The following is a 71,893-nucleotide window of genomic DNA, read 5'->3' on the forward strand; positions in this document are numbered from 1 at the left end:
GATTTTGGATCTCTTTCGATTGAAAATTGGTTTTTTAAAAAACCGAAATAGGTCGAAACGTGAATATTTTTACTTGTTTTAAAATTTTTAACCAAAAAATACCCAAAATTAGTAGTTTATTTATAATGAATGAGTTCAAAAATAATTTATATTCACCTGGAATATTATCAATAATAAAATTGAAAATACACGTTTACTCAACTAAAATGAAATGTACGGCAACATGGCGCGGGGAGATAAATCGTTCGGATTCAATCAGCTGTTTCACAGGTCGAACGTTATACATAAACGCGGTGTTGCCAGTTTTTTATACTTTGCTGAATACAAATCCAGTCAATTTTTTTTCACTTTTTTAATCATTATCTATAAATGAATTGAGTTTACTAAAAAATTTATTTAATTTCTCATTTTTAGACGTTTTTATCAATTTTTGTTGATAAATCGTTTTGATTTTGGGTCTCTTTCGATTGAAAATTGGTTTTTTTAAAAACAGAAATAGGTCGAACCGTCAATATTTTTACCTGTTTCAAAATTTTTAATCAAAAAATATCCAAAATTCAAAGTTTATTCATAATAAATAATTTCAAAAATGATTTATATTCACCTGGAATCTTATCAAGAATAAAATTGAAAATACAAGTTTACTCTACTAAAATAAAACATACGGCAACATGGCGCGGGGAGATAAATCGTTCGGATTCAATCAGCTGTTTCACAGGTCGAACGTTATACATAAACGCGGTGTTGCCAGTTTTTTTATACTTTGCTGAATACAAATCAAGTCAATTTTTTTTCACTTTTTTAATCATTATCTATAAAGAATTGAGTTTACTAAAAAATTTATTTAATTTCTCATTTTTAGACGTTTTTATCAATTTTTGTTGATAAATCGTTTTGATTTTGGGTCTCTTTCGATTGAAAATTGGTTTTTTAAAAAACCGAAATAGGTCGAAACGTGAATATTTTTACTTGTTTTAAAATTTTTAACCAAAAAATACCCAAAATTAGTAGTTTATTTATAATGAATGAGTTCAAAAATGATTTATATTCACCTGGAATATTATCAATAATAAAATTGAAAATACAAGTTTACTCTACTAAAATAAAATATACGGCAACATGGCGCGGGGAGATAAATCGTTCGGATTCAATCAGCTGTTTCACAGGTCGAACGTTATACATAAACGCGGTGTTGCCAGTTTTTTATACTTTGCTGAATACAAATCAAGTCAATTTTTTTTCACTTTTTTAATCATTATCTATAAATGAATTGAGTTTGCTAAAAAATTTATTCAATTTCTCATTTTTAGACGTTTTTATCAATTTTTGTTGATAAATCGTTTTGATTTTGGGTCTCTTTCGATTGAAAATTGGTTTTTTAAAAAACCGAAATAGGTCGAAACGTGAATATTTTTACTTGTTTTAAAATTTTTAACCAAAAAATACCCGAAATTAATAGTTCAAAATGAATTATTTTCACCTGAAATATTATAAGAATAAAATTGAAAATACAAGTTTACGCAACTAAAATGAAATATACGGCAACATGGCGCGGGGAGATAAATCGTTCGGATTCAATCAGCTGTTTCTCAGGTCGAACGTTATACATAAACGCGGTGTTGCCAGTTTTTTTATACTTTGCTGAATACAAATCCAGTCAATTTTTTTTCACTTTTTTAATCATTATCTAAAAATGATTTGAGTTTACTAAAAAATTTATTTAATTTCTCATTTTTAGACGTTTTTATCAATTTTTGTTGATAAATCGTTTTGATTTTGGGTCTCTTTCGATTGAAAATTGGTTTTTTTAAAAACAGAAATAGGTCGAACCGTCAATATTTTTACCTGTTTCAAAATTTTTAATCAAAAAATATCCAAAATTCAAAGTTTATTCATAATAAATAATTTCAAAAATGATTTATATTCACCTGGAATCTTATCAAGAATAAAATTGAAAATACAAGTTTACTCTACTAAAATAAAACATACGGCAACATGGCGCGGGGAGATAAATCGTTCGGATTCAATCAGCTGTTTCACAGGTCGAACGTTATACATAAACGCGGTGTTGCCAGTTTTTTATACTTTGCTGAATACAAATCAAGTCAATTTTTTTTCACTTTTTTAATCATTATCTATAAATGAATTGAGTTTACTAAAAAATTTATTTAATTTCTCATTTTTAGACGTTTTTATCAATTTTTGTTGATAAATCGTTTTGATTTTGGGTCTCTTTCGATTGAAAATTGGTTTTTTTAAAAACAGAAATAGGTCGAACCGTCAATATTTTTACCTGTTTCAAAATTTTTAATCAAAAAATATCCAAAATTCAAAGTTTATTCATAATAAATAATTTCAAAAATGATTTATATTCACCTGGAATCTTATCAAGAATAAAATTGAAAATACAAGTTTACTCTACTAAAATAAAACATACGGCAACATGGCGCGGGGAGATAAATCGTTCGGATTCAATCAGCTGTTTCACAGGTCGAACGTTATACATAAACGCGGTGTTGCCAGTTTTTTATACTTTGCTGAATACAAATCAAGTCAATTTTTTTTCACTTTTTTAATCATTATCTAAAAATGAATTGAGTTTACTAAAAAATTTATTTAATTTCTCATTTTTAGACGTTTTTATCAATTTTTGTTGATAAATCGTTTTGATTTTGGGTCTCTTTCGATTGAAAATTGGTTTTTTAAAAAACCGAAATAGGTCGAAACGTGAATATTTTTACTTGTTTTAAAATTTTTAACCAAAAAATACCCAAAATTAGTAGTTTATTTATAATGAATGAGTTCAAAAATGATTTATATTCACCTGGAATATTATCAATAATAAAATTGAAAATACACGTTTACTCAACTAAAATGAAATGTACGGCAACATGGCGCGGGGAGATAAATCGTTCGGATTCAATCAGCTGTTTCACAGGTCGAACGTTATACATAAACGCGGTGTTGCCAGTTTTTTATACTTTGCTGAATACAAATCAAGTCAATTTTTTTTCACTTTTTTAATCATTATCTATAAAGAATTGAGTTTACTAAAAAATTTATTTAATTTCTCATTTTTAGACGTTTTTATCAATTTTTGTTGATAAATCGTTTTGATTTTGGGTCTCTTTCGATTGAAAATTGGTTTTTTAAAAAACCGAAATAGGTCGAAACGTGAATATTTTTACTTGTTTTAAAATTTTTAACCAAAAAATACCCAAAATTAATAGTTCAAAATGAATTATTTTCACCTGAAATATTATAAGAATAAAATTGAAAATACAAGTTTACGCAACTAAAATAAAACATACGGCAACATGGCGCGGGGAGATAAATCGTTCGGATTCAATCAGCTGTTTCACAGGTCGAACGTTATACATGAAACGCGATATTGCCATATTTCTTTACACTCAAACAAACATAATTTTCGTGGATATGATACAATTTTAAATAAATGAATAAAAATTAAAATGAAAGTGAAAAAATATGTACAACGAACCTCTATAAACTCCAACTTACCATGTTTACGTCTCCGTCGAATTACTTGGCAACATCGTCGTCGTATAATATTCCGTCGTCGTTTCTTCCGTTGTTGCCGCATCATCTCCAATTTCATCAACAATTCTATCTTTCCCGGAATTCAACTGCTCGGTCTCGAGAGCCAAATCCGCTTTGTATTGATCGCTCGGTCTGGGAAATCTTGAACTGTACGGTAACAAATCAACCGCTTGAACGTGAGCTCTAACTGAAACTCCAGGTGGTACCGTTAGATAACTATCCCCCACGTTGGTTATTAAAGCTCCTCGACATCTCTGACACTCCTTACCAGGATTTTCGATCGTTATAAACGGACCTTTATTTCCTTCGGCCGAATTAGGTCCTTTAACGCCACTTCCAAACAATCCTAAATCGTCACTTCCTTCCGAACCACCTAAACCACTTGTAGACGGTCTTGTAGTCGTCGGTTGCTTCCCATTTCCACTTCCAACGCCATTTCCTTTGCTTCCATACTGTCCTTCTTCTCCTGGAGGAATATACTCATTGGAAGGTTTGGAGAAATCATCTTCAGAAGGTTTATTAGAACTTCCAGCGATGTCTCCGTTTCCTTTACCAGTTCCGTCGTTTCCGGCTGGTTTTTTACCACCAGTACCACCGAAGAGGTCATCGAAATCGGTCTCGTAACCGGAATTAGCCTCGTCCAAAGGTTTTTTATCGCCGAAACCAAAAGGTCTGCTTCCTCCAGGTCTAGTTACCCCACCAAAACCATCACCATCTTTTCCCATACCGTTATCATCTTCGGTAGTTGCGCCATCAGGTTCGGCAGGTCTAGCGCCAGGTCTGCCATGTCCAGTTGCGGCCGTATCGAAAACATCCCCATCGTTATAATCGTAAAAGTCCGGAGGAACGATTTCAGGACGATTGAACGGAAATACTGTGGGTAGATGTGGACCTTTGACCGTTTTAAGGACTCTGTAACCAGTTTCAGGTCCTGCTATGTAATGAACTGAATGTTGAACGCCTTTATCGTCCAGATAAGTGTACGATCCTCTAACGTGTCCCGTGGAATCACTAGTTTCGGTACGTCTCTGATCTGGACCGGCGGAAACGAATCTGAAATAACGTAATTCGTAACCAAATTTTTTTTTTTTTTTTCGGTTATCTTACTTATAACTCCCGTCTAAGCCCCTTTGTATCGAGGTTCTGCCTCTCGGAATCGGTCTGCCTCGGCCTCTGAAATAAAGCGGACCGTACGCTCGGGGATTCGAATCCGGAAAAGGGGTTTTCACGTGGAAACCTGTCCGCTTGCCGGCGATGTATTCGACGTTATGCCTTTCCCCTACATCATCCGTGTACGAATACCTGCCGGACACGTCTCCTAATCTGTTAAAAGTGACGAAACGTTGATTATTCGTACCGCCATCGCGATTATTCACCTACCTGTTCGAGTTTTCGTCTCTGTTGTACGTTTTGGTTCTGAAAGAAAAATTGTAACTCGGATCTTCGTACGGATCAAAAAGAGGATCATCTTTTGATCCTACAGCTCGAGGTCCCGATTGGTTCAAATCGTACTTTCTAATTATGTTTTTACCTCTAGGACGAAATCCCCTTGGTCCAGCTGTATAAACTGTATTATCTATACCACCTGTATAATAACATTAATTTAATAAAAAATACTAATTGATATATTTTATAATCGTCAAAATTAATTTTCAAAACATTTCGTATTTATTTCGTTATAATTGAAAAATAAAACTAAACGTGGCAACGTAGCGTATTATATAAATTGTTGTCTGTGGTTAGCGAGTGGATTTTATTGTTAATAGATAAATTTGTAACGTGTTTTTATAAACTGTATTATCTACACCACCTGTATAATAACATTAATTTAATAAAAAATACTAATTGATATATTTTATAATCGTCAAAATTAATATTCAAAACATTTCGTATTTATTTCGTTATAATTGAAAAATAAAACTAAACGTGGCAACGTAGCGTATTATATAAATTGTTGTCTGTGGTTAGCGAGTGGATTTTATTGTTAATAGATAAATTTTTAACGTGTTTTTATAAACTGTATTATCTACACCACCTGTATAATAACATTAATTTAATAAAAAATACTAATTGATATATTTTATAATCGTCAAAATTAATTTTCAAAACATTTCGTATTTATTTCGTTATAATTGAAAAATAAAACTAAACGTGGCAACGTAGCGTATTATATAAATTGTTGTCTGTGGTTAGCGAGTGGATTTTATTGTTAATAGATAAATTTTTAACGTGTTTTTATAAACTGTATTATCTACACCACCTGTATAATAACATTAATTTAATAAAAAATACTAATTGATATATTTTATAATCGTCAAAATTAATATTCAAAACATTTCGTATTTATTTCGTTATAATTGAAAAATAAAACTAAACGTGGCAACGTAGCGTATTATATAAATTGTTGTCTGTGGTTAGCGAGTGGATTTTATTGTTAATAGATAAATTTGTAACGTGTTTTTATAAACTGTATTATCTACACCACCTGTATAATAACATTAATTTAATAAAAAATACTAATTGATATATTTTATAATCGTCAAAATTAATATTCAAAACATTTCGTATTTATTTCGTTATAATTGAAAAATAAAACTAAACGTGGCAACGTAGCGTATTATATAAATTGTTGTCTGTGGTTAGCGAGTGGATTTTATTGTTAATAGATAAATTTTTAACGTGTTTTTATAAACTGTATTATCTACACCACCTGTATAATAACATTAATTTAATAAAAAATACTAATTGATATATTTTATAATCGTCAAAATTAATATTCAAAACATTTCGTATTTATTTCGTTATAATTGAAAAATAAAACTAAACGTGGCAACGTAGCGTATTATATAAATTGTTGTCTGTGGTTAGCGAGTGGATTTTATTGTTAATAGATAAATTTGTAACGTGTTTTTATAAACTGTATTATCTACACCACCTGTATAATAACATTAATTTAATAAAAAATACTAATTGATATATTTTATAATCGTCAAAATTAATATTCAAAACATTTCGTATTTATTTCGTTATAATTGAAAAATAAAACTAAACGTGGCAACGTAGCGTATTATATAAATTGTTGTCTGTGGTTAGCGAGTGGATTTTATTGTTAATAGATAAATTTGTAACGTGTTTTTATAAACTGTATTATCTACACCACCTGTATAATAACATTAATTTAATAAAAAATACTAATTGATATATTTTATAATCGTCAAAATTAATTTTCAAAACATTTCGTATTTATTTCGTTATAATTGAAAAATAAAACTAAACGTGGCAACGTAGCGTATTATATAAATTGTTGTCTGTGGTTAGCGAGTGGATTTTATTGTTAATAGATAAATTTTTAACGTGTTTTTATAAACTGTATTATCTACACCACCTGTATAATAACATTAATTTAATAAAAAATACTAATTGATATATTTTATAATCGTCAAAATTAATATTCAAAACATTTCGTATTTATTTCGTTATAATTGAAAAATAAAACTAAACGTGGCAACGTAGCGTATTATATAAATTGTTGTCTGTGGTTAGCGAGTGGATTTTATTGTTAATAGATAAATTTGTAACGTGTTTTTATAAACTGTATTATCTACACCACCTGTATAATAACATTAATTTAATAAAAAATACTAATTGATATATTTTATAATCGTCAAAATTAATTTTCAAAACATTTCGTATTTATTTCGTTATAATTGAAAAATAAAACTAAACGTGGCAACGTAGCGTATTATATAAATTGTTGTCTGTGGTTAGCGAGTGGATTTTATTGTTAATAGATAAATTTGTAACGTGTTTTTATAAACTGTATTATCTATACCACCTGTATAATAACATTAATTTAATAAAAAATACTAATTGATATATTTTATAATCGTCAAAATTAATTTTCAAAACATTTCGTATTTATTTCGTTATAATTGAAAAATAAAACTAAACGTGGCAACGTAGCGTATTATATAAATTGTTGTCTGTGGTTAGCGAGTGGATTTTATTGTTAATAGATAAATTTGTAACGTGTTTTTATAAACTGTATTATCTACACCACCTGTATAATAACATTAATTTAATAAAAAATACTAATTGATATATTTTATAATCGTCAAAATTAATTTTCAAAACATTTCGTATTTATTTCGTTATAATTGAAAAATAAAACTAAACGTGGCAACGTAGCGTATTATATAAATTGTTGTCTGTGGTTAGCGAGTGGATTTTATTGTTAATAGATAAATTTGTAACGTGTTTTTATAAACTGTATTATCTACACCACCTGTATAATAACATTAATTTAATAAAAAATACTAATTGATATATTTTATAATCGTCAAAATTAATTTTCAAAACATTTCGTATTTATTTCGTTATAATTGAAAAATAAAACTAAACGTGGCAACGTAGCGTATTATATAAATTGTTGTCTACAGTTAGCGAGTGGATTTTATTGTTAATAGATAAATTTTTAACGTGTTTTTATAAACTGTATTATCTACACCACCTGTATAATAACATTAATTTAATAAAAAATACTAATTGATATATTTTATAATCGTCAAAATTAATTTTCAAAACATTTCGTATTTATTTCGTTATAATTGAAAAATAAAACTAAACGTGGCAACGTAGCGTATTATATAAATTGTTGTCTGTGGTTAGCGAGTGGATTTTATTGTTAATAGATAAATTTTTAACGTGTTTTTATAAACTGTATTATCTACACCACCTGTATAATAACATTAATTTAATAAAAAATACTAATTGATATATTTTATAATCGTCAAAATTAATTTTCAAAACATTTCGTATTTATTTCGTTATAATTGAAAAATAAAACTAAACGTGGCAACGTAGCGTATTATATAAATTGTTGTCTACAGTTAGCGAGTGGATTTTATTGTTAATAGATAAATTTGTAACGTGTTTTTATAAACTGTATTATCTACACCACCTGTATAATAACATTAATTTAATAAAAAATACTAATTGATATATTTTATAATCGTCAAAATTAATTTTCAAAACATTTCGTATTTATTTCGTTATAATTGAAAAATAAAACTAAACGTGGCAACGTAGCGTATTATATAAATTGTTGTCTGTGGTTAGCGAGTGGATTTTATTGTTAATAGATAAATTTTTAACGTGTTTTTATAAACTGTATTATCTACACCACCTGTATAATAACATTAATTTAATAAAAAATACTAATTGATATATTTTATAATCGTCAAAATTAATTTTCAAAACATTTCGTATTTATTTCGTTATAATTGAAAAATAAAACTAAACGTGGCAACGTAGCGTATTATATAAATTGTTGTCTACAGTTAGCGAGTGGATTTTATTGTTAATAGATAAATTTGTAACGTGTTTTTATAAACTGTATTATCTACACCACCTGTATAATAACATTAATTTAATAAAAAATACTAATTGATATATTTTATAATCGTCAAAATTAATATTCAAAACATTTCGTATTTATTTCGTTATAATTGAAAAATAAAACTAAACGTGGCAACGTAGCGTATTATATAAATTGTTGTCTGTGGTTAGCGAGTGGATTTTATTGTTAATAGATAAATTTGTAACGTGTTTTTATAAACTGTATTATCTACACCACCTGTATAATAACATTAATTTAATAAAAAATACTAATTGATATATTTTATAATCGTCAAAATTAATTTTCAAAACATTTCGTATTTATTTCGTTATAATTGAAAAATAAAACTACACGTGGCAACGTAGCGTATTATATAAATTGTTGTCTACAGTTAGCGAGTGGATTTTATTGTTAATAGATAAATTTGTAACGTGTTTTTATAAACTGTATTATCTACACCACCTGTATAATAACATTAATTTAATAAAAAATACTAATTGATATATTTTATAATCGTCAAAATTAATTTTCAAAACATTTCGTATTTATTTCGTTATAATTGAAAAATAAAACTACACGTGGCAACGTAGCGTATTATATAAATTGTTGTCTACAGTTAGCGAGTGGATTTTATTGTTAATAGATAAATTTTTAACGTGTTTTTATAAACTGTATTAACTACACCACCTGTATAATAACATTAATTAATAAAAAATACTAATTGATATATTTTATAATCGTCAAAATTAATTTTCAAAACATTTCGTATTTATTTCGTTATAATTGAAAAATAAAACTAAACGTGGCAACGTAGCGTATTATATAAATTGTTGTCTACAGTTAGCGAGTGGATTTTATTGTTAATAGATAAATTTTTAACGTGTTTTTATAAACTGTATTATCTACACCACCTGTATAATAACATTAATTTAATAAAAAATACTAATTGATATATTTTATAATCGTCAAAATTAATTTTCAAAACATTTCGTATTTATTTCGTTATAATTGAAAAATAAAACTACACGTGGCAACGTAGCGTATTATATAAATTGTTGTCTACAGTTAGCGAGTGGATTTTATTGTTAATAGATAAATTTTTAACGTGTTTTTATAAACTGTATTATCTACACCACCTGTATAATAACATTAATTAATAAAAAATACTAATTGATATATTTTATAATCGTCAAAATTAATTTTCAAAACATTTCGTATTTATTTCGTTATAATTGAAAAATAAAACTAAACGTGGCAACGTAGCGTATTATATAAATTGTTGTCTACAGTTAGCGAGTGGATTTTATTGTTAATAGATAAATTTGTAACGTGTTTTTATAAACTGTATTATCTACACCACCTGTATAATAACATTAATTTAATAAAAAATACTAATTGATATATTTTATAATCGTCAAAATTAATTTTCAAAACATTTCGTATTTATTTCGTTATAATTGAAAAATAAAACTACACGTGGCAACGTAGCGTATTATATAAATTGTTGTCTACAGTTAGCGAGTGGATTTTATTGTTAATAGATAAATTTGTAACGTGTTTTTATAAACTGTATTATCTACACCACCTGTATAATAACATTAATTTAATAAAAAATACTAATTGATATATTTTATAATCGTCAAAATTAATTTTCAAAACATTTCGTATTTATTTCGTTATAATTGAAAAATAAAACTAAACGTGGCAACGTAGCGTATTATATAAATTGTTGTCTGTGGTTAGCGAGTGGATTTTATTGTTAATAGATAAATTTGTAACGTGTTTTTATAAACTGTATTATCTACACCACCTGTATAATAACATTAATTTAATAAAAAATACTAATTGATATATTTTATAATCGTCAAAATTAATATTCAAAACATTTCGTATTTATTTCGTTATAATTGAAAAATAAAACTAAACGTGGCAACGTAGCGTATTATATAAATTGTTGTCTGTGGTTAGCGAGTGGATTTTATTGTTAATAGATAAATTTGTAACGTGTTTTTATAAACTGTATTATCTACACCACCTGTATAATAACATTAATTTAATAAAAAATACTAATTGATATATTTTATAATCGTCAAAATTAATTTTCAAAACATTTCGTATTTATTTCGTTATAATTGAAAAATAAAACTACACGTGGCAACGTAGCGTATTATATAAATTGTTGTCTACAGTTAGCGAGTGGATTTTATTGTTAATAGATAAATTTTTAACGTGTTTTTATAAACTGTATTATCTACACCACCTGTATAATAACATTAATTTAATAAAAAATACTAATTGATATATTTTATAATCGTCAAAATTAATTTTCAAAACATTTCGTATTTATTTCGTTATAATTGAAAAATAAAACTACACGTGGCAACGTAGCGTATTATATAAATTGTTGTCTACAGTTAGCGAGTGGATTTTATTGTTAATAGATAAATTTTTAACGTGTTTTTATAAACTGTATTAACTACACCACCTGTATAATAACATTAATTAATAAAAAATACTAATTGATATATTTTATAATCGTCAAAATTAATTTTCAAAACATTTCGTATTTATTTCGTTATAATTGAAAAATAAAACTAAACGTGGCAACGTAGCGTATTATATAAATTGTTGTCTACAGTTAGCGAGTGGATTTTATTGTTAATAGATAAATTTTTAACGTGTTTTTATAAACTGTATTATCTACACCACCTGTATAATAACATTAATTTAATAAAAAATACTAATTGATATATTTTATAATCGTCAAAATTAATTTTCAAAACATTTCGTATTTATTTCGTTATAATTGAAAAATAAAACTAAACGTGGCAACGTAGCGTATTATATAAATTGTTGTCTGTGGTTAGCGAGTGGATTTTATTGTTAATAGATAAATTTTTAACGTGTTTTTATAAACTGTATTATCTACACCACCTGTATAATAACATTAATTTAATAAAAAATACTAATTGATATATTTTATAATCGTCAAAATTAATTTTCAAAACATTTCGTATTTATTTCGTTATAATTGAAAAATAAAACTAAACGTGGCAACGTAGCGTATTATATAAATTGTTGTCTACAGTTAGCGAGTGGATTTTATTGTTAATAGATAAATTTGTAACGTGTTTTTATAAACTGTATTATCTACACCACCTGTATAATAACATTAATTTAATAAAAAATACTAATTGATATATTTTATAATCGTCAAAATTAATTTTCAAAACATTTCGTATTTATTTCGTTATAATTGAAAAATAAAACTAAACGTGGCAACGTAGCGTATTATATAAATTGTTGTCTGTGGTTAGCGAGTGGATTTTATTGTTAATAGATAAATTTTTAACGTGTTTTTATAAACTGTATTATCTACACCACCTGTATAATAACATTAATTTAATAAAAAATACTAATTGATATATTTTATAATCGTCAAAATTAATTTTCAAAACATTTCGTATTTATTTCGTTATAATTGAAAAATAAAACTAAACGTGGCAACGTAGCGTATTATATAAATTGTTGTCTACAGTTAGCGAGTGGATTTTATTGTTAATAGATAAATTTGTAACGTGTTTTTATAAACTGTATTATCTACACCACCTGTATAATAACATTAATTTAATAAAAAATACTAATTGATATATTTTATAATCGTCAAAATTAATATTCAAAACATTTCGTATTTATTTCGTTATAATTGAAAAATAAAACTAAACGTGGCAACGTAGCGTATTATATAAATTGTTGTCTGTGGTTAGCGAGTGGATTTTATTGTTAATAGATAAATTTGTAACGTGTTTTTATAAACTGTATTATCTACACCACCTGTATAATAACATTAATTTAATAAAAAATACTAATTGATATATTTTATAATCGTCAAAATTAATTTTCAAAACATTTCGTATTTATTTCGTTATAATTGAAAAATAAAACTACACGTGGCAACGTAGCGTATTATATAAATTGTTGTCTACAGTTAGCGAGTGGATTTTATTGTTAATAGATAAATTTGTAACGTGTTTTTATAAACTGTATTATCTACACCACCTGTATAATAACATTAATTTAATAAAAAATACTAATTGATATATTTTATAATCGTCAAAATTAATTTTCAAAACATTTCGTATTTATTTCGTTATAATTGAAAAATAAAACTACACGTGGCAACGTAGCGTATTATATAAATTGTTGTCTACAGTTAGCGAGTGGATTTTATTGTTAATAGATAAATTTGTAACGTGTTTTTATAAACTGTATTATCTACACCACCTGTATAATAACATTAATTTAATAAAAAATACTAATTGATATATTTTATAATCGTCAAAATTAATTTTCAAAACATTTCGTATTTATTTCGTTATAATTGAAAAATAAAACTAAACGTGGCAACGTAGCGTATTATATAAATTGTTGTCTGTGGTTAGCGAGTGGATTTTATTGTTAATAGATAAATTTGTAACGTGTTTTTATAAACTGTATTATCTACACCACCTGTATAATAACATTAATTTAATAAAAAATACTAATTGATATATTTTATAATCGTCAAAATTAATATTCAAAACATTTCGTATTTATTTCGTTATAATTGAAAAATAAAACTAAACGTGGCAACGTAGCGTATTATATAAATTGTTGTCTGTGGTTAGCGAGTGGATTTTATTGTTAATAGATAAATTTGTAACGTGTTTTTATAAACTGTATTATCTACACCACCTGTATAATAACATTAATTTAATAAAAAATACTAATTGATATATTTTATAATCGTCAAAATTAATTTTCAAAACATTTCGTATTTATTTCGTTATAATTGAAAAATAAAACTACACGTGGCAACGTAGCGTATTATATAAATTGTTGTCTACAGTTAGCGAGTGGATTTTATTGTTAATAGATAAATTTTTAACGTGTTTTTATAAACTGTATTATCTACACCACCTGTATAATAACATTAATTTAATAAAAAATACTAATTGATATATTTTATAATCGTCAAAATTAATTTTCAAAACATTTCGTATTTATTTCGTTATAATTGAAAAATAAAACTACACGTGGCAACGTAGCGTATTATATAAATTGTTGTCTACAGTTAGCGAGTGGATTTTATTGTTAATAGATAAATTTTTAACGTGTTTTTATAAACTGTATTAACTACACCACCTGTATAATAACATTAATTAATAAAAAATACTAATTGATATATTTTATAATCGTCAAAATTAATTTTCAAAACATTTCGTATTTATTTCGTTATAATTGAAAAATAAAACTAAACGTGGCAACGTAGCGTATTATATAAATTGTTGTCTACAGTTAGCGAGTGGATTTTATTGTTAATAGATAAATTTTTAACGTGTTTTTATAAACTGTATTATCTACACCACCTGTATAATAACATTAATTTAATAAAAAATACTAATTGATATATTTTATAATCGTCAAAATTAATTTTCAAAACATTTCGTATTTATTTCGTTATAATTGAAAAATAAAACTACACGTGGCAACGTAGCGTATTATATAAATTGTTGTCTACAGTTAGCGAGTGGATTTTATTGTTAATAGATAAATTTTTAACGTGTTTTTATAAACTGTATTATCTACACCACCTGTATAATAACATTAATTAATAAAAAATACTAATTGATATATTTTATAATCGTCAAAATTAATTTTCAAAACATTTCGTATTTATTTCGTTATAATTGAAAAATAAAACTAAACGTGGCAACGTAGCGTATTATATAAATTGTTGTCTACAGTTAGCGAGTGGATTTTATTGTTAATAGATAAATTTTTAACGTGTTTTTATAAACTGTATTATCTACACCACCTGTATAATAACATTAATTTAATAAAAAATACTAATTGATATATTTTATAATCGTCAAAATTAATTTTCAAAACATTTCGTATTTATTTCGTTATAATTGAAAAATAAAACTACACGTGGCAACGTAGCGTATTATATAAATTGTTGTCTACAGTTAGCGAGTGGATTTTATTGTTAATAGATAAATTTTTAACGTGTTTTTATAAACTGTATTATCTACACCACCTGTATAATAACATTAATTAATAAAAAATACTAATTGATATATTTTATAATCGTCAAAATTAATTTTCAAAACATTTCGTATTTATTTCGTTATAATTGAAAAATAAAACTAAACGTGGCAACGTAGCGTATTATATAAATTGTTGTCTACAGTTAGCGAGTGGATTTTATTGTTAATAGATAAATTTTTAACGTGTTTTTATAAACTGTATTATCTACACCACCTGTATAATAACATTAATTTAATAAAAAATACTAATTGATATATTTTATAATCGTCAAAATTAATTTTCAAAACATTTCGTATTTATTTCGTTATAATTGAAAAATAAAACTAAACGTGGCAACGTAGCGTATTATATAAATTGTTGTCTACAGTTAGCGAGTGGATTTTATTGTTAATAGATAAATTTTTAACGTGTTTTTATAAACTGTATTATCTACACCACCTGTATAATAACATTAATTTAATAAAAAATACTAATTGATATATTTTATAATCGTCAAAATTAATTTTCAAAACATTTCGTATTTATTTCGTTATAATTGAAAAATAAAACTACACGTGGCAACGTAGCGTATTATATAAATTGTTGTCTACAGTTAGCGAGTGGATTTTATTGTTAATAGATAAATTTTTAACGTGTTTTTATAAACTGTATTATCTACACCACCTGTATAATAACATTAATTAATAAAAAATACTAATTGATATATTTTATAATCGTCAAAATTAATTTTCAAAACATTTCGTATTTATTTCGTTATAATTGAAAAATAAAACTAAACGTGGCAACGTAGCGTATTATATAAATTGTTGTCTACAGTTAGCGAGTGGATTTTATTGTTAATAGATAAATTTTTAACGTGTTTTTATAAACTGTATTATCTACACCACCTGTATAATAACATTAATTTAATAAAAAATACTAATTGATATATTTTATAATCGTCAAAATTAATTTTCAAAACATTTCGTATTTATTTCGTTATAATTGAAAAATAAAACTACACGTGGCAACGTAGCGTATTATATAAATTGTTGTCTACAGTTAGCGAGTGGATTTTATTGTTAATAGATAAATTTTTAACGTGTTTTTATAAACTGTATTATCTACACCACCTGTATAATAACATTAATTAATAAAAAATACTAATTGATATATTTTATAATCGTCAAAATTAATTTTCAAAACATTTCGTATTTATTTCGTTATAATTGAAAAATAAAACTAAACGTGGCAACGTAGCGTATTATATAAATTGTTGTCTACAGTTAGCGAGTGGATTTTATTGTTAATAGATAAATTTTTAACGTGTTTTTATAAACTGTATTATCTACACCACCTGTATAATAACATTAATTTAATAAAAAATACTAATTGATATATTTTATAATCGTCAAAATTAATTTTCAAAACATTTCGTATTTATTTCGTTATAATTGAAAAATAAAACTAAACGTGGCAACGTAGCGTATTATATAAATTGTTGTCTACAGTTAGCGAGTGGATTTTATTGTTAATAGATAAATTTTTAACGTGTTTTTATAAACTGTATTATCTACACCACCTGTATAATAACATTAATTTAATAAAAAATACTAATTGATATATTTTATAATCGTCAAAATTAATTTTCAAAACATTTCGTATTTATTTCGTTATAATTGAAAAATAAAACTACACGTGGCAACGTAGCGTATTATATAAATTGTTGTCTACAGTTAGCGAGTGGATTTTATTGTTAATAGATAAATTTTTAACGTGTTTTTATAAACTGTATTATCTACACCACCTGTATAATAACATTAATTAATAAAAAATACTAATTGATATATTTTATAATCGTCAAAATTAATTTTCAAAACATTTCGTATTTATTTCGTTATAATTGAAAAATAAAACTAAACGTGGCAACGTAGCGTATTATATAAATTGTTGTCTACAGTTAGCGAGTGGATTTTATTGTTAATAGATAAATTTTTAACGTGTTTTTATAAACTGTATTATCTACACCACCTGTATAATAACATTAATTTAATAAAAAATACTAATTGATATATTTTATAATCGTCAAAATTAATTTTCAAAACATTTCGTATTTATTTCGTTATAATTGAAAAATAAAACTACACGTGGCAACGTAGCGTATTATATAAATTGTTGTCTACAGTTAGCGAGTGGATTTTATTGTTAATAGATAAATTTGTAACGTGTTTTTATAAACTGTATTATCTACACCACCTGTATAATAACATTAATTTAATAAAAAATACTAATTGATATATTTTATAATCGTCAAAATTAATATTCAAAACATTTCGTATTTATTTCGTTATAATTGAAAAATAAAACTAAACGTGGCAACGTAGCGTATTATATAAATTGTTGTCTGTGGTTAGCGAGTGGATTTTATTGTTAATAGATAAATTTGTAACGTGTTTTTATAAACTGTATTATCTACACCACCTGTATAATAACATTAATTTAATAAAAAATACTAATTGATATATTTTATAATCGTCAAAATTAATTTTCAAAACATTTCGTATTTATTTCGTTATAATTGAAAAATAAAACTACACGTGGCAACGTAGCGTATTATATAAATTGTTGTCTACAGTTAGCGAGTGGATTTTATTGTTAATAGATAAATTTTTAACGTGTTTTTATAAACTGTATTATCTACACCACCTGTATAATAACATTAATTAATAAAAAATACTAATTGATATATTTTATAATCGTCAAAATTAATTTTCAAAACATTTCGTATTTATTTCGTTATAATTGAAAAATAAAACTAAACGTGGCAACGTAGCGTATTATATAAATTGTTGTCTACAGTTAGCGAGTGGATTTTATTGTTAATAGATAAATTTTTAACGTGTTTTTATAAACTGTATTATCTACACCACCTGTATAATAACATTAATTTAATAAAAAATACTAATTGATATATTTTATAATCGTCAAAATTAATTTTCAAAACATTTCGTATTTATTTCGTTATAATTGAAAAATAAAACTACACGTGGCAACGTAGCGTATTATATAAATTGTTGTCTACAGTTAGCGAGTGGATTTTATTGTTAATAGATAAATTTGTAACGTGTTTTTATAAACTGTATTATCTACACCACCTGTATAATAACATTAATTTAATAAAAAATACTAATTGATATATTTTATAATCGTCAAAATTAATATTCAAAACATTTCGTATTTATTTCGTTATAATTGAAAAATAAAACTAAACGTGGCAACGTAGCGTATTATATAAATTGTTGTCTGTGGTTAGCGAGTGGATTTTATTGTTAATAGATAAATTTGTAACGTGTTTTTATAAACTGTATTATCTACACCACCTGTATAATAACATTAATTTAATAAAAAATACTAATTGATATATTTTATAATCGTCAAAATTAATTTTCAAAACATTTCGTATTTATTTCGTTATAATTGAAAAATAAAACTACACGTGGCAACGTAGCGTATTATATAAATTGTTGTCTACAGTTAGCGAGTGGATTTTATTGTTAATAGATAAATTTTTAACGTGTTTTTATAAACTGTATTATCTACACCACCTGTATAATAACATTAATTTAATAAAAAATACTAATTGATATATTTTATAATCGTCAAAATTAATTTTCAAAACATTTCGTATTTATTTCGTTATAATTGAAAAATAAAACTACACGTGGCAACGTAGCGTATTATATAAATTGTTGTCTACAGTTAGCGAGTGGATTTTATTGTTAATAGATAAATTTTTAACGTGTTTTTATAAACTGTATTAACTACACCACCTGTATAATAACATTAATTAATAAAAAATACTAATTGATATATTTTATAATCGTCAAAATTAATTTTCAAAACATTTCGTATTTATTTCGTTATAATTGAAAAATAAAACTAAACGTGGCAACGTAGCGTATTATATAAATTGTTGTCTACAGTTAGCGAGTGGATTTTATTGTTAATAGATAAATTTTTAACGTGTTTTTATAAACTGTATTATCTACACCACCTGTATAATAACATTAATTTAATAAAAAATACTAATTGATATATTTTATAATCGTCAAAATTAATTTTCAAAACATTTCGTATTTATTTCGTTATAATTGAAAAATAAAACTACACGTGGCAACGTAGCGTATTATATAAATTGTTGTCTGTGGTTAGCGAGTGGATTTTATTGTTAATAGATAAATTTTTAACGTGTTTTTATAAACTGTATTATCTACACCACCTGTATAATAACATTAATTTAATAAAAAATACTAATTGATATATTTTATAATCGTCAAAATTAATTTTCAAAACATTTCGTATTTATTTCGTTATAATTGAAAAATAAAACTAAACGTGGCAACGTAGCGTATTATATAAATTGTTGTCTGTGGTTAGCGAGTGGATTTTATTGTTAATAGATAAATTTTTAACGTGTTTTTATAAACTGTATTATCTACACCACCTGTATAATAACATTAATTTAATAAAAAATACTAATTGATATATTTTATAATCGTCAAAATTAATTTTCAAAACATTTCGTATTTATTTCGTTATAATTGAAAAATAAAACTAAACGTGGCAACGTAGCGTATTATATAAATTGTTGTCTGTGGTTAGCGAGTGGATTTTATTGTTAATAGATAAATTTTTAACGTGTTTTTATAAACTGTATTATCTACACCACCTGTATAATAACATTAATTTAATAAAAAATACTAATTGATATATTTTATAATCGTCAAAATTAATTTTCAAAACATTTCGTATTTATTTCGTTATAATTGAAAAATAAAACTAAACGTGGCAACGTAGCGTATTATATAAATTGTTGTCTGTGGTTAGCGAGTGGATTTTATTGTTAATAGATAAATTTGTAACGTGTTTTTATAAACTGTATTATCTACACCACCTGTATAATAACATTAATTTAATAAAAAATACTAATTGATATATTTTATAATCGTCAAAATTAATTTTCAAAACATTTCGTATTTATTTCGTTATAATTGAAAAATAAAACTAAACGTGGCAACGTAGCGTATTATATAAATTGTTGTCTGTGGTTAGCGAGTGGATTTTATTGTTAATAGATAAATTTGTAACGTGTTTTTATAAACTGTATTATCTACACCACCTGTATAATAACATTAATTTAATAAAAAATACTAATTGATATATTTTATAATCGTCAAAATTAATTTTCAAAACATTTCGTATTTATTTCGTTATAATTGAAAAATAAAACTAAACGTGGCAACGTAGCGTATTATATAAATTGTTGTCTGTGGTTAGCGAGTGGATTTTATTGTTAATAGATAAATTTGTAACGTGTTTTTATAAACTGTATTATCTATACCACCTGTATAATAACATTAATTTAATAAAAAATACTAATTGATATATTTTATAATCGTCAAAATTAATTTTCAAAACATTTCGTATTTATTTCGTTATAATTGAAAAATAAAACTAAACGTGGCAACGTAGCGTATTATATAAATTGTTGTCTACAGTTAGCGAGTGGATTTTATTGTTAATAGATAAATTTGTAACGTGTTTTTATAAACTGTATTATCTACACCACCTGTATAATAACATTAATTAATAAAAAATACTAATTGATATATTTTATAATCGTCAAAATTAATTTTCAAAACATTTCGTATTTATTTCGTTATAATTGAAAAATAAAACTAAACGTGGCAACGTAGCGTATTATATAAATTGTTGTCTACAGTTAGCGAGTGGATTTTATTGTTAATAGATAAATTTTTAACGTGTTTTTATAAACTGTATTATCTACACCACCTGTATAATAACATTAATTTAATAAAAAATACTAATTGATATATTTTATAATCGTCAAAATTAATTTTCAAAACATTTCGTATTTATTTCGTTATAATTGAAAAATAAAACTAAACGTGGCAACGTAGCGTATTATATAAATTGTTGTCTACAGTTAGCGAGTGGATTTTATTGTTAATAGATAAATTTTTAACGTGTTTTTATAAACTGTATTATCTACACCACCTGTATAATAACATTAATTTAATAAAAAATACTAATTGATATATTTTATAATCGTCAAAATTAATTTTCAAAACATTTCGTATTTATTTCGTTATAATTGAAAAATAAAACTAAACGTGGCAACGTAGCGTATTATATAAATTGTTGTCTGTGGTTAGCGAGTGGATTTTATTGTTAATAGATAAATTTTTAACGTGTTTTTATAAACTGTATTATCTACACCACCTGTATAATAACATTAATTTAATAAAAAATACTAATTGATATATTTTATAATCGTCAAAATTAATATTCAAAACATTTCGTATTTATTTCGTTATAATTGAAAAATAAAACTAAACGTGGCAACGTAGCGTATTATATAAATTGTTGTCTGTGGTTAGCGAGTGGATTTTATTGTTAATAGATAAATTTGTAACGTGTTTTTATAAACTGTATTATCTACACCACCTGTATAATAACATTAATTTAATAAAAAATACTAATTGATATATTTTATAATCGTCAAAATTAATTTTCAAAACATTTCGTATTTATTTCGTTATAATTGAAAAATAAAACTACACGTGGCAACGTAGCGTATTATATAAATTGTTGTCTACAGTTAGCGAGTGGATTTTATTGTTAATAGATAAATTTGTAACGTGTTTTTATAAACTGTATTATCTACACCACCTGTATAATAACATTAATTTAATAAAAAATACTAATTGATATATTTTATAATCGTCAAAATTAATTTTCAAAACATTTCGTATTTATTTCGTTATAATTGAAAAATAAAACTACACGTGGCAACGTAGCGTATTATATAAATTGTTGTCTACAGTTAGCGAGTGGATTTTATTGTTAATAGATAAATTTGTAACGTGTTTTTATAAACTGTATTATCTACACCACCTGTATAATAACATTAATTTAATAAAAAATACTAATTGATATATTTTATAATCGTCAAAATTAATTTTCAAAACATTTCGTATTTATTTCGTTATAATTGAAAAATAAAACTAAACGTGGCAACGTAGCGTATTATATAAATTGTTGTCTACAGTTAGCGAGTGGATTTTATTGTTAATAGATAAATTTGTAACGTGTTTTTATAAACTGTATTATCTACACCACCTGTATAATAACATTAATTTAATAAAAAATACTAATTGATATATTTTATAATCGTCAAAATTAATTTTCAAAACATTTCGTATTTATTTCGTTATAATTGAAAAATAAAACTAAACGTGGCAACGTAGCGTATTATATAAATTGTTGTCTGTGGTTAGCGAGTGGATTTTATTGTTAATAGATAAATTTGTAACGTGTTTTTATAAACTGTATTATCTACACCACCTGTATAATAACATTAATTTAATAAAAAATACTAATTGATATATTTTATAATCGTCAAAATTAATTTTCAAAACATTTCGTATTTATTTCGTTATAATTGAAAAATAAAACTAAACGTGGCAACGTAGCGTATTATATAAATTGTTGTCTGTGGTTAGCGAGTGGATTTTATTGTTAATAGATAAATTTGTAACGTGTTTTTATAAACTGTATTATCTACACCACCTGTATAATAACATTAATTTAATAAAAAATACTAATTGATATATTTTATAATCGTCAAAATTAATTTTCAAAACATTTCGTATTTATTTCGTTATAATTGAAAAATAAAACTAAACGTGGCAACGTAGCGTATTATATAAATTGTTGTCTGTGGTTAGCGAGTGGATTTTATTGTTAATAGATAAATTTGTAACGTGTTTTTATAAACTGTATTATCTACACCACCTGTATAATAACATTAATTTAATAAAAAATACTAATTGATATATTTTATAATCGTCAAAATTAATTTTCAAAACATTTCGTATTTATTTCGTTATAATTGAAAAATAAAACTAAACGTGGCAACGTAGCGTATTATATAAATTGTTGTCTACAGTTAGCGAGTGGATTTTATTGTTAATAGATAAATTTGTAACGTGTTTTTATAAACTGTATTATCTACACCACCTGTATAATAACATTAATTTAATAAAAAATACTAATTGATATATTTTATAATCGTCAAAATTAATTTTCAAAACATTTCGTATTTATTTCGTTATAATTGAAAAATAAAACTAAACGTGGCAACGTAGCGTATTATATAAATTGTTGTCTACAGTTAGCGAGTGGATTTTATTGTTAATAGATAAATTTGTAACGTGTTTTTATAAACTGTATTATCTACACCACCTGTATAATAACATTAATTTAATAAAAAATACTAATTGATATATTTTATAATCGTCAAAATTAATTTTCAAAACATTTCGTATTTATTTCGTTATAATTGAAAAATAAAACTAAACGTGGCAACGTAGCGTATTATATAAATTGTTGTCTACAGTTAGCGAGTGGATTTTATTGTTAATAGATAAATTTGTAACGTGTTTTTATAAACTGTATTATCTACACCACCTGTATAATAACATTAATTTAATAAAAAATACTAATTGATATATTTTATAATCGTCAAAATTAATTTTCAAAACATTTCGTATTTATTTCGTTATAATTGAAAAATAAAACTAAACGTGGCAACGTAGCGTATTATATAAATTGTTGTCTACAGTTAGCGAGTGGATTTTATTGTTAATAGATAAATTTGTAACGTGTTTTTATAAACTGTATTATCTACACCACCTGTATAATAACATTAATTTAATAAAAAATACTAATTGATATATTTTATAATCGTCAAAATTAATTTTCAAAACATTTCGTATTTATTTCGTTATAATTGAAAAATAAAACTAAACGTGGCAACGTAGCGTATTATATAAATTGTTGTCTGTGGTTAGCGAGTGGATTTTATTGTTAATAGATAAATTTTTAACGTGTTTTTATAAACTGTATTATCTACACCACCTGTATAATAACATTAATTTAATAAAAAATACTAATTGATATATTTTATAATCGTCAAAATTAATTTTCAAAACATTTCGTATTTATTTCGTTATAATTGAAAAATAAAACTAAACGTGGCAACGTAGCGTATTATATAAATTGTTGTCTACAGTTAGCGAGTGGATTTTATTGTTAATAGATAAATTTGTAACGTGTTTTTATAAACTGTATTATCTACACCACCTGTATAATAACATTAATTTAATAAAAAATACTAATTGATATATTTTATAATCGTCAAAATTAATATTCAAAACATTTCGTATTTATTTCGTTATAATTGAAAAATAAAACTAAACGTGGCAACGTAGCGTATTATATAAATTGTTGTCTGTGGTTAGCGAGTGGATTTTATTGTTAATAGATAAATTTGTAACGTGTTTTTATAAACTGTATTATCTACACCACCTGTATAATAACATTAATTTAATAAAAAATACTAATTGATATATTTTATAATCGTCAAAATTAATTTTCAAAACATTTCGTATTTATTTCGTTATAATTGAAAAATAAAACTAAACGTGGCAACGTAGCGTATTATATAAATTGTTGTCTACAGTTAGCGAGTGGATTTTATTGTTAATAGATAAATTTGTAACGTGTTTTTATAAACTGTATTATCTACACCACCTGTATAATAACATTAATTTAATAAAAAATACTAATTGATATATTTTATAATCGTCAAAATTAATTTTCAAAACATTTCGTATTTATTTCGTTATAATTGAAAAATAAAACTAAACGTGGCAACGTAGCGTATTATATAAATTGTTGTCTACAGTTAGCGAGTGGATTTTATTGTTAATAGATAAATTTTTAACGTGTTTTTATTGTTTTTAATTACCTGTTTTTGGATTCCTTCCTCCGAATTCTCCATTAACGACGTTCTGTCTATTTCCTCGCGCGTAATGGTACGAATCGGGGTTATTGTAACCAAATTCGTACGCGCCATTTTTATACAGAACGTTGAAATCGTCGTCGTCGGCTTCGGTTTCCTTAACTAATATCGCAATTAACAAAATCGGGATTATTTTAATCTGAAATATATTTATTTTTAAGAATAATTAATAATATTGATTAGAAAAATATTGTTTTCCACTCAAAAAACACGTTTTTAATTTAATATTTCAATGTAATACATTGAATACGAATGGAATTGTGGATTTTTTATTATTTGACATCTCGAAATATCCATAGAACACTAAAATTACGAATAAATCACTTCACTTCTTCTTCTTTTTCTTACTAACCAATAAGACACTTCACATTTCACGATAATCCTAAAAAAAATAGTTGAAACTCACTTTTTCAGAAAACAATGTTTCGAAAATAACCAAATTTCCCATCGTCTTGCTTTAGAATACTACTAACGATGACCAAATGAAGAAATAACTTTTATATTCATATATCCCAAAAGTGGGGTTACGTGATTTTTTTTTTATCGTTTAAGGAACATCAACATAGCCGACCAAATTAATTAATAAGAAAGATTCAATGGAAACCTTCTCGAATATAATTGGCCGAATGTAAAAAAAAATAATCTTCCTAGCGTGAAGATCGCAGATGTCCTTCTTCAACGGTCTGTTGCATACAGGACCTCACAGATTGGTCACTTAATTTTTTTTTTCAACGAAAACATTCACATAGTGTCATTAATACATTTAATTACTCATTTTTTCTAATTATCCTATCATAATAATGAAAGATTTAATAACGATAACAAAATTAGCTTATGTATACTTAGAAGCGGATGCATAGTCACTTCAGTCGATTGTATCCGAGTCGTTTCCGTTGTCAAATGTACTCAAACGAAAGTTTTCATTAAACAGAAAATAAAAAAGAAAAAACGAAAACTACATTGAAAAATATACCGATTATTTATAAAATAATAGAACTGAAAGATACGTAAATAGTATTTTCAAGCGAAATAAAATTAAAAACCGTTTACGCCATATTGGAAACGAAGTACGCCGATAAATACCGAGTATAAAACACAATATTGTTATGACATATATAAAAAACAAACTTCACGTCTTACATATAAGGGTGAGAAATACCCTCGAATATATTTATTCTAAACAACCCCGAATTCAAAATGCTTCTTCTAACTACCTGATGAGTAATTTGTATTTAAACAATAGGCCGATACATTTACGAGATAAAGTACTGCAATTTCCTGCCATTTAACAAGGTTAGATTCATAAATCCCATGGAATTGTTAACATCAGATCTTTATCCAATGATATCGACTTATCAGATTTTTGTACGCTGACGGAGAATTCAAAGATTTTTTTGATAATTATTTATTTAGGAAACAATTACGTCACCGTTCGAAATTAGTGAAGCGCGAATGGTAGAAGTAGAAGATGATATATATAAACAGCGTTGCCAGACTTTGAAATTAATAAGGAAATTTAGGAAACGTAAAACTAAGACATATTAGCGTATAGTAATTAATAATTATATATAATAATGGTGTTGGTTACGTGAAAATTAGATTATGTAAATTATTTATGCTGCATTTACATAAAACATTAATCAATTTTTTGTTTATTTCAATTAAAACTTTGCGAGACTCTGTATACAAATGTTCCCATCAATTACTCACGATTCTTCCATTATCAATCAACGTGAACAAACTTAAGTCAAAACAATTAAGAATTTGATCACTCATTAAGATTTATTATTAATGTGGCAGTTTGTGTCCTCACTTAAATCTGATAAAACCATTACTTATTCTTTTGTTATTTTTAACGCAAATAATTAAAAGTCGACAAGGTTATGGGTATATATAATTTTTAAATAATGTGAATTCAAACAAACCAAACGATTCATGACGATAATTCTGTTCCTAATACCTAAAACTCAAATATACGTGTTTCGCCATCTTTCGTCGATGTTATGAACTCGATACGTATAAAATTCAACTATTGTACAGATTTCTATAACTTGATATTCGACGTATAGAAACAATGTTGCCAAATTTAACTTTTAGTCGAATTTCTAATATATTAAATATCATTGGTATGTTGAATAAGTACTAAAAATATCCCTCTCGAAAGTTTTCAATGTTTTTGAAGACTTTTATATATTTATTAAATGTATATATAAACTTTTCTTCCCAATTTTTCAACTCTTGGATAACTTTTTTAATGATGAATTGTATTTTTGGGTCTCATTTTAACGTAATTGTTTTGTTAACTCCAAATCTTTACGTTTCGATCTAATTTATGATAAAATTTTTCAGAATTACTTATATTCCAATATTTTCAGTATAATTTCATCTACCCCATTTTTTAATAATTTATTTAAGACAATGATAGATTTATAAGATGAAGTTAAAAAAATTAATATATTCGTTTTGACAGAACACATAGGCAACGCTGTAAAAGTGAAATTGAACGCGATAAATAACCATAGATATATTGAAACTAGATCGTGTTTCAATATTTAAACGAAATATAAAGTTATACTATAGTTATCTTTATCTAATGTCAAGATTAAACCATAAGCTATTTCTTTCTAAAGCAAATACATTTTCAATATAAGAATATGAATCGCGCCATCTGGTGTTAATGAAATTAAGTAAGTAGTGACATTTGTGGATTTATTTCATCACTACATAATTTATTTTATTTGTATATGCACAAGGCATGTTCATATGTAAGTTATAGTTTTTTTTTTGTCATTTTAATTTAAAAATACGAGGTATTCTCGTAATGTTTTATTATTTTGAAAACCATGGGAAGTAGAAGAAACCATATTAAGGTAGAGAAAATAAAATAAAATTAATACAATAATTTTTTATTGAAAAAATATTTACATAAACAGTTCTTTAATTTTAGTTTTAAATATTTTTTTACGGTGTCTGTCCGCAGTATTTTCCAATTTCCTCGGAAACACAATCAAAAACATCGTAAGCGATATCACACGTTATACCAGGTTCTAAAAAAAATATTACCAAACTTGTATTTGGCACAGAATAAAATACCCAATATCTCAACGTGGCAACAATGTATTTACTTCGATTTTTGACGTTACTTTAAAGCGCGTTCTATAATCAAGTTTGAAGTAAATACGTTTTTAACACGCGCGGCGTAAGCAATGTAAAATACAAGTACGAACCATTTAAAGAATTAGGTGAAACTAAATATTTCTTTTCGGCCATTTTTAAACAAATATTGACAGATGTTATGGTAGCTCTGACGTACTCTTTATGTTCAATACCACTAGTGTATAAGGCAACAAGCCCATCTGTAGTTGGGAATCCATTTTCATTAACCTGAAATGGTCTAATCCAGCAAAAAAAGTATTTCCGCGTAGTTTTTTATGTAATTATGTGTATAAAAGGTTAGTTTCATATTTATTTTTTAAATTATAACAAAATTTCGATGTAAATTTCACTCAATTACATCAATAAAAAGTGAATTAATTTGCCTGTAGGAATTAGTGTAATTATTAAATGAATTACAGTGCTTAAAACTAAAATTAGTGTCTTTAATAGTGCGAAAACTCAAAAATTACTCACAGCTTTCATTTTCCTATAAACGCATTGTAGTAAACACTGAAATACAAAAAATATGTATACAGAAATTGGGTGCGGATGTCTCACGGCCTTTCTATAATTAAACCCCATTAGTTAATTTAATTTCTAATCAATGAAACCCATATACCATGAAAAAGTCGTAACCTTGTACAGAATAAACCACGAATACTATTCAACTATCCGTGAAACAAAAAATAACTGAATTTTAAATGTTTTCTAAAGGACATTTGAAACAATGGAAGCGTGTTTTTTCGTAATAAACATTATTTGAACTTACCCCCGCAATTCTTTTCTCGTCGTCGCTAAAAGCAGCCCTTTTAGCCCGAGTATGATGATTCTCATTCACATTTAAAATCTCTAGTGCCTCTATAATCACAATTTAACAAACTTAAATTGGCGAATAATATTAGACTTGTATTCATGATTGTTTTAGTCACTTGGTTTATTTGAAAAAAACATCAAATTGAATATGCGTTGAAAATATTTATAGAGAGAAACAGCTGTTATGACATCTAGAAGGCGACGCCATATTGTGGTATGATGTAACCATAGATAAAGTTTAAATATAGAGTAATGAGTATAGATTTTTGACATCTTTTTTAATATTTTCACGAAAACAAGCGAAAATTAATCAGATTTAACGAGTCAAATTATTTATTATTAATATACTTGGTCGATAGCAAGTACTGTAAAGCCGGAGATTGCGCAAAAAATATCATTTAAAGGCTTCCAAAAACGGTCCAGATTAACAAGTTCGAACAAACCTATTACATAGACAGTTTGGGTATCGGGTATGTTGCGCGCAGCACTAATGTTATAATCGTGTAGACAATATATACAGGGGGAAGTTAATGTGTAAATATTTTAATGTGAGTAATGTTATGTACCTGTTTGATTTATATTATAAAATATTTGTATGAGATTTAATTATTATTAGTAGTATGATTTCGATGAATAGTTAAAATAATATACCTGAAAGTATGGCTAATTTGATTTCATCTTGACATTGGTTTATAAATTCTTCGACCTTCCTCGGTGCCGAGGCAGGAATTTCGCATTTATTTGTGTAATTAGACTAGAACAAATTAAATTTTTCAATTCTAATAATTACTTGACTTTATATTTTATGTATAAAATAAATATTGAGTAAATATAACATATAATGGTATATGGTAGTTTAAATAGATAAAATTTTCGGTTTTGAGGAAGTCGTTACCTTCATTTTTTACGGAAGAATGAACAACAATTATATTTAATGATATGAATGATGATAAAATAACAAGGATAATGAAGTTTTTGTTTTAAATTTTGGGTTACATAGGAAACTATGTAATAAAATTCCTATATTTCGTAATATTATGAAATGTAGACATTTTGACTACTTGAATTAATGAATTACTATATAAATTCTACAAATTAGTTGATTTTTTTGTTAATAAAGAAACATATACGAAAAAACCAAAATTTAACTCGAGTAAATTTATAGATATATATAGAGGTGGGACTATCCCTTACGACAAGTTCCAAAATAACTATTTTCTCGAACTAATTTTTGACAGCTATCTTCGTATTATTTAGTTCGTTTTATGTTTAGTCATGATTTTAAATAACAAAAAAATTATTTTTATTTATAAATAGCCCAAAAGTTGTAACGATAAACCTAAAGAAAATATTTTAACTTTAAAGTAGGCAACCAGCAATATAGTACATAAAAAAAATGACCGATAGAAATGAAATACTTTAGTGTTATTCGAAAAAATTTTTACCTGTTTAATTTCTGCGCTTAAAACTGTAGCAGTACCGGTTAAAATTAAAATAATCGATGCGTAAAACATTTTTTTTTCCAATAAAGTATTTACGAATGAACTACCAAACCATGAATGATGAACAGTGATTTAAAAATACCATATAATTGGAAAAATTGCACAATTTCTACAACTTCGACTTCACCTACTCTCGTTTTTCCCACTACGTACCAAGGGTGGTCTGCATTGGTTGAATAAACTCACTTTATATTGATGTGGTTTGAAATGCAGTAGCGCGCATCAATTTTTTATATTAAAACGCATAATTTTACGTGTACACGTTGAAAATAAAACATAAAATTATGTGCAACGCCTATGTGTTTGTTTAAAGACTTTCTCCGTGTTAAATAATCATCGTCAAAGTGGGTTAGACCTAAAATGATATGTGAAAAACATCTATTCTTCTTACAAATCTGTGTAAAATTTAATTAATTATCCATTCAATCTTTCAAATAACCATTTTTTATAATTAAGAAATGTTTCTCGTGAAGAAATATTATTATTCGTATCAAAAAGAATATTCCTACAATAACAAATACTCGTTAAATATGTATAAAATGAATATAAAAAAAATTAAACACAAAATCAAAAGTTTATTTGCCAAAAAAACGATTTTATAAGTAGTATATTGAATTGAAATAACAATATTTTGATGTTCCCTCGTATTATAGATAAATTGTACTAAATATAGGCAACCATCTTTATACGTAATCGTTACTGTAAAGGGCTATCGTTATAATAACCGTTATTTGATCAAGATTAGTAGTAGACAGGTTGACCGGTAACGTGACAAATCTACGCGTGACGTCATTTTTTTTCGAAAGGCAGAACATAGAAATTACAAGGTTTTTGTCGATTTCTTTTGCTATAAAGATAACCACAGCAATGGTACAAATCAATTGTAAAAATTGATTGTTTTCTGATAGTTTTAAACAAGTGACGTAACTGTTTCGCCTTTCCCTCTCTAGCATCCACCTTATCGGGCGACCTATTCTCTATCAACCTTGTTGTTCGATAACCTCAGAAGTAGAACCCGAAATGTCAGTTGTCTCTAGTGCTTCAAGTCGTATTACACATATTTGGTTTTTAAATGGAAGGATCAATGATTAGAGTTTAAAAAAAAATCAAATTTTTATGACGTAATTGAATTATTAATATTATTTACAAATACTAGTCATTGTAATAATGCAGAAGTATTTTAATTTAACAGAAGTGAATCAGTGATCGTTGTAATAGCTAGAAACATTTAAAACGACGCTTTGTTTAAGTTTTCTTTATAAAAAGCGATAAAGTTCAATTTGTTATTAGCTTGAGTGATTACGTTTAGTTTGATAACAAGAACTAGATAATATATGAGGCAGTTGAAATAATCATTCCGAGTGGATACGTATTAGACGCAACATGGATTTGAAAGTTTTAAAACGATCGAGATTGATACATCTATGTTTAGCAATAACGTTTTTCACGTCGGGAATAATAGTGAATTTAGTACAGTGTATACTCTATTTGTGTCTTAGGCCTTTTAACAAATGGTTATATCGTAAAATAAATTGGTATTTGTGCTACACGATATACTCACGTAAGTCTTTCTAAATAATTTGGATTAAATTTAATTAATTCATTTCAGAATTAGTTTGTCTCGGAGATTGGTGGTCACAGTCGAAAATATACGTATACACTGATAAAAAAGTATTCGATAAATACTTTGGTAAAGAACATGCTTATTGTATAATGAATCACACTTACGAAGTAGATTGGTTAATAGGGTGGATGATTACGGATAAATTACATTTATTAGGGGTGAGTTGGTATTTTGATGTAATTCCACCCTATTAGGTGTTTATTTTTAGAATTGTAAAGCTTATGCCAAGAAAGTGATACAGTACATCCCCGTGTTAGGTTGGGCTTGGAAATGCTCCGAATTTGTATTTTTGGAAAGGAATTTCGATAAAGATAAAGAAATAATTAATAAACAAATTACCGAATTGTCCGAGCATCCAGATCCAATGTGGGTGAGTACGAATTCTAAATATTTTTCCATTTTATTTATTTGTAATTTAAATCAATTCAAACAACAAAAAATATAATTAAAAATCGTTTTTTTTGTTCATTTATACCAAATTCGAAGTTTTAATTTACGAGGGGTGATCTAAAAACACAGTGAAATACTTTTCTTATAATGGCTTTAGTGTGATGGTGTTTGCAGTGTATATATGAAAAATGGATTTCAAACAACTTAATAACGCTCAAATTTTGGTTAAAGTCGAAAAAAGTGTCAAAACAGCATGTGAAATGTCAAAATACGTCTATAGTGATAACCTGGTGATTTTGAAATTGTTTTAAAGTGATTTAAAAGTGGAAATGAATCAGTCGAGAACTAGAAATGTTATTTAACTTCTAAAACAAATGAAAATGTTTGTTCAAACAATTCTTAAGGGCTCTGGAATGTTTGTGAAACGATAAGCAGAAAAAGGCTGTTCAAAAGTCCTTTTATCTCTCCACAACAACTTGAAGTGGAAAAAAGTGTCAAAACAGCTCGTGAAATGTCAAAATCTCTCTATAGTGATAACATAGTGACTTCGAAAGTGTTTATAAGTGATACGATTAGTTTAAAAGTGGAAATTAATCAATTAAGAACCAGCGATCTTATTTAACTTCAAAAAAATATGAAAATCTGAGAAAATTCGATCAAAATGTTTGTTTAAACATGTAATAAGGGCGCTGGAACGATAAATGGAAAAATAAACTTGAAAAATGGCCTAAAGGTCATTGATTCGACAGTTATGGTTCCTCGAAAGTCTTCAACACCAACAACTCCTTTTTTTTCCAAATTTCGAAAATGACTTGAAAGAATCGCGACGTTTTGTTACCAATTTTGATATTAACAAGGCCATTATAAAATCAATGGAAATAATTCGAAAGGAAACGTTTTAGGAACTCTTCCAGTTATGGATTTAACGTTGGGATACTTGCCAAACGCAGTATTTTGAATATTAATTCGTATTAGTACTGAATTCATCATAATTTTAAACGATCCTCGTAATAATTAATAATCATTGGTTTGGTTTGAACAAAACATGATGTAATGCATGACGAATCAATTTTTCCAAAATAGATTCTATGCATATGAGTATGATTTTGAAGTTCTATTTTTAAAAATTGTTCAAACCAAATTTAATGTCGTATAGACAGAAATATTCTTTTGAAAATAGGGTTCGATACGAATATAGTTCAAATAAAAATTAGAATTACCAATATTTACACATTTTTCTCGTAATAACGAATCGTTTTTGATGTTCAGTGGAAAAATTTCTATTTCAAACTTAAGAATGTATTGTAGATTTGATAAAAACATGAGTGTTTAATTTTTGTAACAAAAAAAAACATTTTAAACTGTATTTCGTTCGATATCTTATCATTTTGAGTCTTTATCTAATCTCATTTTTTTTTCTTGGAAGTAACTAACTAATTTCAATTATATATTAATAATTTTATTTAAAAATATCGATTTTGAGGTTAGGTTAACTACATCTCCAACAATACCTCCCATTTATCATATAAAAGGTTTTTGTTTTCAATTTTAAATTTGAATATCCATTATTTACATACTTATAACTCATAAATGAATGAAAACATTTATGCTAAAGTATTTTTTATTATCATTTACATAATAAGTATGAAATAAATTCGAAATTTTGTATTTGCTTAATTAAAAAATTGTTTAACGAACAATAGTTTAATATTGTGAAGGTCGACTACTTAATTCATAAGCTCCTCGTTTATTTTTATTTTTTTCGTGCATAATTACGATTTACCCACAGCCAATACTGATTACATATCTTATAGTCCTGGTAATAACAACTGAATTTCAAATTTTATTTTCCACAATTTATCATGTTCTCATCACTTAACCTCACTTAATCACCTAATCTAACAAATAATTTTAAATTTGAATAAAAAATTCGTAATTCATTCCATACTGAATTTCAAAGTAATCCACTATAAATCTATTATTGTTGGAATATATTTGTCATATGTCAACTTTTAATGCGTGTTCTATGATACACTACATACCAGAGAATACTTCGAACTTATAAGAACAGTACGCTATATAACTGTTCGAATTCGAATTCTATGATTGTCGGAACGGTTCTATATGTCAACTTTTAATGCGTATTCTATGATACCAATATTTCAACGCTGTCAAAATTAAATTCATATTTTATGAGTTAGATAGGTAAAATTTGATATTTTTAATAATTTCACGTAAAATTTCGTGAAATATCGTATGATTAATCTAAAAGTACGTATAAAATAATATAAAAAATATAAAATTTACATAATTATTTTGTGATTACTACTAATTTATACACTCGTAGTTATCTCTTGTTTATTCAACTCGCTTATTAATCCCAGGTTATTATGTTTAATAAATTAATAGATAAAATCGATAAGATGAATCAATAAAAATATGATTACATTAACCTTTCATCTGTTATTTATATTATATCACTATTATACACGAAGAAAAGTGTTAGTACAAACTGTGGAGGTTTTCCTCTTCAAATACCAATCGAATCTCTATTTCTATGTTCCAGTTGCTTCTTTTCCCGGAAGGTACTAGATTTACGACGAAAAAACATGAGGCTTCCATCGAATTTGCCATTAAAAACAATCTGCCCCAACTCAAACACCATCTGCTGCCCCGCACTAAGGGTTTCATCGCTAGTTTGCCGGCGATGAAAGGAAAAGTTCCCGCGATCTACAACTGCGAATTAGCCTTCAATGAAGACGATCCGATCAAACCGACGATCACCAACATGCTGTTGGGTAAATCTGTGTCGGCGCACATTTATTTCGAAAGGACACCGCTGGAAAATCTACCCAACGATCCGCAAGAACAGGAAACTTGGTTGAGGGATATGTTTATACGAAAAGTAAGATTGGGGCGTTGCTTTTGGCGGAAACTGCAATTAATTGTCGTTGTAGGATAAAATGAGGGAGAGTTTTCTCAAGACTGGTGATTTTTTTACCGCATCCGGCGTACCACGAATGGAACCTTTCGAATTATCACCGAGAATAGAGTCGATAGTGAACCTCATCGTTTGGCAGATAGTCACTTTAGTGCCCATATCTTATTATCTCGTTAAATTGCTGTTTAGCGGGGAGATATTATATTTTTCTGTGGGAGTCGGTATTATAGCTACGTGTAAGTATTTTTTTTTTGTTTTAGTGGAAATAATTTTTTGTTTTGTTGATTCGGTATTGTTATTGCAGTCTTCCTGTTGTTGAACAAAACCATCGGGATGTCGGAAATCGACAAGGGTTCCTCGTACGGGACCGAAACAACTCCAAAGAAGACTCACTAAAAATAAATGTTTTTCTAGTGTTTAGTCTACTTATTTTTAGAGTATTTGTGCCAATACTCGTGATGAAAAATTACCTTTTTTTTGTGTGAATATTATAACTCGCATTTGGTACAACAAAACACCATCGAATCAACACTAACAGTTACGTAGTTTGGTCCTTTGAGCGTTTTATAGATTAATACCCGGCTCGAAGGGCCAAATGGTGCAATTTCGAGTGTTTATTCCAAAAATTTTGGCGCTTTTATGTTTTTACTAAGTAAAAATTTGAGTAACATCAACTTTTGCACGTTTTCTTGGTTTCGATACATATTTTATCGATTATGTTTATCTTCGGTGTCTATTTAGTCATCTTATTCTTCATTCTATAAGATTTGTACGAAATTTGAATGTTTTTATATACTAATACCCGGCTAGAAGGACCAAATGGTGCAATTTCAAATGATTTTTCCTGAAATTTTGACCCTTTCATGTTTTTAAGTACCAAATTTGAGCGTTTTATAGATTAATACCCGGCTCGAAGGATCACATAGTGCTATTTTGAGTGTTGTTTCCAATAATTTCGACTAATTCGGAATCTGTTATTGTTTGACGTATCCAAAACTCAAGTTTTTTTCAATTTTTCTTTGTATCGACATATATTCAATCTTCAGTGTCTATTTTGTGTTCAAAAAAAGTCGAAACGTCACTTCATCATCTGTCCTACGAGACTTGTACAAAATGCGAGTTGAATATTTCAGTTTTTTAAATGTGATTAGAAGACATTTATATTTATTGTTAACTGCCTAATGGTAGTGGTGGCGACGTATATTTTGTTATTATTATTTTTTTTAATTTATTTTGAGCTTTAATAAAGAAAGAAGAAGAGGAAAGTTTTATTTGGTGTCTAGTTGCAGCGTCACACAAGATTTGGTGACGATTTATCTGTGGGATAAAACGTTGTGAAGCGATTATATATTTACCTAACTTCACTTTTTGTTGTACGTTTATATCTAGAGTATAATTAAAGTCAATTGAAGAACCTTGCAGTTTTTTTGCCCAATTATGTGTTAAGTTTTGATACCTAACCTCAGTTTTCACTCAAAATATGGTAAGTTTAAATAGTTAACCTCAATTTTGGTACAGTTAAGTGGTAAGTTTTGACACCTAACATCACTTTTAGCACATTTATGTGGTGAGTTCTGATACTTAATTTTACTTTTTTTACAATTGTTTTTCTAAATTTTGTGAATTGCTCGATTGCTAACTAAAAAACTCCAAAAATACTCAGCTTCATCTATATTAGTTTCATTAAAACGAATCTAAAAAGTATCTATGGGACACTTTTAACACCATGAAAAAAAAAGCAACTCCCACTACCGGAAAAATCAAGAAAAACTAACATGAGAAAATCAGTTGTTTACCGACCGCCATTTTGAAGTAGATTAACTGTTTCCTTAAATGATTTAATTGTATTCTTTATAATCTATTTGCGCATAACCTCCAAAAAAAAATTGTTTCTAAGTTCGTTATAAGTAAGTTTTTATTTTGAAATTAACGGTAATTCATACTATACGAGTGTACACTGAATCAATAACAATCAACAAACTTTTCTTCTAAGAGCGGTTCGAAATCGATGATTATCAGAACAGTTCCAGGGTATTCTATACACGATCTTTTGAGCCCTGTCACTATATGAATTAGTGAGGTTAGAATAGTTGTCATTTGATATTTTCACTACCGAAAATTTTCGAACAAATAGTTTCTTATGTGAATATAATATGACAAAGAGGAAATTTATATGATTTCATCTGTTTATCATCTATTTCTGGTAACATTTTTTCAATTTTTTATCGTTTCAAGATATAGGAAATAAAATTAATTTCACAGTAACGATCATTTTAATACAGAACAATGATGAAAGCTATATAATTTTTAACTTAGATAGGAATAGTCATTCTGCTAAGCCTCAGCAAAAAATCAAGTAAATGCATTTGTACTTTAATTTCTAACGGGTGTTTCGTAACGTAAAAACCGGGTACACCAGCTTTCTCAAGTATCTCCTGCTGATCCGCAACTTTCTGATCCAATTGCAACACTAAATTCATATCGAACGCTTTCAATTCTTCCTTCTGTTGTAACATAAACTTTTGCAGCTCCTGAATTTTTTTATCAGTGTCGTTTTCGTATTGTTTAAGAATTTCTTGCTCTTGTACTACAAAAATTCATTTAAATAAAACCACAACACTTCATTTAGTTGATAGTTACTTTTTTTCTGATTTATAAACTGCAATCTCTGTTGATATAAATGTTGTTCGGTGACATGTTGGATTTCTAAAAGACCTTTCACTATTTCGAATATAGTTTCGTTTAGTAAACAATTTGCTAAACTTGATAGAAGTTCGTAAGGTAACCTCATTTGGTATTTACTAAAATTTTTTACGTGATACATCAATCTAGACATGTTACTGATTAGTTTACTTACGGCGGAAGGTCTCTCGCCATATTCTGAAGCTGTTCTAATAAAAAATATAACTTTTTCTGTAAAATAAGCGCGTCTTCTGTATTATCCATATCTACTTTCTAACCTTCAAACTTACACCACAAAATATAAACAAGTACAGATGTAATTGATTAGTTCAAATGTATCATATAGCACAAAAAACGAAAATAATTTTTCTATGAACTTTACTACATTCAGTAACGTCAACTGTCAAATAACAGTGCGATATGAAGTTATTCCAAACAACAATTCATATATAAAACGAATGGAATTATTCAATTCAAGGATCATATAATATGTCGTATTTTCAGATAATAATAGTTATGGACTTTTATTATAAGAATATAATTTATTTTAGATAAATAAAATAAAACAGAAGCGTTCTTTAGGTCCATTTTGTGCACGTTGTTAATCTCTGTCACCTGTCATCAAATTCTCACTACTATGTTGGGTATGAGACAACAAGAAATGCGCCACGTAATACATCAAAATATATTGCAAATATAATAAATGACTTTATAATAATTTCTGACAAAATTTTCGTAATTACTTCAAGGTCGCACTAGTTCTGTGGAAAAGTACGTTTTAGTGTACATCGGTGTACGTTCAGATATTGAATAGAAATATAACGAGGCTTTTATTGTCAAATGTCAAATATCATCCCTTCAAAATATTTACGTACCAGATCCAAATAACTCAAATTTGATATTTTTTTACTAGAATTTTGTCTAAAACTCGTAAATAAAGATATAAATACACTTGTTTATAATTTAAAGATTGTTTACATCGTGTTAAAAGTATATAATTGCTAACGATAAAGTAGATATGCGTTTTTATTAAAAATGTATGGATTGTTTATAATTGTTTGTTCATTATGGTTAATCAAAGCAGAAAGGTGAGGATTTAGATGAATATATAATTATTATTGATATGATCGAGTTTTTAGTTTCACTTTCAAAACGGAGATAATTCCATCTAACTCATCTTGTACGCCCCTTAAAGAGAAATTTGCAAATTCTTCTGCTCAATTTAATTTATGTGCAATAAGGCATTCGAGGCCTATTAGAATGTGTGAAAAATGTCATAATGAGTATTTAGATGTACAGAATAGTTATAAAAATTTGTCCGAGGTTTGTAATGTACGAAATTTGTTAATTTGAATTGTGAATAGGGTTGTAATTGTTATAGGTATTTGATAATGGTACTTCTTGTTTAGAAAAGTACATCAATTTCGATAGGTTACAAATTGTCTCATTGTTGTATCAAAATAATGTGAATTTGTGGAATAATGCTAAATGTGAAGGTAGGTATATTTTTTCCGGTGTAATAAATTTGTAAAAAAAAATTTTTTAGAATGTTATGATAAGAAAAATGGTAATATGACTATAGCAGACGAATTTGGGGAATATTTCAATAATTTTATAAATTGTGTTAATAAAACGACAGATGATCTTTGTTCTGTATGTATGAAATATTATGTTCAATTGGACCACTATTTTAGAAGTGTTAGTGACGTGAATGACAAAATTGGTGTATGTATGGACATAGTAGATGTGGTGAGTAATACATAATTTCAACTTTCTTTATCCCTTTTATTAATAATTGATTACTATGTGTACTATAAACGACCTCAGCGTATAAACTCAACTAAATTTGATGCAAACGTTTTTTATTTGAATAACTTGAATAACTACTTTTTCATTCATCCGAACTATTTTGTTAAACAAGGGAGAGAACTATTTATTTTCTTTAGATGAATACCACATGGACTTTTTGGAGTGTTAATTGTTGTAATTATAGAAGACACGATGAATTTATTTTTATTGGGTCTACCATAGCGGTTTTACTAATCACAGTGTCCTTTTATGTCATTCTACAATTTTGTAAAGAAAAAAATGCTCCAACAATTATACAACGTAAGTTTTTGTACCGTTGCCAGATCTACGAAAAGTCCATAAAACGAGTACAAAAAATTTTTTTTTTCAGAATCGAGGTTTTTCGAATCGTTAAATCAATAAAACTTGAAAATTCGTCAGTGATGAGACTGAATATTCTATTTTACATGAAATTATCTCATATTTTTTAACTTTTTTTCCAGTGTAGAAAATATATAATACATTTTATTTAAAATCTATATTTTTTATATATTATCAAAGAAAAATCTTAATAAAAAATTTATTGTGTTTTTATTGCAAATTATCATTTCCAACTAATTTCTACTAACTTCTACTTTTTGTCATAGATAAACAATTTTCGTAGATATCCAGTCTAGTAAGAACTGTCATTTTACATAGATAAATTAAAAGTAATTATCCCTTTTTATATGAATACCAGTTATATTCACTATAAACATGCTATATCAGACTTTTTTTAAATTTACTGCTGTTTATTGAAATATTTCAGTGGTTAGATAAACTTCTTTTGTAATTCGTAGAGCTAGGGTTATAATGGATGTATAATCTTATGGTAAAAGACCATCGAGTTTAACATAAACTAATGACACATGTCAGAATTATTAACAATTGTATTAATTAGGAAATAAACAAAAACAAATTTTAGTTTGAATGAACACACTTTTCATTCAAAGTTTTTAATAATTCAGAAATTAATTTAGACATATGGTTAAGTTAGTTATGGGTTTTGCTAAGGATTCTCATCCAGGTTTGTATTTTTGTTGCAATAATTTATTATAAACTATAAGCGAAATAATAAATAAATATCAATCTATATTTGGAATGTGTTTAAATAAAAACTACAACGTATTTTTCTTTATTTTTCATTCCATTCCGACGTTCGGTTTTCCATTATGTTATCTATGTCGAGCTTTCTTATTATTATTTTTCTTGGCATTAGCTATGAAATTTTTTTGCTTTGCCACGACGTCAGGTAAGGGACTACCTCTGTCTAAACCATTCTGGGCGCCATTTGAAGAGAAAGTAGATTGTTTACCAGCGGTTTTTATCCCCGAATCTACGTGATTGGTAATCATCGCCATGTTGGTATCACTGGAATCTTCATTTGTTAGAGAATCTGTTTCGCTTTGTCTGTCCACTAGAGAAATATAAATAAGTTATATCTCGTTGACAAGGTGAATCAAATTTTTTGTAACTAGTTATTCGAAAAATATTTCAACTCTCGCTTTTTCAAATTATCTGTACATGAAGCAGTACAAATGTAAAAAGCACATGCTTGGAAATGTTGTTTTTATATAGTAACTTGGATTGGGGGAATATGGGGGTTCTTCTTCTCATCATTTGGTACAATTGTATAGTTAAAACTCATTATTCATTTGTAAACTTAGTATGAACATAAATTATGCGCGGTTTCATATTATTGAAGAGGAATTTTGAAAAGTTTGAGGAATGAAAGTGTTTGATAGTGATACTAGCAACTGTACCTCTTCAAAATATTCCCTTTGTAAAAGCATTCCAACCTTGACGTTTATACGGGGAATTTCATGTGCATTATTTGGTACAACTGCCAAGTGAATAAAGTTGCTGAAAACTGTCATTATATACATGAAAATGTAGTATAAACATAGATTTAGAGACAGTTCAAGAAAAGGTAGCGTTTGATAGCAGTATTAGCAACAATACTCATTTAAAACATTCCTCTTTTTGTAAAAGCGTTCCAACATTGATAATTATTGGTTATATAAAGAATAAACTACGGAAAATCTACCATAATGAATTCGGTATAGATAAACAGCATCAAAGGTACCAAAACGTAATGTTTGACATAACCTCACACTACACTGACTGTTCTAATGGAAAATTTCAGTCTAGTAGCCTTAAGAGAGTAAATATAAATCTAATTACTACATTTTACACATAAATACATATATTTTATAAGTATTTATCCCAAATTTGATCATTTTCATGCAAATTTTGACTATGTACTAAATATATGTTTACATATATGCAAACTCGACGGAAATACTTAGAAAGCTTAGTAAAAACATGCTTACTGAAATAAAAATAACATTTTTGTGCAAGGTGCAACTAAAAAACGAATAAATTTCATAAATTTAATAAAAAAAATATAATTGGACAATTTCTTATAACACAAAATATTCTAAAACTACTTAAATGAAAAGATCTATTGCTTAACATCAATTACTACTGTATGCATAAGGATTATTACTTTCTACTTCATAAGAATTCTTACTTTTATCGGAATTTTGATCCACGATTCCACTAACGGCCTAAAATGAGGCTGCAAATAAATAACTTCATATAATATTATAAATTATACGTACAGCCATTGAAGTTATAGACGATTTTGAAAATAAACGTTCCGCTTCCTTAAACTTCCTATTACGTTTATCAGCTTTGGAATTTGTCGTTTTATTGCTTGAAAGATATCTATCCCAACCGCGTATTATATTTCCATATAATTGAGTATCTTCTAAATACGAACCTTCGAAAGCATATATCTGTTTTTCTAAATTAGCAAGAGTTTCCTGAAAATTTTATGTTTGTAGAATTTCACTTTGAGAAAACCGAAGCACTAATTTACCCCTATTTCAGCTTTCCTTTTTACTAATTCTGCTAATTCTTGTCTTGCATCAATAGAACTTTTATTAGACATCTTGAAATGAATATTGAACTGTCATTAGTGTCATTTATGTCAATTTTAAAATTCGAAGGCTTGTTCCAGCCTGCTGGTTTGGAACAGTTTGTAGAACAATTATTAGAAGCGTTTAAACGATATTTTTTTGCGCAATCTCCATGCACTGTTTCTGTATCTGCACTTGCCATCAAACAAACATCGAAAAGACCATTCTGGAAACGAAAAAGTCGGTTGGAACACAAAACAGAATCGTTTGTATAACGGTTAGGTGCACGTACCAAGAACGTTTTCTTGAAGCGATTCCATAGAATTTTGATATTTCGATCTATTTAAGAAGATTGACAATTTTGGTAATTATATTAATCAATAGATTATATTATACATTATAAATATGAAATTAAATTGATATTTCTTTTTAAAATAGATAAATGGTTAGAATATTATAGTAGATCGAAAATATGATAAGTAGTTCAAATGTATCCTCATTGTTGCCAATTTAAATATTATTGTAAGCAAGGTATTTTGTAATATTGTTGAATCGGTGTATTTATTAAAAAAAATTGTTAGTCATGTCATCACGTTATAAAAGATATCGGTCAAGTACAAATAATGAAGCATCGACTTCATCACGAAGGTGGAAAGAAGAGAAAAATCCACAAGAAAAATGGAAAAGGTTTCAACACCCTCCCGGACTACGAGGTAAAGAAATCGGTTTGTGGCATGCAAGACGTAATAAAATGAGGAGAGAAAAAGAAAGAAATACGTTTAAACCACTAGGTTCTGTTTATATATCAGATTTTAAAAAACGACAGATCCAACAATTAATTTGTAGTACAGAAGAAAAAGTGTTATTTATACCAGACGGGCAATCGTATGATCACGTTGAAGATTCCTATTTTAAACGTAAGTTTTTATCCAATATAAACGGAAGTATAATTGAAAAATTATGTAATTCTAGTAGTCAAATCATACGGAATCCGGAATTAGATGTTAAACTTCTCAACGAACAATTAATGAAACTTGATGAACCGCAGTTTATTATACTGAAAGAAAAGAGGGTCAAACTTCCGATTTATACTAAAAAAGACGATTTATTGAAGTTAATTAACGACAATCAAGTTATTTTAGTTAGCGGAGAAACCGGTTGTGGTAAAACCACCCAAGTAGCGCAATATATACTAGACGATTACATAAGTAATACGAAGGGTTCGCTTTGTCGTATTATCTGCACCCAACCTAGACGTATAAGCGCCGTATCAGTAGCGGAGAGGGTGGCTGAAGAGAGAAGTGAACCCCTAGGACAAAGCGTAGGTTACCAAATACGGTTAGAAAAAAAATTACCACGAGACCAAGCTTCCATATGTTTCTGCACGACGGGCGTGGTACTCAAACAAATGGAAAGCGACCCATCGCTTTCCACAGTTTCCCATCTAATCCTCGACGAGATCCACGAACGCGCGGTCGCCTCCGATTTTTTGATCGCTCTGTTAAAGGAAGTGATAAAAAAACGACGGGATCTGCGGATCATTCTGATGAGCGCCACTTTGAATTCCGAATCGTTTTCCAGGTACTACAATAACTGCCCTCGAATCGTTATACCGGGGTTCACGTATCCCGTGGAGGAGTTCTATTTGGAAGACGTGTTGCAGTTGACCAATTTCAAGTTTCCGAAAGACAAAAATAAATATCGGCGGGACGCGGACACCGAATTTCGGGATTTTATTTTACCGTACGTGCGGGTTTTGTCGTCGGAAAGAAAATACGATCCGTGGGTGTGCGAACAACTCAAAAATAGCGAAAGCGAACATTTGAATTTGGACTTGATATTCGAATTGTTGTCGTACATTTGCCGCAGCTGTAAAGATACGGGGGCCGTGCTAATTTTCGTCACCGGTTTCGCGGAAATATCGGATTTGAATAAAAAAATTAAAAATTCGTCGCTATTTCCCGCCGGGAAGTATTTAGTTGTACCGCTACATTCCCAGATGCCTACCGTCGACCAGAAGCAAATTTTCCAGCCGGCTCCGGAGGGGAAAAGGAAAATTATCATTTCCACTAATATAGCGGAAACTTCCATTACTATAAACGACGTTATTTACGTTATAGATTGCGGGAAAATAAAAATGACGGATTTCGATACAAGTACGAACACTCAAACTTTGAAATCTAATTGGGTGAGTTTAGCGAATTCGGAACAGCGCAAAGGACGCGCCGGACGAGTGAAACCGGGCGTTTGCTACCATTTATATACGAAAGGTAGAAAAAATTTATTGGAACGTTACCAAAAACCGGAAATTTTACGTATTAGATTAGACGGTACGATATTGCAAGCGAAAATATTGCAGCTCGGTAAAATAAACGATTTTTTCCCAACTTTAATGAACCCCCCCAGCGCGGAATCGCTGGATCTAGCCCTAAATCTGTTGATGAGATTGAACGCTTTGGACGAAAACGAAAATTTAACGCCGCTAGGTTACCATTTAGCCAGATTACCAATAGCGCCCCAAATCGGTAAAATGGTCCTATTCGGCGCTATATTCAGTTGTTTGGATCCGGTTTTATCCATAGCGGTGTCGTTGGATTTCAAAGACGCTTTTCAAATTCCTCTCGGCAAAGAAAAAGAAGCGGACGCTAAACGACGACATCTAGCGGCCGATTCGCTCAGCGATCACCTAGTGCTCAGTACGGTTCTGGAGGCGTACGAATCGACGCCGGATCCGACGTCGTTTTGTCGGGAATATTTTTTGAGCGCGAACACGTTGGATCTATTGAAAAAGATGAAACGCGATTTTATGAGGTTCCTCTTCGATTTGGAATTCGCGTTCGATCTGAGCCCGAGGAATTTGGTGAATAACGTCAATTCGAAAAATTTTAGTTTGGTGAAGGGGGTGGTTAGCGCGGGTCTGTATCCGAACGTGGCCGTGGTGAAGCAGACCAAACACGGGAGGGTGAAATGTTTTTCCTCGATGGACGGGGAATCGACGTATCACCTGCATATGAAATCTACGTTGGAGAACGTCAAGTTTTTCCCGTCGCCGTTGCTCGTCTTCTACCTCAAAATGAAGACGACCAAGGAATATATTTTCGACGCTACGATGGTGTATCCGCTGCCGTTGATCTTTTTCGGGGATCGGTACGGCGGCGCCGCCGCGCCGGATAATCAGTTTTGTTTAACTATCGCCGAGCATTTGCGGTTCGCCAGCGACAGATCGACGCGGGAAGTTGTCACCGATTTAAGGTGCAGATTGAATCGGTTTTTGGAGTTTAAAATTACTCATCCCGGTGTAGTCGATTGGAGCGGCGACGACGATAATGATGATGATGATAATTTGAGGGTTTTACGCGCCATCGTCGAATTGATAACGAACGAAGATATCGGACACGTAAATTTAATTGATTCCGATGACGACGATTGAATTTGTTTGTAATCGTTCTTATTTTTCATATTGAAACCTCCAATTTTCCTATATTTGATATTGTTTATTCGAAATTTGAAAATATATGTTGTTTTCACCACCGCCAATTATTTTTGTGTACCTAGTTTCCCAAAATAAAATTTTTCAACTGCCACCTGTATAGTAAAACGCGACAAAGTTTTTTTATCGAATGTTTCGTCAAGTCTAAGCTCGATTAGTTCAAAAATTCATCATGTAAACCCCGATTTGTTCATCTATGTTAAAAAAATTCGTCTGGATCTGTTTTTCAAATTTAGGGATTACAAATAAATCAAAAATTTCTTTATATACGTGTACTTTTAAGGTTATGTTATGTCAACGTCATATCCGCGTTCATTTTGTGTTGTTCCTAAACTTACTGAAAAAGTATCGATGATTCAACTCAATAACTCGATTATATTGATGTGTTGTATCGAAAAATCGATAGAAAGTTTCCAGTATCCATAAATTGTAACAAAAACGTTGAAATTTCTTTATATATTCGTGCACTTTCAAGGTAAATCTTTGTACATTCAAATAATTTACATTTTTACCTAAAATACTATCGATATTATTGAGCTAAGCTGAATAAAATCCGTCAGTATTTTAAAACATTTATTATTTTTTTAATTTAACCGATATATCGATACTTTTTACTCGAGACATCGATGCTATTGATATTTTAATAAATATCGATAGTATTTTTTGTATTTCCGACATCTCTAATTGTCCCAAATCGATTAATGTTTGACGTTTTATATAATATTCTTCTTTTTTCTTAAATTCGACTCTAATCAAAAAGTATCTTCAACCATTACGATTTAGAAATATAAATAACCTTGATTCTTGTAATAAATCACAAAATTATACTATTATTCCGAATTAACTTAGTTAATTTTTATCAAATCCAAAATGCTTTACACCTTTTATTGTAATAAGCCTTCTGAATTAAGTAATTAATTTTTATCTATGCCAAACAAATCATAAAACAATTCATCAAAACATTCTTCTTTTTTTGTCTTATGATCCTCTATTCGAATAGATAATCAATCAACACTTTATGGAAAAATAAATAACCTTTATACTCAAATTAAAACAACGTAATTTGTTATTAAATAATTTTTCGTACTCGCGAAAACTACATTTACATTTAAAATCCTTTACTTTATATTCTAATCGACGTATTTTAAATGATATCATGCCCATTCGTTAAATGAACACTCGTGGAGTAGTTCAAATGATCCAATTTTGACATTTCTAATTTGTAGGTTATTAAAACTAATAAATGTTTTGGTAAATATAATTCACGATGGAGAATAATTTACTTCGCGTTACCCAAATGAATGCAATTTATTTGGATAAGGAAATATATAACGCTTTGTATCAGATATTTTTAGACTCTACTAAAAGTTTACCGGTAGGTTATTTAAAATATTAAGATGTTATTACAATTTGTGTTGTGTAATTTTTTAGCCTGGTCTAACTGCTTTGTACGAATCTGAAATCCAGTTGATTTTAAAATTGATGCTATTGAATAATTCGGTTGTGAAACATGGTGCTACTTTTGGTCAACAATTACTTTCTATTAAGTATGATAACATGAGCAGCGTTCAGCGAGTTATGTATTTGTTGGGGCACTGTTTAACTTACGTTAAAAATAAATTCGAACTATTGAGACCTTCCCATGGGATGAATAATATATTATTTAAATTATACATGGTTATGAAACTACTAGATTTCATTAACCTTTCGGTGTTTTTAAGAAACGGGGTTAAACCCCTACTCATCGAGAGATTTCTTGGTTTGAAACAAATTTATTCGAGCGACAACGCTCAGAGGCGTTACGATTCGAAATATTTAGCTAGAGAACTCCTTTGGAACGGTTTCATTGTAAGGAAAATGTGGTTTTTGGTGAAACGGAATAGTGATTGATTTTAATTTCAGGATATTTTGGTTTATATTACTCCTTTGATAAACTTTCATAAATTAAAGAGAACCTTTAGGAATTTGAATCCTTTTCACGTTAAAAAAGTTTTTACTAGTGTACCGAACCGACGGATGACCACGCAAAGTAAATGTGCCCATTGTGGGGAAAACCCCATTATACCACACCACATGGGTTGTACACATGTTTTTTGTTACGTTTGTTTGAAGGTACAGGGTGTTATTATTTATAGCGACTTTTGTATCTCGTATTTCGTGTTGTAGGGGAACCAAGCTGCCGATACATTGTTCGAGTGTCCATTGTGTGAACATAAAAACGTAACTGTAGTTTGTACAAGAGTCACTTTTTTATGAATTGTTAAATACTAATAAAATTTTTAATTATTTTCCATAAAAACTGTTTAACATAACCTTTAATAAATATTTTTAACACATCGATTGATTTTTGCAAGAAAATTGCTACACACCGTATCATTTTCTGAGTGAAACTTGATACCAATACTTTTAGGGGTGATCTAAATGTTCAAAGTTTTATTTACGACAATAAACTTTTTTGCCATTCATTTTAAACTTATAATTCCGTCACAGAACTTTTAGGTATACCTGGTATACTTCATATTGTTATTTTTTCTTCTTTTTCATCTTCACCATCTCTTATAAAACTCTAATCATGTCAATTCTATCTTATTAATTTTTAGACTAATTCTCAAACACAACTCTTTGTTCTAACCTCACAAACACGTTTAGGAAATAAGAGAAATTAAAAAACAATAAAGAAAATTCCATTAAAAATACAACTAAATAACATCGTCAATTCAACTTCATCATAAAAATTATATCATTAAAAAAAGAAGAAGAAGCTAATAGACAAACAACTTACCTAACAATAACATGGGTAAATGATCTGAACTTTATTGATAAAAAACTTTAATAAATATTTGGTAGTTTCGATATATACAATAACCAAAAAGAAGAAGAAATAGCGAAATTTAATATACAGTGTATCCCGAAAGATATGTGACGTACGAATTTAGATAATTCAAATAATTTTTTTTATTTATCTTTTTATAGTTGATGAAATTTTTTCGTAGATAATAGTCGAAATTAACTCATTAAATCATACAGGGTGAACAAAATATAGTTATTGTATATAAAAAATTTATTAATCTTCAATAATATATGGAATACTGACTCGTGTGAAGTTCTCCACGGAATTTTTTGCAAAACGAATATCAATAGAGGACACATATAATGATATTATGATAGGCTACATAATTATAATACTAAAAAATTGAGGATTAAGTGGATAAAACATTTTTAAACACAATTTTGAACCAAAGCCTCAAAATTTTTTCAAATTTCAATCAACTATTGCAAAGGACACTTAATAAGGAACATATTAACAAAAAATTGTGACTCAAGTATTTTTAATAACGTCAAAAAAAATTCGTCAAGTTCACGTTTCAGCGATGACGCGCATCTTTATTTTGATATCGAAATCTTGAAATTTTTTCAAATTTCAATTAACCATTACAAAGGACACTTAATAAGGAACATATTAACAAAAAATTGTGACTCAAGTATTTTTAATAACGTCAAAAAAAATTCGTCAAGTTCACGTTTCAGCGATGACGCGCATCTTTATTTTGATATCGAAATCTTGAAATTTTTTCAAATTTCAATTAACCATTACAAAGGACACTTAATAAGGAACATATTAACAAAAAATTGTGACTCAAGTATTTTTAATAACGTCAAAAAAAATTCGTCAAGTTCACGTTTCAGCGATGACGCGCATCTTTATTTTGATATCGAAATCTTGAAATTTTTTCAAATTTCAATTAACCATTACAAAAGACACTTAATAAGGAACATATTAACAAAAAATTGTGACTCAAGTATTTTTAATAACGTCAAAAAAAATTCGTCAAGTTCACGTTCCAGCGATGACGCGCATCGTTCATTTTGATATCGAAATCTTGAAATTTTTTCAAATTTCAATTAACCATTGCAAAGGACACTTAATAAGGAACATATTAACAAAAAATTGTGACTCAAGTATTTTTAATAACGTCAAAAAAAAATCGTCAAGTTCACGTTTCAGCGATGACGCGCATCGTTCATTTTGATATCGAAATCTTGAAATTTTTTCAAATTTCAATTAACCATTGCAAAGGACACTTAATAAGGAACATATTAACAAAAAATTGTGACTCAAGTATTTTTAATAACGTCAAAAAAAATTCGTCAAGTTCACGTTTCAGCGATGACGCGCATCGTTCATTTTGATATCGAAATCTTGAAATTTTTTCAAATTTCAATTAACCATTGCAAAGGACACTTAATAAGGAACATATTAACAAAAAATTGTGACTCAAGTATTTTTAATAACGTCAAAAAAAATTCGTCAAGTTCACGTTTCAGCGATGACGCGCATCGTTCATTTTGATATCGAAACCTTGAAATTTTTTCAAATTTCAATTAACCATTACAAAAGACACTTAATAAGGAACATATTAACAAAAAATTGTGACTCAAGTATTTTTAATAACGTCAAAAAAAATTCGTCAAGTTCACGTTTCAGCGATGACGCGCATCTTTATTTTGATATCGAAATCTTGAAATTTTTTCAAATTTCAATTAACCATTACAAAAGACACTTAATAAGGAACATATTAACAAAAAATTGTGACTCAAGTATTTTTAATAACGTCAAAAAAAATTCGTCAAGTTCACGTTTCAGCGATGACGCGCATCTTTATTTTGATATCGAAATCTTGAAATTTTTTCAAATTTCAATTAACCATTACAAAAGACACTTAATAAGGAACATATTAACAAAAAATTGTGACTCAAGTATTTTTAATAACGTCAAAAAAAATTCGTCAAGTTCACGTTTCAGCGATGACGCGCATCTTTATTTTGATATCGAAATCTTGAAATTTTTTCAAATTTCAATTAACCATTACAAAAGACACTTAATAAGGAACATATTAACAAAAAATTGTGACTCAAGTATTTTTAATAACGTCAAAAAAAATTCGTCAAGTTCACGTTTCAGCGATGACGCGCATCGTTCATTTTGATATCGAAATCTTGAAATTTTTTCAAATTTCAATTAACCATTGCAAAAGACACTTAATAAGGAACATATTAACAAAAAATTGTGACTCAAGTATTTTTAATAACGTCAAAAAAAATTCGTCAAGTTCACGTTTCAGCGATGACGCGCATCGTTCATTTTGATATCGAAATCTTGAAATTTTTTCAAATTTCAATTAACCATTGCAAAAGACACTTAATAAGGAACATATTAACAAAAAATTGTGACTCAAGTATTTTTAATAACGTCAAAAAAAATTCGTCAAGTTCACGTTTCAGCGATGACGCGCATCGTTCATTTTGATATCGAAATCTTGAAATTTTTTCAAATTTCAATTAACCATTGCAAAAGACACTTAATAAGGAACATATTAACAAAAAATTGTGACTCAAGTATTTTTAATAACGTCAAAAAAAATTCGTCAAGTTCACGTTTCAGCGATGACGCGCATCGTTCATTTTGATATCGAAATCTTGAAATTTTTTCAAATTTCAATTAACCATTGCAAAAGACACTTAATAAGGAACATATTAACAAAAAATTGTGACTCAAGTATTTTTAATAACGTCAAAAAAAATTCGTCAAGTTCACGTTTCAGCGATGACGCGCATCGTTCATTTTGATATCGAAATCTTGAAATTTTTTCAAATTTCAATTAACCATTGCAAAAGACACTTAATAAGGAACATATTAACAAAAAATTGTGACTCAAGTATTTTTAATAACGTCAAAAAAAATTCGTCAAGTTCACGTTTCAGCGATGACGCGCATCGTTCATTTTGATATCGAAATCTTGAAATTTTTTCAAATTTCAATTAACCATTGCAAAAGACACTTAATAAGGAACATATTAACAAAAAATTGTGACTCAAGTATTTTTAATAACGTCAAAAAAAATTCGTCAAGTTCACGTTTCAGCGATGACGCGCATCGAAGCTCTCAAACACCCTTTATTAATATAGTGTTTTCTAAATTTCAATTAAACCGTCCAAAACTGCTCTAATAGAATAAAACTTAACATTTGATTGTGAAAAAATTCGTGTGACGTCCATGTTACAAACAGAAAACTAATTAAATTATAATAATCCAGTAAATCCCGAATGAACGTATTCACAAGTCATCTTTAGAACAAAATAATAGCATTTTGAACCGTTTGGGGTGAGAATTAATGTGTCACAATACAATTCCCAATAAGATTAGTAACGCGTGTATACGAGAACTGATCGAAATGTTCTTCATTCAGTGATAAAAACCACAGTTTCGTGTTTGACCGACATGATGGATTTGGACAACTTCTCGTATATTTTCGGCAGTTTCGCTCGACGGAGATCGAGTCAAGAACGAAACGGCGCTAAAAGACGGTCCATCGAACCAACTATAATACAATTAACCCCTCCCAATTCCAAAAAACCGATGATATCGGTCACGAAGACGAAAAATAATCCGGATATCTCGGAAGATACTAAATATCAGTAACAATTATCAGTTTAAATGTTATTATTCTTGTTTAGAGGGTAATTTTAGGTGTCCGATGTGTAAGAAACGATTCGAGGATCCCAGAGTACTTCCATGTCTCCATACTGTATGCTTAAAATGCTTACAACAATTAGAGCAAGCCGATTTGAACGTTAGGTACGATGAGGAATCTGAAGGTAAGTCTGTACGTATTAAACAATCGACAAGTCCTCGTATAACATTAATTTTTCGTAAATACCTCGTATATATTCATAATTGTTTCAATATTTACTCCGGACGCCATTTTGTGTAAAATCTTATTATAATTTCAACGTACAAAGAAACAATTTTTCATTAATCAATATCTTTATTCGGTAGCGTGTAAAAACTGATACGACGAAACTTAAACTTTTATTAAAATTTCCGTAAAATAACATTCATAACAATAAAAAAAGTTTTTAATAAAAATAAAATCGATGACTCACTATCTAGACGTCAACAGCTGGTTATTTAAGTTGTTGCCAACCTGATTTGAGATGTAGTAATGTAATGCTGGTTGCCTACTAAGTAGTAATCAATAACGTTACGTAAAAATAGAAGAAAAACGTTATGCAGGTAGTTTGCGATTTTTTTCGTATTTATATTTTGAAAAAAAATAAATACATCAGTATCTTATACAACTAATTAAATAAATTTACACAATTTGTTTGGGGAGTAGTATAGCGGCGGTGACGTCATAATCCGATTATCCTATATTTAGACGCGTCTATTTGCGTTGTTGCCGAGCTGATTTAAGGCGTAGTATTATGATGCCGGTTGTCTATTAAGTAATAGTCAATAACGTTACGTAAAAGTAGAGTAAGTTATATACAGTGAATAAGAGAAAAACAAATAATTTAAAATGAATTATTAAAACGATTTTTTTCGATTTGTAGAATCTCGAAAAACCGACGAGGCTGGTTCAAGTAAAAATAGTTCGGCGGGTTCCGGGTATTTGAGCGACAAACCGAGCGATTCAAGTACCGCCAAAGGTTTTTATTGCCCCTCGTGTGGTACTTACGTCGATATACCCAAGGGAGGAGTTTCGAAACTGCTTCCTAATTATTTATTATTACGTAAAATAACTGTGACGAGCTTAAACGATAACCACAACTTGTGCAGTATTTGCACCTCGGATAAATCAGTAAGTTACACACCCGGTATATATTAATTTGTCGTTGAATATACACCGTGAGCGAAAAAATCGCTGGTAAAAAACACGAAATTTCATTTTTTTTTTTTTTTAAATTGATGTGAAATATTTTAATTTTTCTTTCTTTTATAATACGAGGGTGGTCGGAGAGTTAAATGAAACCCGTAATTTCAGGCTTTATTCAGATGTACGGCGTGTAAATTGAATTTGTGCGATATTTGCGAAGACGTCCACCATAGACAAAAACCGTCATTAGATCACGAAGTTTTGTTAATAGATGGCGCTAAATCGACTATAAAACGTCTGGTGTGTCAAACACATCCGGAAAACGAACTGAACGTATTCTGTAGTTCGTGCTACGAGGTACGTTCGATAATTAATTGAAAAAAATTGAGTATTTATCGTTTTAAAAATTGATTTGAAGGTTATATGTGGAGGATGCGCTGTAGATAAACACATCGACCACGTTTTCGAGCCGGTTTCTAGAGCTATAAAGACCCATTTCGCTAAATTGCGTTTATTATCCGAGCGCGCTAGGAATCTAGTGGAAGAATCGGCTCTAGCCGCCGGTAAATTAGACTCGGTGTCCAAACAAATCGAAACTAGGTGCAACGAGGTTCAAGATGACGTCGAGAAATTCATCGGAGAGTACGTTCGGTCCGTGGAGGATCACAAACTCGAGTTGTTGGAACAAATAAAGCAAGTCAGTTGTAGTTCTTGGTTATTTGAACGTACGTAACCTCAAAAACGTTTTTTTTCTTCTTTTTTTTTTTTCGAGGTGAGACGAGATAAACTTGAATGCGTACATCGGGAAAGAGCCGCGTTGAGAAATAAACTGCGCGGAGCTAGAGACGTGTCTGGATTTTTGTCGGATCTATTGAGCGATGGAACGGATGCGGAAATATTGAGTTTCGTGCATCCGGTTTTGAATAGGGCGGAGATGTGCGGCGATTTCGAGGCTGTTGCCGAAGTGAAATTGTCGGGGTCGTTGCAGTTTTTGAAAGAGGAAACGGTCAAATGCCCCAATAATTTTTTTTCGATTTACGGCGTTCTGACTACACAGAATGTTTCTCCGGACAATTCGGTGCTCGACACGGCAGGTACGTTGATTTATGGTATAGTAGTTGAGAATTGCGGATTCCCGCATGTTCCGGTTCGGTTTTTTTTTTTTGACTAAGTTTATTATCTGGTGCGTTCCTCGGCGTTCGATCCCCGAAAACGTTTCTAGCTCAAAATAAACGAACGATTTGTTGGAAAACTAGAAGATATCTGGAATAAACTGGATTCTACTAGATCGAGGACGATAAATCAATTTTTTTTTATCGTGATGCTAAAAACGTACATGTAGGTTGATGAAAACAATCGACGTTCCAATCCATGTAACTTATTAATCGAATTTTTCGTACATTTCAAGCATAGGATGGAAACAATCTCCATTTTGTACAAACATCCCGGCCCGGAATACAGATTTCACGTAAAATTTACTACACTCGGGCCTGGAATGAAGATGACAGCATGTAATTCGCATCTTTCAGGCATGTAATAGAAATTACACACTTTAACTACAAACCCGTGGGCCTGGAATGTAGAAGACGCAGATTTTTGACATATTTCTGACGTGTAATAAGATAAAAACTCGTTTTCTATAAACTCCACGGCCTGGAATGTAGATTTCACGAAATATTAACTACACTCGGGCCTGGAATGAAGATGACAGCATGTAATTCGCATCTTTCAGGCATGTAATAGAAATTACACACTTTAACTACAAACCCGTGGGCCTGGAATGTAGAAGACGCAGATTTTTGACATATTTCTGACGTGTAATGAGATAAAAACTCGTTTTCTATAAACTCCACGGCCTGGAGTGTAGATTTCACGTAAAATTTACTACACTCGGGCCTGGAATGAAGATGACAGCATGTAATTCGCATCTTTCAGGCCTGTAATAGAAATTACACACTTTAACTACAAACCCGTGGGCCTGGAATGTAGAAGACGCAGATTTTTGACATATTTCTGACGTGTAATGAGATAAAAACTCATTTTCTATAAACTTTACGGCCTGGAATGTAGATTTCACGTAAAATTTACTACACTCGGGCCTGGAATGAAGATGACAGCATGTAATTCGCATCTTTCAGGTCTGTACTAGGAATTACACACTTTAACTAAGAACCCGTGGGCCTGGAATGTAGAAGACGCAGATTTTTGACATATTTCTGACGTGTAATGAGATAAAAACTCATTTTCTATAAACTTTACGGCCTGGAATGTAGATTTCACGTAAAATTTACTACACTCGGGCCTGGAATGAAGATGACAGCATGTAATTCGCATCTTTCAGGTCTGTACTAGGAATTACACACTTTAACTAAGAACCCGTGGGCCTGGAATGTAGAAGACGCAGATTTTTGACATATTTCTGACGTGTAATGAGATAAAAACTCATTTTCTATAAACTTTACGGCCTGGAATGTAGATTTCACGTAAAATTTACTACACTCGGGCCTGGAATGAAGATGACAGCATGTAATTCGCATCTTTCAGGCCTGTAATAGAAATTACACACTTTAACTACAAACCCGTAGGCCTGGAATGTAGAAGACGCAGATTTTTGACATATTTCTGACGTGTAATAAGATAAAAACTCGTTTTCTATAAACTTCACGGCCTGGAATGTAGATTTCACGAAATATTAACTACACTCGGGCCTGGAATGAAGATGACAGCATGTAATTCGCATCTTTCAGGCATGTAATAGAAATTACACACTTTAACTACAAACCCGTGGGCCTGGAATGTAGAAGACGCAGATTTTTGACATATTTCTGACGTGTAATAAGATAAAAACTCGTTTTCTATAAACTTCACGGCCTGGAATGTAGATTTCACGAAATATTAACTACACTCGGGCCTGGAATGAAGATGACAGCATGTAATTCGCATATCACAGGCCTGTAATAAAAATTACACACTTTAACTACAAACCCGTGGGCCTGGAATGTAGAAGACGCAGATTTTTGACATATTTCTGACGTGTAATGAGATAAAAACTCGTTTTCTATAAACTCCACGGCCTGGAGTGTAGATTTCACGTAAAATTTACTACACTCGGGCCTGGAATGAAGATGACAGCATGTAATTCGCATCTTTCAGGCCTGTAATAGAAATTACACACTTTAACTACAAACCCGTGGGCCTGGAATGTAGAAGACGCAGATTTTTGACATATTTCTGACGTGTAATGAGATAAAAACTCATTTTCTATAAACTTTACGGCCTGGAATGTAGATTTCACGTAAAATTTACTACACTCGGGCCTGGAATGAAGATGACAGCATGTAATTCGCATCTTTCAGGTCTGTACTAGGAATTACACACTTTAACTAAGAACCCGTGGGCCTGGAATGTAGAAGACGCAGATTTTTGACATATTTCTGACGTGTAATGAGATAAAAACTCATTTTCTATAAACTTTACGGCCTGGAATGTAGATTTCACGTAAAATTTACTACACTCGGGCCTGGAATGAAGATGACAGCATGTAATTCGCATCTTTCAGGCCTGTAATAGAAATTACACACTTTAACTACAAACCCGTAGGCCTGGAATGTAGAAGACGCAGATTTTTGACATATTTCTGACGTGTAATAAGATAAAAACTCGTTTTCTATAAACTTCACGGCCTGGAATGTAGATTTCACGAAATATTAACTACACTCGGGCCTGGAATGAAGATGACAGCATGTAATTCGCATATCACAGGCCTGTAATAAAAATTACACACTTTAACTACAAACCCGTGGGCCTGGAATGTAGAAGACGCAGATTTTTGACATATTTCTGACGTGTAATGAGATAAAAACTCATTTTCTATAAACTTTACGGCCTGGAATGTAGATTTCACGTAAAATTTACTACACTCGGGCCTGGAATGAAGATGACAGCATGTAATTCGCATCTTTCAGGCCTGTAATAGAAATTACACACTTTAACTACAAACCCGTAGGCCTGGAATGTAGAAGACGCAGATTTTTGACATATTTCTGACGTGTAATAAGATAAAAACTCGTTTTCTATAAACTTCACGGCCTGGAATGTAGATTTCACGAAATATTAACTACACTCGGGCCTGGAATGAAGATGACAGCATGTAATTCGCATATCACAGGCCTGTAATAAAAATTACACACTTTAACTACAAACCCGTGGGCCTGGAATGTAGAAGACGCAGATTTTTGACATATTTCTGACGTGTAATGAGATAAAAACTCGTTTTCTATAAACTCCACGGCCTGGAGTGTAGATTTCACGTAAAATTTACTACACTCGGGCCTGGAATGAAGATGACAGCATGTAATTCGCATCTTTCAGGCCTGTAATAGAAATTACACACTTTAACTACAAACCCGTGGGCCTGGAATGTAGAAGACGCAGATTTTTGACATATTTCTGACGTGTAATGAGATAAAAACTCATTTTCTATAAACTTTACGGCCTGGAATGTAGATTTCACGTAAAATTTACTACACTCGGGCCTGGAATGAAGATGACAGCATGTAATTCGCATCTTTCAGGCCTGTAATAGAAATTACACACTTTAACTACAAACCCGTAGGCCTGGAATGTAGAAGACGCAGATTTTTGACATATTTCTGACGTGTAATGAGATAAAAACTCATTTTCTATAAACTTTACGGCCTGGAATGTAGATTTCACGTAAAATTTACTACACTCGGGCCTGGAATGAAGATGACAGCATGTAATTCGCATCTTTCAGGTCTGTACTAGGAATTACACACTTTAACTAAGAACCCGTGGGCCTGGAATGTAGAAGACGCAGATTTTTGACATATTTCTGACGTGTAATGAGATAAAAACTCATTTTCTATAAACTTTACGGCCTGGAATGTAGATTTCACGTAAAATTTACTACACTCGGGCCTGGAATGAAGATGACAGCATGTAATTCGCATCTTTCAGGTCTGTACTAGGAATTACACACTTTAACTAAGAACCCGTGGGCCTGGAATGTAGAAGACGCAGATTTTTGACATATTTCTGACGTGTAAAAAGATAAAAACTCGTTTTCTATAAACTTTACGGCCTGGAATGTAGATTTCACGAAATATTAACTACACTCGGGCCTGGAATGAAGATGACAGCATGTAATTCGCATCTTTCAGGCATGTAATAGAAATTACACACTTTAACTACAAACCCGTGGGCCTGGAATGTAGAAGACGCAGATTTTTGACATATTTCTGACGTGTAATAAGATAAAAACTCGTTTTCTATAAACTTCACGGCCTGGAATGTAGATTTCAAGAAATATTAACTACACTCGGGCCTGGAATGAAGATGACACCATAATATTCTGGCGTGAAATATACAGTGGAAGGTCGAAAGTTTGTAACGAATATAAACATTGCATTTCAGTTTTCGCTATACGAGGGCGATTCCAGAAGTACATGTCCCAACAAAGACAACAAAAATGATATTTAGAAATGACAGTTTTCATAATTTAAAAAAAAAATGTTGTTATTTTCAGTTCTACAAAATTTACGAGTCGGTAAAAAAGTTGAAATACTACTGGAAACGAGAGACAACGACGGGTTGCCTATAGAAAGGGGCGGAGATGAAGTAATAGCGGATATACGTCACAGAGACGCGGGAGTTTCGAAATCGTTACTGGTAAATGTCAAAGATAAGAAAAACGGAAATTATATCATTTCGTTTACACCAGACGTACCCGGAAAATTAATTTTGAACGTTAATATCAATAAGAAACCCGTTAAGGTACGTCCATTTCGATTTTAAATAATTTTTCATCCCCGATTAGGAATGTGGGCGCCAGTTGTGTGTGTAAAGAGCAGGGCCGGCGTTTGAAATTTGAAAAATTACGTAAAAAGAAATAATTCAATTTTCAGCGGGATATTACGGGAAAATTCACGTTTTTGAAGCAGTACCAGTAGAAAGTAGTACAAAAACGAATTATTTAGACTCATTACAAGCTATTTTGTATGAAATTAATTTTAAAATGATTCTGTTCTGTAATGTGATTGCAGGGAAGTCCGTTTCCGGTGATTGTGCGCACTATAAAACAGCACGTCGGCATTTTTCATTGCTGCACATTCTGTTCTAGCAGAGGCAACAAAGATGCCGTTTGTGGTTGCTCCGGTACAATGCCAGGGGGGTAAGTTACAATTATTCACCATCGGCGTTAATTCCATTGGAAAATTTCAATTTTTTTTCGGTTCAAAGTTACAAAGGATGCGGACACGGTCACGAAGGACATCCAGGACGACGACATTGGTCTTGTTGCGGAATAATTTTGCAATATTCTGAATGTACCAGAACCAAGCAACCGCCGAATTTTTAATTCAATCAGTGAAAATAAAATTTTTATCGATTATTACTTTGAAATTAATTTAAAACCATTCTCCAGCTTCCTGAGTCCGTCCCTATATTTCCTACACACTTTTTTGTAACAAATTGTTTGTATTTTCGATGCGGCGTTGTCGGTTTTTGTAGTTTTTCATTTGATCTAATTCTTTTTGAAATTTTAAACACGTAAATTTCGATTTTGGTAACGAATTTTCACCTAACCTAACTTAAATCGATTCCTTGGCGAATAAAATAATACGTTTGGTGGCAGTGTTGTCAAATTTTTTTCACGAAAGTCCTTTAGTGGTTAACAAAAATTTATATACTTGAAAATAGTGGCAGGATGAAAAATCTGAAAGTGAGACTGGACTTTTGTCCGTGTCAGTTCATTTCGAGCCAAAAAGTGCCGTGAAATTCGCGGAAATTAAGGTAGACGGAAAATTCTGGAAATTGCACAGTTTTTGGGATTGTCAGCATTTATTTTTGAAGTTTGTATCCATTTTTCGGCCTTATAAATACTCGTTGGAACAGAAGTTTTATTATCACCGCAAAAATTGCAATTTTTTGGTTTACCTGTATCGCGCATATTCACGTGAAGCTGCATTTTTTTTTTAAATGATAAAATTAAATTTTAAATTACGTATATATCCCGTATTAATTTTGACACTTTGGCACGTTCATCTTAATTAATTGATTAATTAAATTAATTTCAAAGTCAAAAAGTCACAAAATTCCATTTATACCGAATCCGGCTCTGTTTTATATAATTTCATTATGGCAGGCTTCGCCAAGGTTACTAGAATAATAGGAGGTTTCTCTGACATGCGCATGTTTATGTAAACAAACGATCAGCTGCTAGAACACCATCTACGTCATTATGTTTACATTTTTGTTGTTTATATTTTTATGTCAAACAGAACCTCACTACCATTATGTTCGAGTTATCAGGATGTGTATTATCTCTTGCCGAATATATTTCTAAATAACGAATTTATTGAGATTTGTTGCCGTTCTCACAGCTGTGAAGAACCGGTGACGTCACTTGTCTATTACGCATCTTGTTAATGGCATAAACCTTCTATTATTCTAGTAACCTTGGGCTTCGCTACCGAATTTAACCGGAATTAGTCGATTATTGTTCTCGTTTTAATCTGTACACTTAAACATTGGACGGTTACATTGTTGCCAAGACTACAAAATTATCTTTTATATAAATAATTTTTATTAATACGTATTTACAATAACACTCAAAAGTTATAAATTTGTGGCTATTTTTTGGGAGAAATGTTCTTGATTTTACGTCTCTTACGTTTTGAAATGATGATCTAAGTACGTTTCCCAAAAATCAATCCAAATATTATAAAAATTTTGAATAGAATATACTTCATATTGATTGTATTATTTTCGATTCCGGCAACACTGTACTGATTCGGTTGAAACGATTAGTGCGTCAATTGTGGTCACAATATTGAAGCGACCAGGTCCGGACTTAGTAGAAACAGGTAAAATAAAATTGTAACTTATTTATTTTCTAGATTTTCGTGAGATTTTTGCATATTTTGGCTATTTTTTGAGAGACCCTTGTACAGGGCCGCACTATTATACTATTTATATAATAAATATCTTTGATTTTACGTTTCTTATGTTTTGAACTTAGTTTTTTTTAATAATTTGAAGAGATTTATAAAAAATTGATGTTTCGATTTAACTTTAATCAAAATTTTTTGGTAAAGAAAAATTATTAAAACAGACAAAACGTAAGAGACGTAAAATCAAGAATATTTGGATCTATTAATATGACAAAAGGTCTAAGAAATGAGAAATTGAAGAAATTTATACATATGAATATAAATATAATATAATAGTGCGGTCCTGTACAATGGTCTCCCAGAAAATAGCCACAAATTTACGACTTTTGGGTGTTATTGAATTTTATACAACTTTCAGTAATAAAGGCACTTTCTTAGATTGTTGAAAATCCCATACAACAAAATATTTTCGAAAAAAAAAGTTTTACGTATCTTAAATAATTATTTTTAAATAATTTTTTTGGTTAAATTACTACAATTTATCTTGTAAGTACGTATTAATAAAAATTATTTATATAGAAGATAATTTTGTAGTCTTGGCAACAATGTAACCGTCCAATGTTACAGTGGGCGGATTGAAACGAGAATAATAATCGACTATTTCCGGTTGAATTCGGTAACGAAGCAGTAACGAAATCATATAAATGATTTTTTTACATATTAAAGCTTCTAAATGTTTTTGATTTTACGTCTCTTATGTTTTGAAATTATAATCTATGCACGTTTCCCATAAATCAATTCAAATTTTATAAACATTTTGAATTGAATTATTAATACATCATATTGTTTATATTATTTTCTAAATTCTGGCAACACTGTACTGATGCGGTTGAAAGTCGTGGACACAAAATTGAAGCGACCAGGTCCGGACTTAGTAAAAACGAGTAAAATAAAATTATGACTTATTTTCTAGATTTTCGTGAGATTTTTGCATATTTTGGCTATTTTTTGAGAGACCCTTGTACAGGGCCGCACTATTATACTATTTATATAATAAATATCTTTGATTTTACGTCTCTTATGTTTTGAAATTAGTTTTTTTTTAAATAATTTTGAAGAGATTCATAAAAAATTGACGTTTCGACTTTTTTTTTGGTAAAGAAAAATTATCAAAAAAGACAAAACGTAAGAGACGTAAAATCAAGAATATTTGGATGCATTAATATGTCAAAAGGTCTAAGAAATGAGAAATTGAAGAAATTTATACATATATGAATATAAATATAATATAATAGTGCGGTCCTGTACAATGATCTCCCAAACAATAGTCACAAATTTACGACTTTAGGGTGTTATTGAATTTTATACAATTTTCAGTAATAAAGGCACTTTCTTAGATTGTTGAAATTCCCATACAACAAAAAATTTTCGAAAAAAAGTTTTACGTATCTTAAATGATTATTTTTAAATAATTCTTTTGGTTAAATTACTACAATTTACCTTGTAAATACGAATTAATAAAAATTATTTATGTAGAAGAAAATTTTGTAATCTTGGCAACAATGTTAGAGTGGGCGGATTGTAACGAGAACAATAATCGACTATTTCCGGTTGAATTCGGTAGGGAAGCAGTAACGAAATCATATAAAACAGAGTCGGATTGGGTATAAATGGAATTTTGTGACTTTGACTTTGAAATTATTTTGATTAATCAATCAATCAAGATGAGCGTGTCAAAGTGTCAAAATTGATACGGGATATATTCGTAATTCAAAATTTAAGTATATTATTTTTAAAAAAAAAATGCAGCTTCACGTGAATATGCGCGATACAGGTACACCAAAAAATTGCAATTTTTGCGGTGATAATAAAACTTCTGTTCCAACGAGCATCTACAAAGTCGAAAACTGGATACAATCCTGTCAGAATCGATGCCCCGAATATCAAAATACATCCCCGATATCGAAAAAAAGTAAAAAACGTTTAAAAAGCAAAAGCAAAAGTTCAATTGGATCCGGAAAGAGTGCGAAATCAGGTAAACCTTCAACTAACATCCCAAAAAATAAAACGTCAACCAAAAAAATATTATTTCCAGTAACTTTTTCGAACATCAAAGTAGGAACGACCTTGAAATCCACATCGATGGTTCAACCTTGCATCCATTACACGAAAGATGCGAATTTTCCGGTACAAATGACCACGCACTTAACTAGAATTGATAATCCGCCGAATAGAACGTGTTCCTGTTCATCTAATTACGTCGCGAACAAACAACGATGCATTAAATCCCATCAATTGATATCGAGATTCAATCCCTACCCCATACAACAGGTCCGTATATGATCTATACACTTCGGAGTTGAATTGGTTGCATAACCATCAGTAGAATTGTCAAAATTACTAACCAAAAAACCCTAAATCGCGTCATTTATACTGTCAAAAGTTTGTATTGTATATTTTCACGATAGGTAGCACAACGTGTGAGCAAAACGAGAGTCCTTTTGTCAGGATTGAAGACAGAGTTGAATAAAGTGAAGTCGCAATTAACAAATATATCCTTGGAAGTGACTAGGAGCAACGCGAGCGCCCCCAGCAGCAGGATAGAGAGAGAAATCTACGAATTGAAACTTGAAAACGTGAAATTGAAGAAAGAACTGGACACAAAAAGGCAACAGTGCGAGCGATCTTTGAAAGACGTCGAAAACGCGAAGCGAATACTCAACGAGTACGAAGATAAAGTAGTGTCCCTACACGACAAAGCGATGGAGTCCTCCAGATTGATAAAGCAGAGCAAAGAGAAGTTTTGTAAGTGTTTGAAGGAGAAGGAATTGGAAATAGAGCAGTTGAAACAGAACAACGAGAATTTGATCGAGAGCGTTAAAGGAAAAGACGCGAAATTTAGAAGGAAAGATGCGGGCGACGACGATAACCTCAAAACTATCGCGGAAAATAGTAGAAATTTCACGCAGTGCGTGCAACTTTTAGAAAAACAACTCGAAAACGCTGTCAACGATAACGAAAAGTATAAAGACGAAGTTAGGAAACTTGAACAGCAGATACTCAATTACGAATGTAAACTGTGCCAGAAATACGAACAAAAAGTTAAAAAACAAAAAATTAAATTGAACAATAAGATGAAAGAACAGGAAGCAGTTGAACATAAGTTGATGGATAAAATTAACGAATTGAACGTCCAATTAGAAGCTAGCAAAAATATGCAAAAATCTCATGAAAATCTACAAAATAAGTAAGTCATAATTTTATTTTACTCGTTTTTCCAAGTCCGGACCTGGTCGCTTCAATTTTGTGACCACTGCTTTCAACCGCATCGGTACAGTGTTGCCAGAATTTAGAAAATAATATAAACAATATGATGTATTAATAATTCAATTCAAAATGTTTATAAAATTTGAATTGATTTATGGGAAACGTGCATAGATCATAATTTCAAAACATAAGAGACTGAAAATCAAGAACATTTAGAAGCTTTAATATGTAAAAAAATCATTTATATGATTTCGTTACTGCTTCGTTACCGAATTCAACCGGAAATAGTCGATTATTATTCTCGATTCGGTCCGCCCACTCTAACATTGCACAGTTACATTGTTGCCAAGACTAAAAAATTTTCTTCTATATAAATAATTTTTATTAATACGTATTTACAAGGTAAATTGTAGTAATTTAACCAAAAAAATTATTTAAAAATAATTATTTAAGGTACGTAAAACTTTTTTTTCGAAAATATTTTGTTGTATGGGATTTTCAGCAATCTAAGAAAGTGCTTTTATTACTGAAAGTTGTATAAAATTCAATAACACCCAAAAGTCGTAAATTTGTGGCTATTGTTTGGGAGACCATTGTACAGGACCGCACTATTATATTATATTCATATATGTACAAATTCCTTCAATTTCTCATTTCTCAAACCTTTTGACATATTAATGCAACCAAATATTCTTGATTTTACGTCTCTTATGTTTTATCTTTTTTAATAATTTTTCTTTACCAAAAAATTTTGACTAAAGTTAAATCGAAACATCAATTTTTTATCAATCTCTTCAAAACTATTAAAAAAAACTAATTTCAAAACATAAGAGACGTAAAATCAAAGATATTTATTATATAAATAGTATAATAGTGCCGCCTTGTACAAGGGTCTCTCAAAAAATAGCCAGAATATGCAAAAATCTAGAAAATAAGTAAGTTATAATTTTATTTTACCTGTTTCTACTAAGTCTGGACCTGGTCGCTTCAATATTGTGACCACAATTGAGGCACTCATTGTTTCATCCGCATCAGTACAGTGTTGCCAGAATCAAAAATAATACAATCAATATGAAGTATATTCTATTCAAAATTTTTATAATATTTGGATTGATTTTTGGGAAATGTACTTAGATCATCATTTCAAAACGTAAGAGACGTAAACTCAAGGACATTTCTCCCAAAAAATAGCCACAAATTTATAACTTTTGAGTGTTATTGTAAATACGTATTAATAAAAATTATTTATATAGAAGATAATTTTGTAGTCTTGGCAACAATGTAACCGTCCAATGTTTAAGTGTACAGATTAAAACGAGAATAATAATCGTCTAATTCCGGTTAAATTCGGTAGCGAAGCCCAAGGTTACTAGAATAATAGAAGGTTTATGACAATAACATGATGCGTAATAGACAAGTGACGTTACCGGTTCTTCACAGCTGTGAAAACGGCAGCAAATCTCAATAAATTCGTTATTTAGAAATATATTCGACAAGAGATAATACACATCCTGATAACTCGAACATAATGGTAGTGAGGTTCTGTTTGACATAAAAATATAAACAACAAAAATGTAAACATAATGACGTAGATGGTGTTCTAGCAGCTGATCGTTTGTTTACATAAACATGCGCATGTCAGAGAAACCTCCTATTATTCTTAACCTTGGCGAAGCCTGCCATAACGAAATCATATAAAACAGAGCCGGATTCGGTATAAATGGAATTTTGTGACTTTTGATTATGAAATTAATTTGATTAATGCATATACAAATATTATCATGAATCATGAATATGGCAGTTTTGGCAACATTTTTTTCTAATATTTTTTTTTTATTTAATATTAAATAGAAAAATAGTAAAAAATTGATTTACGTGTTTGAAATTGAAGGTACAAAGAATTGGAGAATCAATTGAAAACCCACGAGGATTGCACGGAGAAATATACGGTGTTGAACGAAAAACACAAAGAAGACATCGACAAATTCAAAAAGAACGAAGAAAAACACGAAAAAGACAAGAAACAACTTCGAAATTTGGTAAACGAATTAACCACAGTCGTAAAACAAAACAAAATAACCCTACTGCAATTATCCGAAATAAATAAACAACAAGAACGGTTGCTGTTATCGCAAACGTCCGTGATTAGCGAAAAAAACGACAAAATCAAATTGGTAGAAAGCGAAATTGAAATATTGAAAAAACGGAGCTCGGAGCTGCAAGAAGAAGTGGAAATATTGAGAAGAAGCCTGGAAGAACCGTGCAAACACGAGTCGCACCTCATTTTAATCGACCAGCTCCGGGAAATAAGGAAAACGCTGAACGAGGAACTAGATAATCGATTGATAAAAGAAAAAATAATAGAGGACCAAACCGAAACTATAACGACGCTACAAAACGAAATCAAAGACAAAATAAGCGAACTGAACCGAGCCAGAGAAGAAACCGGCGCCGCCGAAGAGGAAATATCGACGGTGAACGAGGATCTGTCGAGAGCCCGAAAGGAATTAGAAGAAGAGATCGCGCGGAAGGAGATTTTGAATAAAAAGTGCGAGGAGCTCGAAATACGAAATTCCGCGTTGAGCGTCGAGGTGATCGAGCTGGAAAATTTGATAGAAAATCGATTGGGATCGGAGCGAGGGTCGGAAATCGAAAGATTGCAACGAGAAATCGCCGAATTGAGAAGGAAGAGCGAGAGCGAGAGAGCGAAGCTGCGCGCGGAGAAGGAGAAAGCGGTCGAAGCGGCGCAATTCGCCACGCAGAAGTTGTTGGATACGGTGAACGATTTCCAAAAACAAGTCGGGGCGCAGAAGAAAGTGCAATGCTTGTTGACGAAGATGCTGCACGACAAAGAGGACGATTTGAGGACGGTGCACAGGCGGTTGGATTCTATAAACACGTTGGCGACCGGTCTGGATAATCGGCTGAGTATCGACGAAATTTTTCGAGGACAACCCGATACGAGTAATTCTTCGTGTTCTCGTTGTTCCAGAGAACTCTGTAGATCGTCCAATATATCCAAGAAGGATCAAATGTATAATATTTATATTACCGACGAGGAAAATAATCAAGAATTAAATTATTAGTGTATTTATTTTTTTTTTTAATAAATTTCGATGTTGATTATTGTGTTTGTAATAGATTTATAATCGTATTTTAAAAAAAATTAATTGAATAAATTTTAAAGTAAAAAACCTGAACCCGACCCTGTGCTTTCGTATCGTATGTCGTCATCCGGTACAATCACATGATCGTTAAACGTCGCGTTAATGGTAACGCCATCTTTGAGGCCAGATAAAAATTTTTTTTGGTGAAATTTTAAAAGTTTTTTCACATTTATGACCGCAACAACAATTATTCGTCTAAACAAATATACAAGGTGTCAAAATAGTCGTTAATATATCGTTCTTTAATGAGAAAATGTGAAATTTCTCATTTTTAGGTAAAATTTCGAGGTTTTTTCACATTTAAGTCCATAATTCGTCCACAGCAACAGTTATTCGTCAAATCAAATATACAGGGTGTCAAAATAATTATTAATATGTCCGTCTTCAATAAGAAAAAGTGAAATTTCACATTTTTTTGTTGAAATTTCGAAATTTTTTCACATTTAAGCCCTTTAATTTGTCCACAGCAACTGTTATTCGTCAAAACGAATATACAGGGTGTCAAAATAATCGTTAATATGTCCGTCTTCAATACGAAAAAGTAAAAATTTTCATTTTTTTGGTGAAATTTCGAAGTTTTTCCAACATTTAATGCCATAATTTGTCCACAGCAACAATTATTCGTCAAATCAAATATACAGGGTGTCAAAATAATCGTTAATATGTCCAAAAAAACGAAACTTCTCATGTTTTTGGTGAAATTTCTCATTTTTTTGGTGAAATTTCGAAGTTTTTTCACATTTAAGGCCATAATTTGTCCACAGCAACAATTATTCATCAAATCAAATATACAGGGGGTGAAAATAATCGTTAATATGTCCGTCTTCAATACGAAAAAGTAAAAATTTTCATTTTTTTGGTGAAATTTCGAAGTTTTTTCGCGTTTAAAGCCATAATTTGTCCACAGCAACAATTATTCGTCAAATCAAATATACAGGGGGTGAAAATAATCGTTAATATGTCCGTCTTCAATACGAAAAAGTAAAAATTTTCATTTTTTTGGTGAAATTTCGAAGTTTTTCCAACATTTAATGCCATAATTTGTCCACAGCAACAATTATTCGTCAAATCAAATATACAGGGTGTCAAAATAATCGTTAATATGTCCAAAAAAACGAAACTTCTCATGTTTTTGGTGAAATTTTCATTTTTTTGTTGAAATTTCGAAGTTTTTCCACATTTAAAGCCATAATTTGTCTACAGCAACAATTATTCGTCAAATCAAATATACAGGGTGTCAAAATAATCGTTCATATGTCCGTCTTCAATACGAAAAAGTAAATATTTTCATTTTTCTGGTGAAATTTCGAAGTTTTTCCACATTTAAAGCCATAATTTGTCCACAGCAACAATTATTCATCAAATCAAATATACAGGGGGTGAAAATAATCGTTAATATGTCCGTCTTCAATACGAAAAAGTAAAAATTTTCATTTTTTTGGTGAAATTTCGAAGTTTTTTCGCGTTTAAAGCCATAATTTGTCCACAGCAACAATTATTCGTCAAATCAAATATACAGGGGGTGAAAATAATCGTTAATATGTCCGTCTTCAATACGAAAAAGTAAAAATTTTCATTTTTTTGGTGAAATTTCGAAGTTTTTCCAACATTTAATGCCATAATTTGTCCACAGCAACAATTATTCGTCAAATCAAATATACAGGGTGTCAAAATAATCGTTAATATGTCCAAAAAAACGAAACTTCTCATGTTTTTGGTGAAATTTTCATTTTTTTGTTGAAATTTCGAAGTTTTTCCACATTTAAAGCCATAATTTGTCCACAGCAACAATTATTCGTCAAATCAAATATACAGGGTATCAAAATAATCGTTAATATGTCCAAAAAAACGAAACTTCTCATGTTTTTGGTGAAATTTTCATTTTTTTGGTGAAATTTCGAAGTTTTTCCACATTTAAAGCCATAATTTGTCCACAGCAACAATTATTCGTCAAATCAAATATACAGGGTGTCAAAATAATTATTAATATGTCCGTCTTCAATACGAAAAAGTAAAAATTTTCATCTTTTTGGTGAAATTTCGAAGTTTTTCCACATTCAAAGCCATAATTTGTCCACAGCAACAATTATTCGTCAAATCAAATATACAGGGTGTCAAAATAATCGTTCATATGTCCGTCTTCAATACGAAAAAGTAAAAATTTTCATTTTTCTGGTGAAATTTCGAAATTTTTCCACATTTAAAGCCATAATTTGTCTACAGCAACAATTATTCGTCAAATTAAATATACAGGGTATCAAAATAATCGTTAATATGTCCAAAAAAACGAAACTTCTCATGTTTTTGGTGAAATTTTCATTTTTTTGTTGAAATTTCGAAGTTTTTCCACATTTAAAGCCATAATTTGTCTACAGCAACAATTATTCGTCAAATCAAATATACAGGGTGTCAAAATAATCGTTCATATGTCCGTCTTCAATACGAAAAAGTAAATATTTTCATTTTTCTGGTGAAATTTCGAAGTTTTTCCACATTTAAAGCCATAATTTGTCCACAGCAACAATTATTCGTCAAATCAAATATACAGGGTATCAAAATAATCGTTAATATGTCCAAAAAAAACGAAACTTCTCATGTTTTTGGTGAAATTTTCATTTTTTTGGTGAAATTTCGAAGTTTTTCCACATTTAAAGCCATAATTTGTCCACAGCAACAATTATTCGTCAAATCAAATATACAGGGTGTCAAAATAATTATTAATATGTCCGTCTTCAATACGAAAAAGTAAAAATTTTCATCTTTTTGGTGAAATTTCGAAGTTTTTCCACATTCAAAGCCATAATTTGTCCACAGCAACAATTATTCGTCAAATCAAATATACAGGGTGTCAAAATAATCGTTCATATGTCCGTCTTCAATACGAAAAAGTAAAAATTTTCATTTTTCTGGTGAAATTTCGAAATTTTTCCACATTTAAAGCCATAATTTGTCTACAGCAACAATTATTCGTCAAATCAAATATACAGGGTATCAAAATAATCGTTAATATGTCCAAAAAAACGAAACTTCTCATGTTTTTGGTGAAATTTTCATTTTTTTGTTGAAATTTCGAAGTTTTTCCACATTTAAAGCCATAATTTGTCTACAGCAACAATTATTCGTCAAATCAAATATACAGGGTGTCAAAATAATCGTTCATATGTCCGTCTTCAATACGAAAAAGTAAATATTTTCATTTTTCTGGTGAAATTTCGAAGTTTTTCCACATTTAAAGCCATAATTTGTCCACAGCAACAATTATTCGTCAAATCAAATATACAGGGTATCAAAATAATCGTTCATATGTCCGTCTTCAATACGAAAAAGTAAATATTTTCATTTTTCTGGTGAAATTTCGAAGTTTTTCCACATTTAAAGCCATAATTTGTCCACAGCAACAATTATTCGTCAAATCAAATATACAGGGTATCAAAATAATCGTTAATATGTCCAAAAAAACGAAACTTCTCATGTTTTTGGTGAAATTTTCATTTTTTTGGTGAAATTTCGAAGTTTTTCCACATTTAAAGCCATAATTTGTCCACAGCAACAATTATTCGTC

At 29.2% G+C, this 71,893-nt stretch overlaps 9 protein-coding genes across 10 annotated transcripts; 5 read left to right on the plus strand and 4 right to left on the minus strand.

Moving 5' to 3' along the window:
- Window positions 1-3,524: 3,524 nt before the first annotated feature.
- On the minus strand, window positions 3,525-25,425 carry LOC130444727 (collagen alpha-1(II) chain). The gene is made up of 5 exons (XM_056780002.1): window positions 25,384-25,425; window positions 24,924-25,116; window positions 4,939-5,143; window positions 4,666-4,881; window positions 3,525-4,611 (listed from the first exon to the last, which is right to left on the minus strand). The coding sequence occupies exons 1-5, from the start codon at window positions 25,423-25,425 to the stop codon at window positions 3,525-3,527; spliced, it is 1,743 nt and encodes a 580-aa protein (XP_056635980.1).
- A 2,482-nt stretch (window positions 25,426-27,907) lies between these two features.
- Window positions 27,908-30,664, minus strand: LOC130444743 (general odorant-binding protein 70). Its single transcript, XM_056780021.1, has 6 exons — window positions 30,392-30,664; window positions 29,598-29,700; window positions 28,903-28,991; window positions 28,608-28,643; window positions 28,205-28,361; window positions 27,908-28,024 (listed from the first exon to the last, which is right to left on the minus strand). The coding sequence occupies exons 1-6, from the start codon at window positions 30,458-30,460 to the stop codon at window positions 27,939-27,941; spliced, it is 540 nt and encodes a 179-aa protein (XP_056635999.1). The 5' UTR covers window positions 30,461-30,664; the 3' UTR covers window positions 27,908-27,938.
- Window positions 30,665-31,436: 772 nt separating this feature from the next.
- LOC130444741 (1-acyl-sn-glycerol-3-phosphate acyltransferase delta-like) lies at window positions 31,437-36,817 on the plus strand. Its single transcript, XM_056780019.1, has 6 exons — window positions 31,437-32,009; window positions 32,058-32,230; window positions 32,281-32,442; window positions 35,029-35,367; window positions 35,420-35,639; window positions 35,708-36,817. Exons 1-6 carry the CDS (start codon window positions 31,832-31,834, stop codon window positions 35,797-35,799), a joined length of 1,164 nt encoding a protein of 387 aa, XP_056635997.1. The 5' UTR covers window positions 31,437-31,831; the 3' UTR covers window positions 35,800-36,817.
- An 823-nt stretch (window positions 36,818-37,640) lies between these two features.
- LOC130444744 (gonadal protein gdl) lies at window positions 37,641-38,429 on the minus strand. The gene is made up of 3 exons (XM_056780023.1): window positions 38,261-38,429; window positions 38,044-38,204; window positions 37,641-37,990 (listed from the first exon to the last, which is right to left on the minus strand). Exons 1-3 carry the CDS (start codon window positions 38,347-38,349, stop codon window positions 37,716-37,718), a joined length of 525 nt encoding a protein of 174 aa, XP_056636001.1. The 5' UTR covers window positions 38,350-38,429; the 3' UTR covers window positions 37,641-37,715.
- Window positions 38,430-38,813: 384 nt separating this feature from the next.
- LOC130444742 (osteopetrosis-associated transmembrane protein 1) lies at window positions 38,814-40,459 on the plus strand. The gene is made up of 6 exons (XM_056780020.1): window positions 38,814-39,173; window positions 39,225-39,408; window positions 39,467-39,581; window positions 39,632-39,834; window positions 40,032-40,194; window positions 40,265-40,459. The coding sequence occupies exons 1-6, from the start codon at window positions 39,121-39,123 to the stop codon at window positions 40,294-40,296; spliced, it is 750 nt and encodes a 249-aa protein (XP_056635998.1). The 5' UTR covers window positions 38,814-39,120; the 3' UTR covers window positions 40,297-40,459.
- A 378-nt stretch (window positions 40,460-40,837) lies between these two features.
- Window positions 40,838-42,913, minus strand: LOC130444078 (chromatin modification-related protein MEAF6). The gene is made up of 4 exons (XM_056779064.1): window positions 42,797-42,913; window positions 42,537-42,740; window positions 42,446-42,482; window positions 40,838-41,329 (listed from the first exon to the last, which is right to left on the minus strand). The coding sequence occupies exons 1-4, from the start codon at window positions 42,866-42,868 to the stop codon at window positions 41,088-41,090; spliced, it is 555 nt and encodes a 184-aa protein (XP_056635042.1). The 5' UTR covers window positions 42,869-42,913; the 3' UTR covers window positions 40,838-41,087.
- A 421-nt stretch (window positions 42,914-43,334) lies between these two features.
- On the plus strand, window positions 43,335-46,368 carry LOC130443908 (ATP-dependent DNA/RNA helicase DHX36-like). 2 transcript variants are annotated; one of them, XM_056778802.1, is made up of 2 exons: window positions 43,335-43,753; window positions 43,809-46,368. In XM_056778802.1, exon 2 carries the CDS (start codon window positions 43,864-43,866, stop codon window positions 46,264-46,266), a length of 2,403 nt encoding a protein of 800 aa, XP_056634780.1. In that variant the 5' UTR covers window positions 43,335-43,753; window positions 43,809-43,863; the 3' UTR covers window positions 46,267-46,368. The 2 variants fall into 2 exon arrangements, with proteins under 2 accessions (XP_056634780.1, XP_056634779.1); XM_056778801.1 differs by having other exon boundaries at window positions 43,341-46,368.
- A 1,175-nt stretch (window positions 46,369-47,543) lies between these two features.
- Window positions 47,544-48,662, plus strand: LOC130444067 (peroxisome biogenesis factor 2). The gene is made up of 4 exons (XM_056779043.1): window positions 47,544-47,701; window positions 47,758-48,174; window positions 48,229-48,438; window positions 48,493-48,662. The coding sequence occupies exons 1-4, from the start codon at window positions 47,594-47,596 to the stop codon at window positions 48,580-48,582; spliced, it is 825 nt and encodes a 274-aa protein (XP_056635021.1). The 5' UTR covers window positions 47,544-47,593; the 3' UTR covers window positions 48,583-48,662.
- A 3,777-nt stretch (window positions 48,663-52,439) lies between these two features.
- LOC130444030 (tripartite motif-containing protein 45) lies at window positions 52,440-60,396 on the plus strand. The gene is made up of 9 exons (XM_056778996.1): window positions 52,440-52,803; window positions 52,856-52,983; window positions 53,722-53,969; window positions 54,153-54,341; window positions 54,403-54,681; window positions 54,757-55,078; window positions 59,533-59,780; window positions 60,050-60,177; window positions 60,246-60,396. Exons 1-9 carry the CDS (start codon window positions 52,607-52,609, stop codon window positions 60,361-60,363), a joined length of 1,857 nt encoding a protein of 618 aa, XP_056634974.1. The 5' UTR covers window positions 52,440-52,606; the 3' UTR covers window positions 60,364-60,396.
- The last annotated feature ends 11,497 nt before the right edge of the window (window positions 60,397-71,893 follow it).

Source organism: Diorhabda sublineata, chromosome 5 (genome assembly GCF_026230105.1).
Source record: "Diorhabda sublineata isolate icDioSubl1.1 chromosome 5, icDioSubl1.1, whole genome shotgun sequence".
Taxonomy (NCBI): domain Eukaryota; kingdom Metazoa; phylum Arthropoda; class Insecta; order Coleoptera; family Chrysomelidae; genus Diorhabda; species Diorhabda sublineata.

Bases quoted from the DNA above. Each gene is read 5' to 3' on its own strand.
- LOC130444727 (XM_056780002.1), bottom strand. From the start codon at position 25,425: ATGGGAAATTTGGTTATTTTCGAAACATTGTTTTCTGAAAAA. The intron at 25,117-25,383 runs GTGAGTTTCAAC...AATATATTTCAG, and splicing joins AAACATTGTTTTCTGAAAAA to ATTAAAATAATCCCGATTTT. The intron at 5,144-24,923 runs GTAATTAAAAAC...GTTATTATACAG, and splicing joins AGGAAGGAATCCAAAAACAG to GTGGTATAGATAATACAGTT.
- LOC130444743 (XM_056780021.1), bottom strand. From the start codon at position 30,460: ATGTTTTACGCATCGATTATTTTAATTTTAACCGGTACTGCTACAGTT. The intron at 28,992-29,597 runs GTATATTATTTT...TTGTGATTATAG, and splicing joins CAAATTAGCCATACTTTCAG to AGGCACTAGAGATTTTAAAT. The intron at 28,362-28,607 runs GTGAGTAATTTT...AGACCATTTCAG, and splicing joins TTTATAGGAAAATGAAAGCT to GTTAATGAAAATGGATTCCC.
- LOC130444741 (XM_056780019.1), top strand. From the start codon at position 31,832: ATGGATTTGAAAGTTTTAAAACGATCGAGATTGATACATCTATGTTTA. The intron at 35,368-35,419 runs GTAAGATTGGGG...TTGTCGTTGTAG, and splicing joins GGGATATGTTTATACGAAAA to GATAAAATGAGGGAGAGTTT. The intron at 35,640-35,707 runs GTAAGTATTTTT...TTGTTATTGCAG, and splicing joins AGTCGGTATTATAGCTACGT to TCTTCCTGTTGTTGAACAAA.
- LOC130444744 (XM_056780023.1), bottom strand. From the start codon at position 38,349: ATGGATAATACAGAAGACGCGCTTATTTTACAGAAAAAGTTATATTTT. The intron at 38,205-38,260 runs GTAAGTAAACTA...AAAAAATTTTAG, and splicing joins ATGGCGAGAGACCTTCCGCC to TAAATACCAAATGAGGTTAC. The intron at 37,991-38,043 runs GTAACTATCAAC...GAATTTTTGTAG, and splicing joins GTTTATAAATCAGAAAAAAA to TACAAGAGCAAGAAATTCTT.
- LOC130444742 (XM_056780020.1), top strand. From the start codon at position 39,121: ATGTATGGATTGTTTATAATTGTTTGTTCATTATGGTTAATCAAAGCA. The intron at 39,582-39,631 runs GTAGGTATATTT...AAAATTTTTTAG, and splicing joins GAATAATGCTAAATGTGAAG to AATGTTATGATAAGAAAAAT. The intron at 40,195-40,264 runs GTAAGTTTTTGT...TTTTTTTTTCAG, and splicing joins TGCTCCAACAATTATACAAC to AATCGAGGTTTTTCGAATCG.
- LOC130444078 (XM_056779064.1), bottom strand. From the start codon at position 42,868: ATGTCTAATAAAAGTTCTATTGATGCAAGACAAGAATTAGCAGAATTA. The intron at 42,741-42,796 runs GTAAATTAGTGC...TAAAATTTTCAG, and splicing joins AAAGGAAAGCTGAAATAGGG to GAAACTCTTGCTAATTTAGA. The intron at 42,483-42,536 runs GTACGTATAATT...GCCTCATTTTAG, and splicing joins CGTCTATAACTTCAATGGCT to GCCGTTAGTGGAATCGTGGA.
- LOC130443908 (XM_056778801.1), top strand. From the start codon at position 43,420: ATGTCATCACGTTATAAAAGATATCGGTCAAGTACAAATAATGAAGCA.
- LOC130444067 (XM_056779043.1), top strand. From the start codon at position 47,594: ATGGAGAATAATTTACTTCGCGTTACCCAAATGAATGCAATTTATTTG. The intron at 47,702-47,757 runs GTAGGTTATTTA...GTAATTTTTTAG, and splicing joins ACTCTACTAAAAGTTTACCG to CCTGGTCTAACTGCTTTGTA. The intron at 48,175-48,228 runs GTAAGGAAAATG...TTTTAATTTCAG, and splicing joins TCCTTTGGAACGGTTTCATT to GATATTTTGGTTTATATTAC.
- LOC130444030 (XM_056778996.1), top strand. From the start codon at position 52,607: ATGATGGATTTGGACAACTTCTCGTATATTTTCGGCAGTTTCGCTCGA. The intron at 52,984-53,721 runs GTAAGTCTGTAC...TTCGATTTGTAG, and splicing joins GTACGATGAGGAATCTGAAG to AATCTCGAAAAACCGACGAG. The intron at 60,178-60,245 runs GTAAGTTACAAT...TTCGGTTCAAAG, and splicing joins TCCGGTACAATGCCAGGGGG to TTACAAAGGATGCGGACACG.